General features: G+C 39.9%; 1 protein-coding gene, 4 long non-coding RNA genes and 1 pseudogene across 7 annotated transcripts; 2 read left to right on the plus strand and 4 right to left on the minus strand.

Moving 5' to 3' along the window:
• The first annotated feature begins 7,048 nt into the window (after positions 1–7,048).
• Positions 7,049–8,266, plus strand: LOC121740846. Its single transcript, XR_006037687.1, has 2 exons — positions 7,049–7,399; positions 7,952–8,266. It is a non-coding gene; the product is annotated as an uncharacterized LOC121740846 (long non-coding RNA).
• Positions 8,267–16,004: 7,738 nt separating this feature from the next.
• LOC121741797 lies at positions 16,005–42,176 on the minus strand. 3 transcript variants are annotated; one of them, XR_006037927.1, is made up of 3 exons: positions 42,058–42,176; positions 37,998–38,060; positions 16,005–16,448 (listed from the first exon to the last, which is right to left on the minus strand). It is a non-coding gene; the product is annotated as an uncharacterized LOC121741797 (long non-coding RNA). The 3 variants fall into 3 exon arrangements; XR_006037928.1 differs by lacking the exon at positions 16,005–16,448 and adding an exon at positions 24,695–28,113; XR_006037926.1 differs by lacking the exon at positions 16,005–16,448 and adding an exon at positions 36,621–36,660.
• On the minus strand, positions 21,699–24,694 carry LOC121741798. The gene is made up of 2 exons (XR_006037929.1): positions 24,378–24,694; positions 21,699–24,264 (listed from the first exon to the last, which is right to left on the minus strand). It is a non-coding gene; the product is annotated as an uncharacterized LOC121741798 (long non-coding RNA).
• A 135-nt stretch (positions 42,177–42,311) lies between the features above and the next one.
• On the plus strand, positions 42,312–42,890 carry LOC121741796. The gene is made up of 2 exons (XR_006037925.1): positions 42,312–42,450; positions 42,559–42,890. It is a non-coding gene; the product is annotated as an uncharacterized LOC121741796 (long non-coding RNA).
• Positions 42,891–46,964: 4,074 nt separating this feature from the next.
• On the minus strand, positions 46,965–48,303 carry LOC121811403. The gene is made up of 3 exons (XM_042212257.1): positions 48,048–48,303; positions 47,907–47,953; positions 46,965–47,213 (listed from the first exon to the last, which is right to left on the minus strand). The coding sequence occupies exons 1-3, from the start codon at positions 48,196–48,198 to the stop codon at positions 47,079–47,081; spliced, it is 333 nt and encodes a 110-aa protein (XP_042068191.1). The 5' UTR covers positions 48,199–48,303; the 3' UTR covers positions 46,965–47,078.
• A 10,096-nt stretch (positions 48,304–58,399) lies between these two features.
• Positions 58,400–61,652, minus strand: LOC121741860 (annotated as a pseudogene).
• Between the last annotated feature and the right edge of the window lie 10,437 nt (positions 61,653–72,089).

Below are 72,089 nucleotides of genomic sequence, written 5' to 3' on the forward strand. Positions count from 1 at the left end.
ATATTCAGCCTGATCAAGTGAATAAATAGTTGCTAGACAATTCTCAGAAAATTACGTACTTAGCTCAATGCAAGGTACTTGCAATGATCAAGTTAATTCCGAGAATTTGCCTACAACCTTAAATAAAGTTTTTATTTGTTTCTAGTTTTATCTAAGGTTCGAAAATAACAAAAATATTTTCAAAGTATTTGGACGTATCTGCCGGAGATTTGAATTTCAACGCAATATTTCTTAGAATCTTGAAAAACCTCCACCAGTACTCTAGAAAATCTTTTATTTTATTTTTGCATGCTTTATTTTCAGATAAGGATTTGACTGAATAGGTGAGAGAGAGAGAGAGAATTACTGCAATTTTGTTTTTAACCGGAAGAGGTAAAAAGAGGGGGAAGCTGGGAAATTTTGAAATTCAAAATCTGGCGTGGAAGTCGGACGGTCGCTGACATCGTAGGAACCGTTCCTTCTTCCCATTCCACCTCTATTTATCAAACTTCATCCTCTCTCTAACCTTTTCACATTTCAGCAAACCCTTAGCTTTCTCCAACCTCCAAAATTCCTAACTCTTGTGTCTCAGTTTCAGGCTCAGGCATCCCACCCCCCCATCCATGGAAAAATCATCTGCGTCCAGCCAGAACCGGAAACCATCCACAGCATGGCAAGCGCGGTTGATTCCGTCGACTCCTCACCCAGAGATTATGACACCGCCGACCTACCCAGTCAATGGTATCACCAGCTTCAGGTACGTCTCAGCCAATGGAGACGTCCATGAGCAGTACGTACCTTATAATTCTTGGAGACGTAATGGGGAAGTTCGTTCCAAGCTACAAAATGAGTAAGGTTTTCGCCAATTTGGCCGAGAGATATATGGAAGAAGAAAGTCGAGTTACTCTCATTCCCATCGGAACCCCAATCAGAGAACTGGTACTGACAGAACCAGCGGCTCAAACCCTCAAGTCGGAAACAAACAGAATCGCCGACAATCTTGAACAAGAGGTGGAGATCGAAGAGTGGGTGGAGTCCGACGAGGAAGGACATAGCCAAGAAAAGGGAGAAACCGATGGAGGAAAGGAAAGAGAGATTCGGAAGCCAGTTGGGGGAGAATCAGCAGGAAGGGCATTAGAAGTGGTGAATGTGGAAGAAATGTAGTCAGAAGTTGATAGAGAGACCCTGGATAGAGAGGAACTAAGAAACATGCGGGAAGATGCTGCAGTCTTGGCGGCCGCAAAAAGAGAAGTAGTAGAAAGAAAGAGAAATGGGAAACATGTGGAAACCCCAAGTAAGAGTAGGAAATCAAGACCGGCATCACTAGGAGTAGTGATCCGGGATGCTGTTACCAGCCCCACCAAATCATTTCACCATCAGGACGAGGAGCAGCATATCGGGGCATTCGAAAGGGAGGAGATCGACCTGGATCAAAAGCTGCTGGAGGCTATGATCCATTTTGAAGACCCAAAATTGAGGAGAAATTGCGCGGGGAGAGTATCAGAGTTAAGACCAGCGCAATTAGGAAGGAAAATTCACTATCCTTCTCTGCAAATGATGGGTGAAGAAACAATTTGTTGACTATATCAGAGGAATTAACTTTGGCTGGTTGTTGGAACATGCACCCTGTGAGGTGCTGGTGAATCTTGCGAAGGAATTCTACACATCCTTTCCATTTTGAATCAACTATTGATTTGGACAAGGAGTCCATTTATTTCAGGCTCTTCAACCAAGAGATGGCTATGAATCTCATGGAATGGTTGTTGAGGTTGGGACTGCTGAGCCCTGAAGCAGACAAGAGAGGGGATTGGTCCCAGAGGAGAATTGGCCAACCTAAATGTATTGAGGGGTTCAACGCTGAAGAGGCGTGGAAGTTAAAAGGGGTTAAGGGTGCAGATCCTTTCATGACAAGTGAGTCAACAACAGAGGAGATTGTGGACCCTGTTATGAGGATGGCACATTTCTTTCTGGCAAGCAACCTTCTAGGTTATATCAACACCACGGTCACCATGATCGAATTGTATTTTATGTGGTGCATGATCAAGAAGGTCAAGGTACATCTAGGGTACTGGTTAGACCATTCATGTCACAAGATAGCTTATCACCCTGTTCGCCATCTATATGCTTGCCACCTGCTGGGAGGGTATTTGATAAGGAATGTTATTCCAAGGCTGACAATCCCAAGATCTTCCATCAAGATGTGCGATGATCTGGTGGTTTGACACGAATTACCTCGTTAGTATTGGAATTATGAAAAGGAAAGAGGGCGTAGTGGTATTTTGTGAGCATGAACAGTCGGAGGAAGAAAGTGAGGAGAAGGAAAGCGAAGAGGATGATGAGCCCGAGGAAGCTGCAAAAGTGAAGACTCCTTCAGAGAGATCATCTCCTACCGAGGCAAAGCCAACAACTCCCGAGGTGCAACCACAATCAGCCGAGAAGAAGCCAGAAGGCACGGAGGAGAAATGGCAGAGGATAATCGAGTTCATGATGCAAAAGTTCAGCGAGGCCAATGAAAAGAAACAAGCGTTTCTCGAGCTCCAGAATAAAAATATGACTCGAGCACTCTCTCTGATAGAGAGGATGACAAATCTGGTTGAGCAGAACAATCAATTGGCTCTCCAACTCTTATCCCCTACCTCTACCTCAAAAGGAAGCCAACCCCAAAAAACCACTCCAGAGACAAACTCTACCAGGGCACTAAGAAGAAGGAAGATCACCACCACCACCACCAGCCAACCACCATCTTACCTACCGACCTCTTCCATGGCAAAGAGGATCAAGTTGGAGAAGCAGTGGGAGCCAGAAAAAGAACTAAACTTGCATAACCAAGTAATCTTTAGTTTCTGGCCAAGACTTACTTCTTTTCAGCTTGAGCATGATACTTTCTGCCTTTATATATATGCTGACTATGCTTCTACCCACATGTTTATTTGTTTAGTGTTTGTTTATTCATGTTCTTCCCCCACTTAGCCCATTTCCTGGTTTAAGTGTGAGAAGGCTGTCTGTTTTCCTTGGTATTATGTTTATGTATATTTTGTGTCCTTCCCACACTTAGCCCATTGCATGGTCCAAGTGTGAGAAGTTTTTGTTAAAGATATGTTTCAGTAATATAGTTTTATGTCTGTTCTTCTCACACTTAGCCTTCTTCTTGGTCTAAGTGTGAGAAGTTCTTTGTTGTTTATGTTTTAGTTGTGCATGTTTAGAGTTTGACATATTTTTATCTTCTCCCACTTAGCCCAATGCTTGGTCTAAGTGTGAGAAGATTTTTATCTGCTTTTGACACCAACCACCATGTTTTCCACTTCATCAAGTCAGTTGAGGACAAGCTGTAATGAAGTGGGATGGGGGAAACAGTTGGTGTAGTTATTGTCAAGGTTATGTGTTTAGTTAGGAATCTTCTGCTAGTGTTTTGCTTTATGTGTTTTCAGAAAAGAACTGGTTTAAGAAAATAAAGGCAAGATTCCCTTAGTAAGAGTGATTGAAGAGAAGATGCATGTTGATTTGTGAGTTTCCCTTCTTTAATAAACCAAAATCTGCTTGGAATATGTGAGGAAGATAGAAGTAGCTTTAATCTAATCCCTCTGTGAAGCCCTCTAAAATGTGAGTTAAAAGCCAGAGTAGAACACTTTCTACTAAAATAAAAAAAAATAGAGAGGCTGCCATTGATGCTTAGAGGGAAATGACACAAGCTAGTGAGGACTAAAGGCAATAAGAACAACCAGTTGAGCTTAATTCTTTCGAACCAGATGAACCTGCCTCACTGTAAGGGCACCCCCTAGTTACACCTTTTGAGCCTGAAATATGATCATCTCAACTTTGGAAACCATAAGCCTTCATGTCATGTGAACAAGGGGATAGACTAGGGCAACTCACCGTTGGGGATAAGAAATAGGTTGTGAAACAGGGGAGTATAGAACAGAGAATTAGAGAGAAAACGAGCAGGAAACATTGTAACCTGACCCATACAAAAAAGAGAGAAAGGCAGAAAAAGAAAGTTAGAAAATTAGCAGGAAGAATGTATAACCTGATCCACAAAAAAAAGAAAATAGAAAAAAAAGAGAGAGGGCAGAAAAAGATGTAACCTAACCCTAAGAAAAAGTTAGATTAATTAGACAAAATGGCCAAGGGTAGTTCCAAAGTTTCAGATTGTACATAGGGTGTTTGTTATAGTTTTATCCCTAAGTTCACATGTCCTTCACATTTCTATATAAATCATGAACTTAGAACCCATAGGACCCTCACCTTTATATACTACAACCCTTGCCCCATTACAACCTAAATAAAGACCTTAAGGAGTTAGCTTCTGTCAATAAAACTCTAGTATCAATGGTGTGACAAAATGAATGAGAGAATGGTCCTAACAATTCTAGTGAAGATTGAGTGACCCAGTGAATCCAACAGTTGGGAAGATAGAGCTATCTTGACAAACGGACAAGCATGATTAAGTAGAAGAGGGGAGGGAAAGCAATCTGAGACTGTAGACGATTGGATTGACCTTAAGCTTGTGGAGACGATTGCCAAACAACATAAATCAGTTCTGTCCTTTCTGTCTCTTCAATGTGTTTAGTTGCTTATGTGTTTTTCCTTTCTAGATCTTTTACATATGTGTGCTTGTTTACTGTTTCTAAATACGAACCATGCTTTGAAACTTACCTCTTTTCTTTTTTCTTTTCTTTCATACTTGAGGACAAGTATGGGTTAAGTGTGAGCAATATGATGAGGCTTGTTTCACGCATGTGTTTAGCTTAAAACTATATCAAATTCTGTAAACTAACGTCCAATTTTGAGCCAGGTGTGTGTGAAAATCCGCCATATTCAGAAAATGAGTTGATCAACTGGGTGGACGAATGGATCAGGAGAAGGAGCCAAAATGCTGCGCAAATGGATCAAGTTGGAGCAAATGACATGCAGCGGGAGCACCCAATGAGAAGACTGATACGTCGCATAAGAAAGATCCTCAAGGGCAAAGGGTAAAGCAGACTTTTCAGAGAACAAATGCCCTAAGAATCAAGACCTCACGCCTTCCTATAAATGGAGATAGAGAAGGAGGAAGGAGGCAACTTCCAGGGCGACACTTATTAGTTTTCAGCTCTCTTTTAGAGCTGCAATTGGGACCTCCAAATACTTCATCTTCCTGATTTCCGTCACACACACTTGGTCCTGTTCTAGTGTAGTTTAGTTTAGTGGTAGTTTGGTGTTGGTTTTCGCTTTTAATCGTTCTGTTCTTGCTATTCCACTTCGAGAGGAAGTGATGAAACAATTTCCTGTTTTGTTGTTTGTTTTTTAGTTTACTTTTAATGTTGTTGACGCTTTGAGGTTTTTGATTCAGTAGATTTGAAGCTATGTTTTCGTTTTTAGCTGATGTGTTCTGTTTCATTCATGCTACTTCTGATCTGTTTTTGGTTTCCGTTTTATGATGCACAAGTGTCTTGTTTCATGTTGATTTGGTTAGATCTGAGTTTTCAATTCACGTTTCTGTTTAGATCTGGTAGCTGATGTTTTATTTCTGCATGAGTATGGGTTGGTTTCTAGTTTACGTAGTTGTAGGTTAGATTTTAGGGGTAGATCCAAGTTTACAAGTTGTTATGGTGTTTCTTTTTCGTAGCTTTTCAGATCTACTTTTTACTTTATTTTTCATGTTGATTCGGTGAAGAAGACAAAGTTGTTAAAAAGTTTTCACTTTATTGTACACTTTGCAGGGGACTGATAGTCCCCCGTTTATGCTGTTTGTCCATTTATGAAAAGTTTAGCTGAGTTGATCAAGTAGTTTTAGTTTGGTCTAATGAGTAGATCAGTTTAGTTAGTTTAGTCTCTAGTCAAGTAGTTTAACTTAACTCACCCCCTAGAAAGTGTGGCCGCAACCATTCTCATTCCGTGTCCAACAACAAATGTCAAACGCATCATCTCTGTGGGATCGATCTTTACTTCCCTAAGCTAGTTAATAGTATTGTGGGTTAAGGTTTTGAGAACACCTTTTTTTAGATCTTCAGTTCATCTCACTCAAGTCAAATCTAAGTCGAGGTGATCAGCCTGAGTTTTCAGTGGATCTATTCACCGACATTTTGCAGGTAAAAGACAAGCATAGGCCAGCTAGATCAGTTTGATGATTTAACTTGAGCAAGCTACGATGATAAACGAAAATTATGAAAGTGAAGACTAGAAAGATGTCACACGAGTTCTTCAGGGAGTATATAGTACTATATTTTATGGCATCATAATTTTCTTAGCTTAATTTTGATCGATCATAAAAAAACGTAGTGGATGTTACAAGTTTTGGTATTAGAGCCTAGGTTTAGGCAATCCTAGACTCTTGATCGGATTAAGTTGTATTATAAATGTGTCATATAGCGTTTGACTCACGTTCTATATCATTGACCTTATGTAGATCTTATTGTATACCTATAAGATAATCAAATTTGGATTTAGCATCAAGTGTATATATGTAGCAATAATAATTAATAGTGAAACCAAGCAATTGATCAAATACAAATTTTACGAAATTATAAATTATTTAAAGCTATATGAAGTTTTATGAAATAATTATATGAGATGTTGTATCTAAAATTATATGGATGGATTAATACAATGTGAGAGTATTATGTGAAGATATGTGTTAATGAGTGAGATGATGAAGTCCCATGACTATATATGAATTATGTGACTATCAAATTCATTTGTATTATTTAATACGGAATTGGAATCTAGAACTTGAACAAATGTAATATAATTAGTTAGGGATTAAAATAATATATTCTTTTTTCCTGTGAAATAGTAATAGTGACAGTAGGTTAGTTGAATTTATGTTAATAGTTAAATGGCATGAAATAAGGTATTAAAAGATCGAAGTTTGTACTATGTGCTAATAATTGTTCAAAGTAAATCTTGGTTGACTTTATTATGTGTTTCTGTGTGAAGCGTGAACTGATTGCCTAAATCTGTTAATTTTTTTTATGATAAAATTGCTTTAAAGGAGATACAAGGATTACCTTAAGAGATGAGACGTAAAAGCGATATTTGTCTAGCTCGACTCTTACAAAAATTCCGAAGACGAAATTTCTTAAGGGGGAAATAGTCGTAACACCCTAAAAATTGTAAACTAGGAAAAAAAATGATGATCAAATAAGGAAGGAAAGAAAGAAGAGATCAATTGAAAAAAAGCTCATTCAACTCTTAAAACCTTGAAAAGTACTAGAAAGAAAGAAAGGAAAATAAAAATATGAGAAAAATAAATAGAGAAAAGGATGGGAGTAGTAATTAAGAAATTCTCTCCATCACGCGAGCTCGTCGCTGTTATTGCCTCTCCGGCACGACGTACCTAAGCCGCTGGCCTCCTCCATCTTCCTTCTCTTCCAATCTCCATGGAAGTGGGATTTAAAGCAGAAAGTTCAACACGCTCAATCCCAAAGCTTGTGAAATTAAGGTAACTACTGATTTTAACCCACTTATGCTATTCTCTATGATTGAATTAAGAATCAACGTGGTTGAATCTCAAATCTTGTGAAAGAAATGAATAGGACTGAGTACTTACCTTCTCTTGCCTTGGTGAGATTGTTCTAGTTACTTGGTTTGGGCAATAATTTAGTCTCTAACCTGTAAATTGAAGTTGAATTGCAAATAAAAGTTGAACTTTGGAGATGAATCAGGGCTGGTCTAAAACCTTGGGATGAAATAGAGAACTTAGTTTGATGTATTTAATTGTGCTTTGGAATTATGCTGATTGATAGGTGTAAATATGATTTTGTTTAGAACTTAAGAAAGAAAGAAAGAAGAATCTGAAGCTTATGTTATGGGCTATAAAGAACTATGGAGAAGATGATTATTGATCTAATGTTTTGGAAGAGTGTCCGTGAGTTAGGAAGAGAAAGAAGGGGAAATATGTCTTGCTTGATCTATAATATACACAAATATATTGTTGAGCATGAAGTGTTTGAGAGAATTACTCAATGACATGCAAATATGAAATAACTTGTAGTACTTTATATCATCCTGCCGGACTGTACTGGTTACTGTGGAAGTTAAAGAATGGAGAAACAAGAAGAAAGACTTGGCATGAAGAGTAAAGTGAAGAGTGAAGAAGCATGCTCATTCAAGGGATAAAATGGACGTGGAGTTTGGTTGCTGTGAAGCATGCGAGTGCTGACTCACCATCTAGTCAGCACCGGGTTGGTTAGGAAGTTTGTTAGAAGTTAGTTACTCCACCAAAATATCTTGTGTTAGTATAAATAGCTGGCTTGAGAGCTTTGTATTTTGATTGAAGTTTCATGAATAAAATATCTCTTTCTCTCAATCCTTGTTATCAAATGGATCGTATGAATCCAGTTTTATGAATTTCACATAGTATCTGAGCACATTTAAACAAATTGCTTCTGCTTATCTTCTTCTTCTCTGCGATGGCTCGCAATCCTCGTGGTGTTAATGGGGCTCCAATTCCTCTGATGGAAGATAGCTTGAGTCTGTATTATCTTCATCCAAGTGATAATCCAAGCTTTCAGCTGGTTCCTCACGTTCTAACTGGCTCCAATTACATCAATTGGAGCAGATCCATTACCACGACACTTTTGGCGAAGAATAAGCTTGCTTTCATCAATGGCACTCTTCTTCGGCCGGCCGATGATGATCTATTATTTCCGGCGTGGCTTCGATGCAATAGTATGGTTGTATCATGGCTCATGAACTCTATTTCAGCCCAGATCTGCTCAAGCATCATGTATATCGACAATGTGCATGAGATCTGGTCTGATCTACGTGATCGTTTCTCTCAACTGGATACAACCAGAGCTTATCAACTGCGGCAGAAAATTATGTCGCTCACGCAGGGAAATGATGATATTAACACCTATTTCACCAATTTGAGGATACTTTGGGGTGAATATAGGCATTCTCAACCTATTGCTTGGTGTGTTTGCGGCACATGTCGATGCAATGGTGCATCCAAATGGCATACATACCAAGAAGAAGAGTGTAGTATGCAACTTTTGATCGGCCTCAACTCAAGTTTTTCACAGATCCGATCGAGCATTTTGTCTATGATTCTTATACCTTCTTTATCGAAGGTTTTCTCCCTTGTTTTACAGGAGGAAAGGCAACGCACAATTGATGGCAATGCATCCTCTACATTAATTGTCACTCCTTCAATGAGTGAACAACTATACTCTGCTAATGCTACTCAATCTTACAATAGAAGCAGGTTATGCTCTCATTGTGGTAAAACTAACAATGGATAAATGCTTTGCATTACATGGATTTCCACCAAGCTTTGGCAAGGGAAAGGGGAAGTTCAATGCTAAGGATAGCAATTTCTCAAAATCTGTCAACTATGTGGAGAATAGCTGATGAATGTGATAAGGCTACTATCACCACTAGTGTTGTTGCGCCATCTCCTGAGTAGTGTCAACAGCTCATTCATCTCTTGCAGACTCAACTTGCTGCTACTGCCACTCCCTCTCTATCATCATCTTCAGCCTCACCAAATAATCCTCCATCCACAGTACTATCTCTTTTATTCCTTTTGTTGCTTCAATAACTACATAAAATCCTCATTACCTGCTAGATACAGGAGCCACTCACCATGTTTGCTGTGATTTATCCATGTTTGACACTTATTCATCCATTAAAAATGTTTCTGTGCATCTTCCTAATGGTGCAACTGCCTCAGTTACACATATTGGTTCCATTACCTTAAACTCATCTATAACTCTTCTATCTGTCCTTTGTGTTCCCAGCTCCACCTTTAATCTCATCTCTATTAGTTCCCTAACTTCCTCATTTCAATGCACTGTTGTCTTCACTCACAATTCCTTCGAAATTCAGGGAGCTTCTCAGGCAACTGTGATTGGGAGGGGTAGCAGTATAGGGAATCTATACACTCTAGAGATTTTTTATCCAAAAAAGAATCGAGGTTCTTCTATTCCTTCAATTTCTTCAGCTGCTTCTTCTTATTTCTCAGCCTCTTCTGTAATTCCTTGTGCAAATGTTGTCACTGGAATTGATGTATGGCATAAAAGGTTGGGACATTTATCCTTTGACAAATTAAAATCCATGTCTGATGTCCTTCATTTCACACATAAAACTATCTCTCTGTGTGAGATTTGTCCCCTTGCAAAACAGAAACACTTTTCATTTGTGAGATCAGATAGCATAGCTGCTAATTGCTTTGATCTTGTACATTGTGATACCTAGGGACCTTTCAATACTTCCACCAATCAAGGTTTCAAATAGTTCCTCACCTTAGTGGATGATTGCTATAGATTTGTTTGGATCTATTTGATGCAAAACAAATCTGATGTTGGAGTAATACTACCTCAATTCTTTAATACAGTTCTCATTCAATTTGGGATGAAAATAAAAGCCATTCGGTGTGATAATGCACCTGAATTCAATATCCTCTTTTGGTACTGTCATACAACACTCATGTGTTGAGACTCCTCAACAAAATGCCAGGCTAGAGAGAAACATCAGCACTTATTAAATGTTGCTAGGAGTCTGCTTTTTCAATCTTTCTTGCCTATACAATTTTAGGGGGATTGTATTCTTAGTGCCTCTTACCTCATAAACAGAATCCCTTCTTCTATTTTACCAAACAGTTCAACCCCTTTTGAAGTCCTTTTCCAGAAAGCACCATCTTACTCACACTTAAGGGTGATAGGGTGTCTGTGCTATGCCTCAACCCTTCAAAAAGGCAGAGACAAATTCTCTCCTAGAGCAACTAAGAGCATTATACTCGGATATCCTTTAGACTTCAAAGGATATAACCTGTTGGATTTGATGAATATGCAAGAATTCATCACAAGAGATATAGTCTTCCATGAGGATGTTTTTCATCTCTCACACTTAACTCCATCTCATTTTCCAAATTCTCCAGAAATACCAGAAATGAATCCAGATACTTCACTCCCATCTCCTGATATTCCATCAGACAATAATGATCCTTCTTCATCCTCATCTAGCCCAGAAAATAATAGTTCTAACTCCAATACTTCTAGAACTGGAAGAATCATAAAAACACCATCTCATCTCACTGACTTTATCTGTAATTCTGTCAGTTCCAATTCTTCATATCCAATCTCTGCTTACTTCACTCTATCCAAACTTTCTCCTGAGTATCTCAAATACATTATCCTCATGTCTGCCATTTATGAGCCCACTTCATATAACCAAGCCTCACAATACCCTGAGCGGCAGCAAGCTATGCAAGATGAGCTTTCTGCATTTGCGAGAACTGAGACCTGGTTTTTCACTGTCCTACCACTCGGGAAAATACCTATTGATTGTAAATGGGTCTACAAAGTCAAGTATAATCCTGATGCATCAGTTGAAAGATATAAAGCAAGACTTGTGGCCAAGGGCTTCACTCAACTAATGTTGGGTTACAAACCCATCCCACATCGGATGAGTGAGGGAAGTTGGAAGGTGTATATAATTCCTGTCCAACCCCAATTAGTTTGAGGCCTTTTGGGAGTGACCCAAAAAAAAATCCGTCAACTGCAACATTAGTTTGATATTGTCCGCTTTGGGTCAAGCCCGCACGGATTTGTTTTTGGGTCACTCCCAAAAGGCCACAAACTAATTGGGGTCGGACAGGAATTATATACACCTTCCAACTTCCCTTACTCATCCGATGTGGGACGGGTTTGTAACCCAACAAACCTCCCCTCAAACCGAGACCACATCGGGAACGCAGTCGACACGAACATGGGTCGTTCCAGCCCTGGCCCCTGGGTCATCCTGGGCCCGACTCTAACCCGAGTCCTTCAGGGCCCGACCCTAACCGGGGCTCATCCAGGCACAACCCATAGCCACCTGGGCTCTGATACCACTTGTTAGGATCGTCGACTGCAACATTAGTTTGATATTGTCCGCTTTGGGTCAAGCCCGCACGGATTTGTTTTTGGGAGTGACCCAAAGCGGACAATATCAAACTAATGTTGCAGTCGACGATCCTAACAACTAAAAGGTGTAGACTTCCTAGACACCTTTTCTCCTGTGGCTAAACTGACTACAGTGAAGCTTTTGTTGGCTCTTACTGCAATACATGGGTGGTCACTATCTCACCTTGATATAAACAATGCTTTATTTTATGGAGATATGAAGGAAGATATATACATGACCCTTCCACCAGGCTATAAAGTGGACTGGCAGACTGTTGAAGGGGTAACTCCTCAATCAACACTAGTTTGCAAGTTAAAAAAGTCTCTCTATGGCTGAAAGCAAGCTTCTAGGCAATGGTACTTAAAATTTTCAGAGGTCTTGAAAGACTTTGGTCTGCAACAGTCTGCATCAGACCATTCATTCTTTTTCAAGAATGATCACACTGGTTTCTTTGGCATTGTTGTATATGTTGATGACATCTTAGTAGCCACAACTGATCCTGAAATGACAGAGAACTTCAAGAGCTTCCTATCACAACACTTTAAATTCAAAGATTTGGGAGTTCCTAAATACTTTCTTGGAGTTGAAATAACAAGAAACTAGAAAGGAATTCTGATATCTCAGACAAAATATGTCATGGACTTGCTGAGAGACACTGAAATGCTAGGATGCAAGCCTTCAGCAGTACCTATGGATCCATTAAAGAAACTGAGAATGGATTTAGGAAAACACATGGAAGATGCATCAAAGTATAGAAGACTCATTGGCAGATTGCTATACTTGTGCATCACTAGGCCGGATGTAACATTTGATGTCCATAAATTGAGCCAATATGTATCCAAACCTACTGATGAACATTGGGAAGCTGCAGAAAAGATTTTGAGATATTTAAAGGGATCTCCAGGCCATGGATTATTCTACTCAACAGCAAACTCAACCTCAGTATCTTCTCTGATGCAGATTGGGCATCATGTCAAGACACAAGAAAATCAATGACAGGATATTGCTTGTATCTTGGGAGCTCTTTGATATCTTGGAAGGCCAAGAAGCAGAATACTATTTCTAGATCATCAGCAGAAGCTGGGTATAGAGCAATGGCACAAGCTACATGTGAGGTAGTATGGTCTATAGCTTTACTTGCTGATTTTGGGATCAAAGTGGAGAAGGTTGTACCCTTATACTGTGACAATCAATCAGCTATATACATATGCTCCAATCCAGTAATCCATGAGAGGACAAAGCACATTGAGATAGATTGCCACATTGTGAGGGAAAAGTTCTTGGAAGGGGTTATTAAGCCTTTACACATCAGAAACAACTTGCAAGTTGCTGATATCTTCACTAAGCCCTTGGGACCAATGGTATTCCATTCTATACTCAACGAGATGAATTTTGAGAGCCTCTACAATCCATCTTGAAGTGGCATGTGAAATTAAAGAATGGAGAAACAAGAAGAAAGACTTTATGCATGAAGAGTAAAGTAAAGAGTGAAGAAGCATGCTCATGCATGGGATAAAATGAATGTGGAGTTTGGTTGCTGTGAAACATGCGAGTGCTGACTCACCATTTAGCATGCGAGTGCTGACTCACCATATAGCCAGCATCTAGTCAGCACCGGGTAGGTTGGGAAGTTTGTTAGAAGTTAGTTACTCCACCAAAATATCTTGTGTTAGTATAAATAGCTAGCTTGAGAGCTTTTGTATTTTGATTGAAGTTTCATGAATAAAATCTCTCTTTCTCTCAATCCTTGTTATCAAATGGATCGTATGAATCCAGTTTTATGAATTTCACAGTTAGATTCGGTCACCCCAAAGTGATGAAATCCTATTATAAAATTTATTTAGTCATTATCATCTCTTAGGAAGGCCACTTCAGAATTTCAACTCATTTCATTAACGTTTGCTATTTTCAAAAATTCTTGGAAAACACTCGCCAGAATCTGTCATAAGCTGGCAAGCTGTAATAAAATGTTCATTACTACCTAATCCCTTGGAGTTTTGGGATTTACCTTTTTGTAAATTAAACTAGACATCAAGAGGTTTCTTGTGGTATAGGGCTCTACTCCTATGTTGCTATGAGCAAAAACAGTTTATTATTTAAAGATAGTGTAATGCAGTGAATTTTGAAAGCTCCAAAAGTTGAAAGAAGAAATAAAATTATTTTTACTAACTAAAGGTTAATTTTTTGGGTGGAAATCTTCTTTTGCGGAGGTCTAATTGCATATATGTACAATTATGTAATAATGTTTGTGAAAACATATGAGAATAAACACATGATAATGCATCCCTATATATATGTATTTATTTCCTTTTTGTATCTTTTGTTCTTTGTTCTTTCTAATCTCAGCCCCACGATTTTGTCATCCGACGGTTAGATTGGTGCCACGTGTCATTTAATAATCAGATTTTCAGTTGAATAATACACACCGACTAATAATGCACCATTATTGTGTAATAATGAAGATTTTCAGTTGAATAATGCATACCGACTAATAATGCACCATTATAGTGTAATAATCCAGATCATCTGGACCGTTGATGAATGAGATCTAACGGCCCATATTAAGAAGAATAAAAGATCTAAGGGATGAATAGGAGAATAACGCTCCCATATATATATATATATATATTTGGTAAGAGTTGGATATTTACATGCTAAACTAGCTATGTGTTTGCTCGAGATCGAATTATATACGCGTTATAGATGATATGATTGATGTGTGCCCAAGTGAAGGTGATATATGGCTCATTGAGATCTATGTGGAATTAAATGACTAATGATATAAAGAAGTAAATGACATGGATGGATATATGTGTTTACGCGTTATACTAATTCTGTTATTGCATTTAGAATATGGTGTGTTCTTTGGTTATGCAATGTGCGGTCATAAGCTATTATTTATCGCCTGGATATGTGTGGTTCAGGATATCGAAAGAAATGAAATTTACTTCAATTAATTGATTCGATAATGTCAGAATAAGTTGTGGATATACGGTGTTGAAATTATTGGAAAGAAGTGTTGAGAAGAGATAAATGGTGTGTTGGAAGGAAAAACAGAATATGACAAATGGTGTGAGGGGAGGAAATGATATGTGAAATGATATGCGATATGTGGTGTGATTGAAGGAATTAATATGGGATATGTGGTGTGATTGGAGGAAATAATATATGGTGTGGTGGGAGGAATTAATATGTGATATGTGGTGTGATGGGAGGAAGTATAGTGTCATATATGGTGTGATGGAGGGATTTGAACAACCTAATGCTGGTGCATTTGTCTTAGCACGTATATATGTGTCGACAATACATGTTTAATAATATATGAGTTTATGTAAAACATCTTTTATAATTTGATAGGTTAATATATCATACATGAAAACAAATTCTTTTATATGGTTCTGTTGAGTGATATTATAAATATTGAAAACCTGAGGCTTGCTAACATTATTTATGGCATATGTGAAGTTTCATATTACTAAACACTCTTGTTGACATGGTTTGGAAATATTTCATCATAGATGAAGATTTGACTGCTAGTACGAGTATGTTGATACAATTAATTATGTGATAATATGTGAGTTAGCACTAAAGTGAGGATACGCTACGTAAATGAGGTAATAAGATTCCATGAAATGGCCTACGAGAATCTATGATGATTCTAGATATAACGATAGTAAACCTGATGGAATTTCGAGGACGAAATTCTTTTTAGGGAGGAAGAATTGTAACATCCCAAAAAAATGACCATAAACAGAATTTGCTATTCGGATGAGAAAATCGATGAATTAGAGCTTTCAACGAATAACTTAATTATCGGAAATAATAATAATAATTTACCATATGATGTGAAATAAGGAGGATTGTTTTAATAAAATTCGAAAGTCGTCAGTTTAGTCATCGACTGATTTCTTCGAAACGTAAAGAGTACTAATTAAAGTACTGAGCAATTCTTTTGCATGATTGGTATTATATATTAGTTAAATGTTAAACTTTATAAATGGATTAAAATCTAAGAGGATAAAATAATTGGATATATGATTGATTAGAGGTTTATTTTAGTAAATTCACATGAAATGATATATATTATCTTGTTTAAACTATAGGGCATGAATTTTTTTTTAATCAAAGACGTTTTTTGTGGGCGGGGGGTTTAGGCAGACCCCCAACCCGTAAATAAGATCAAAATATAATGTTCCGACAACATGATCTTAGCCCAAAAGTGACTAAGATCCAAAATAAGAACATGAAAATATTAACCAGAGGTCCCACAAGCCGGGATCCTCCATGCTATCAAGATGAAAAGAAGTGCCAAATAAACAAAAGGAAGCGATGAATATAAAGAAAGGTACACCATCATGAGCTCAAGATCAATCCACATCTCTACGTCGGAAGCGGAAGTTAGGATATCCCAGCTGGTCCATCTTAACTAGTGCCTTCAGGTACCGAGGAGCAGAGATTGGATCAAAGTATGTAAGGGCTGAGGTCTGGACCCCCTACCTGCCAGAAAATCGGCAGCCGGTTTCCTTCCATATAGATGTGTGAGAAGCGAACGTGCCGTTGAGATGTCATGCTCCGGATCAAAGCCATATGATGTCTAAAATCTGCTGAGCCAAGATGTAGACATGTCTTGACTTCAATATGTCTTGAAATTTATGGAAAATTCTAGAAAAAGAAAAGTTACATGTGTTTATTTGAAATTATGCCACTTGTACAATTTTAAAATCATAGTGGATGCTATTTATATTTATATATATTTAAAACTTCACCCCCAACCTCGTGGAGGAGGGAGAGTATCACGGTCACCATGAAGGAGTTGGCAGCGGAAGCGTGCTTACAAATAAATCAGATAATGAAAGCGATCTATTTAGCAGATTATTTAGACAAATTCTATTTGCTCAGTTATCACATGTATAATGCTTATAACTCAAATAAATCATGCTTTAAGTATAATTGAAACCTAAAACATGCTTTTCTACGGATTAGATATTTTACCTTGATGATTCTTCAAAGAATCGAAGATAGCTAGCGCCTTCTCCACGTGAAGATCTTGAATACTAAACCACAGATATTCTGACTGATTCCCGGACTGTAAACTGATATCAGGGTGGGCTGATCTCACTAGAATACTAGGACTTAAATAAAGAAGATGGAAAACCTATCTCACGGAGGAGAGAAAATCGTCCCTCACTTTGTAGGAGAGGGGGACGAAAATTATAACTATAATTAAGTGTATTTTCTGTCTCCTTTATTCTCCTATTTATGTTAAGTCACATATTGGGCCCAGACAGGGATCTATGGAAGGTTTTGGATATGGGCTCCCCCAATTTGCTTTTTCCTAATTAAATTGAACCTCGATTTAATATAAGCTTTTAATTGGAATATTACGAGCAACCACTACAGAAGTAATATTGAACTCCCCATCCAAATCCGAAATTATAAGTAATTTGGGTTTCCATTATTTGTCATTTATTTCTCGCGCTTAAGATAGAAACATCCATTAATTAATTAGTGTCTGTTGTAGACTTAATTAATTAATCTTATTAATTCCAAGAGTGGACTCAGCAAGAAACGTTTATTTATTATTCATAGAGTAATCAAACTCCAACGAGCTAGGTTCCGAATAATAAAGTCTTATTTCGAGCTCCTCTTAAGGACGTTATCAAACAAGACTCACCTCGCGCACGATTCAACATAATACCAATCCTTAGGCATGCACACGGTTCAAAATTTTCATGAACCTGAACCGGCTCGCCAAGGGTTTCGGCGGTTTCGGTTCTGGTTCAAAAAACCGGTGGTTCAAATCCGCCGGTTTTTTGCCGAAACCGCCGGTTCAGGGTCGGTTTGGCGGTTCAGGTTTTTTTTCTTCTTCTCGTTTTAGTGTTTATTTCAACAAGACTACAAGTCACAAGTCACAACTTATAAGTTACAATTTAGACTTAATATTGGACTTGAGCATTTGGGTTGAAAGAGAGTGTATTGGATTATTCTCTTTTATAGCTACATGTTATTGGATGTGTTTCTCTTTCTTTCAATGTGGAATAAAACTCTGATACGATCCCAGCTGAACCGTAACCTCGGCGGGAGCCGATCGTGGAACAGGGAGTAGCCCCGGCTGAACCACAACCTCAGCAACCTCAGCGGGAGCTGGACGTGGAGCAGAGTATAAGGAGAGCCGGCGATAGGCGAGACGCGGGAGTCCGAGAGGAAACATCCATTGCGAAGTCAAGACCGACGAGGAATGTGAAGCCTCCGAGCAGATTCGGCAACTACGTTGCCAAATAGATCTTTCCATAATTTTTCCTTCTTTTATTTTTGATATTAGTCGAGTTTTAGTAGTTTATTTTTGGAATATTTTATTATTTATTTTTGAATTGAGTCGAGCGTAATTATAAGCTCCGTCGGGTTTTCTTGTTGGTTCTTTCCCGATGTTTAGGATTAGGTCGAACCAAACCTAGGGACCATAGATTATAAATAGGGCTATAATTTTCATACGAGAGAATAATAAGATTTTTGTTGCCCTACTCAACGTTGCTTTACTAACAAGAAACCCTCGAAACCGCGCTGCCCGACGAGAGATCTCGCGCACAGCCGCTTCGGGAGAGATTCTGCCGATCCTCAGTTAAGGGCGCCGGATGTTCGTGGACGACGGGAGGATTCGTCGATTGCAGTCAAGGGGAAGAGCCCCCTAACAAACTCCTTATTTATAACTACATGATACATCTCCATCATCTTTGTTTATACTAGTTTATATCTTGACTATCTTCTATTATTATAACTTAACAACAAATATAATTACATAAAGTATTATTCTTTAATTCTTTATCATTATCGATTTGTTTATGTATAAGTTTATGAGTATGTTAACTAATAAATACCATTATACACATTAAGAGAATAAATATTATACAAATTGTATTAATCTAGCGATAACTATAATATGAATAATTATTTATCTATATACAAATCATATTACTCAATAATTGTTGATTCTTATCTATCAAGAATATATTCACAAATAATAATTTTATTTATATAAATTATACTACATCTATTAGAATAACAACTATTATACAAAATCATACTATTAGTCTACTACTAATATATAAACTATATTATACAACTAAACAAATCATTCTTTAGTTATCTATTTTTATCATTATTATACCAATTATATTAATTGTTATTTTTTCACATTTTAATCAATATATTGAGAAAATTTAGCAACATACTTACATTTAAATCCAATTATTTGAACAGGTCCACATTCTATAAATATACAAATTATTAGCAACATGCAACATTCAAATTGAATTAAACTATTCTAGTTGATGCTATTATTATCTATAAATTTGTCTTAGAAAAAGAATCATAACAAAAATAAAGATAAAGTTAGTGAATAATAAAATGTAGTAAAAAATAAAGAAAAGTAGAAAAAAAAGAAAGATTTGTATCCCACATTGGAAAAAGATGAATGAATGATCTGAAGGGGTTGGCAGCAGAAGCGTGCATGAATTTACCGATCACATAAATTTGATCTATTTAGCAGATTATTTAGACAAATTCTATTCGCATAATTATCACATGTATCATGCTCATAACTTGAATTGAAACATGCTTTAGCATATAAGATCCCTAAAACATGCTTACTACGGAATTAGCCAATTTACCTTGTTGATTCAATCAAGAATCGATGATGGCTTGCGTCTTCTCCACGTGAAGATCTTCAGTACTCGACCTCGGACCTTCTGACTGGTGTCCCGGACTATACGCTGATATTTGTGTGGGAAAATCTCACCAACGTACTAGGACTTGAATAACGAAGACAGAACTCAGCTCACGGAGGAGGAAAAATTTCGAACTCTCTCTTTCTCTGAGGAGGACGAAAATTCTCAACAATAATTATTCACTTTTCTGTCTCCTTTATTCTCCTATTTATATTAAGTCACATATTGGGCCTAGTCAGGGATCTAAGGAAGAATTTGGAACAGGCCTCACCCAATTAGCTTTTTACTAATTAAATTGAACCCACAATTTAATGTAAGCTTATATTGGAATATTACAAGCACCACTACAGAATTAATATTGCACTGTCTTCCAAATCCGAAATTACAAGTATTCCGAGTTTCCTTTAATTGCATTTAATTTATTTCCCGCGCTTAAGATAGAAACATCCATTAATTAATTATTGTCTGCTATAAACTTAATTAATTAACATATTTTAATCTCCAAGAGTGGACTTAGCAAGAAACTCTTATTTATTATTCATAGAGTAATTAAACTCCAACTAGCTAGGTTCCGAATAATAAAACCTTGTTTCGAGCTCCTCTTGTGGATGTTATCAAACGAGACTCTCCTCGCGCACGATTCAACGTAATAGCAATCCTAACACCGCTAGATAATGATCGCCACTACCCAATATACCTGGATCGTTGGGTGACGAAAAACCCGCACCTTTGGTAAGTCAAAGTAGTAGATACTCAATATCGTATGCTCAATGCTAACGTACATTGATTAAGAAATTAATTACCAAGACCTCGTCTTTCAGTAGATAGCATAAAGACTCGTCTTGCTGTTAGATCCATTCAGTGCTATACCACACCAACGTCATCTTATTTCAATAAGGCTTAGAAATAATCGGACTGACATTGCAACCTTTCACGATAGGTAGTCTAGGCCTATCTAGGTTGTGAAATTCTTATTTTTCTTTGTTTAGAACTGACCGTGTTACCTTAAATTGGACGACGCCCACAACCGATCTACTAAAACAAAGGCTTAGACTTTGTTACGTTTGCTTATACATTTAAATATGCAATAAACAACCATTAAATGTAAAACATAACAACATTATGACAAAAAATAATCTGTTGCATTTATTGGAAAATAACAATTAGAGTTTTACAGTATCCAATCATTCGAAAGGTGATTTCTAGTATACAAAACCCTAACATGATCTAAACATGTAGTTACAAGAGAAAATACTTCAACATATTTTGTCCCACATTGAAAGTGAAACACAAAATATTCAAGGATGTCTCTATAAAAAAGAAACAACAAAGAATGGTTCTTAGAATCATAGGCCCAACAAATAAATATGGTCTATTATGAAATTATTGTATTTATTTATTTATGAAAATTGATTTTTATAAATAATAAATATATAATTTTTAAATATTATTTGAACCGGCGGTTCGAACCGGCGAACCAGCGGTTTTGAACCGCCGATTCCGGTTTCTGAAATTCTTGAACCTGAACCGGCCCACATGAACCGCCGAACCGTATGTTGGTTCGGAACCGCCGCGCCGGTTCCGATCCCGGTTTGTGAACCGGCGGTTCCGAACCGCCAGTTAATCGGCGGTCCGGTTCGGTTTGTGCATGCCTAGCAATCCTAGCCCCGCTAGATATAAATCACCACTACCCAATAAACCAGGATTATTGGATTGCGACAAACCCACACCATTTGGTAATTTAAAGTAGTGCATAATCAATACCGTATGTTCAATGCTAACGTACATTGATTAAGAAACAAATAATTATCAAGACCTCGTCTTTCAGTAGATAGCATAAAAACTTGTCTTGCTATTAGATCCAATTCAGTGCTCTACCACACCAATGTAATCTTATTTCAGTAAGGCTTAGAAACATGCGGACTGACATTGCAACCTTTCACGATAGGTAGTCTAAGCCTATCTGGGTTGTGAAATTCTTATTTTTCTTTGTTCAGAACTGACCGTGCTACGTTAAAGTGGACGACGCCCACAACCGGTCTACTAAAACAAAGACATAGACTTTGTTAAGTTACTTATACATTTAAACATGCAATAAACATCCATTAAATGTAAAACATAACAATATTATGACAAAAATAATATGTTTTATTCCTTGGAAAATAAGATTTTTTACAGTATTCAATCACTCGAAAGGTGATTTCTAGTATACAAACTCTAACACACCATGGGAGAGAAAGGAACCGTGAGGTTCAAACTCTAGCCTCATAGCCGATTTTCGTTTTATCGATCGCCCGATTACATAAACTTTAATAAATCGAGTAAGTTCTTTCTATTTGTACTATTTTTACAGCATGAAATTGATAAAATTTTGAGATGGGATTTGGAGATTTTGTCTAGAATTTGATGGAGTAAAGAGTGTTTGGAATTTTTGATTAATTGATGAATATGAGTTAAATAAGTATTTTAAGCATGTTTTGGTCAATTATTTAGAATCTGTTGAACTCTAGCATAAAGTTTACATGAGAATTGAAAATATTGCTTAGGTTTTATGGTCTTTATGATTAAATCCGCTGGTTAGATAAGATATATGGTTATTATGATTATTAAACATAAGTGGAAATAGAATTTGATATAGAAGTTTGAATCGAATTAAATCCCCTGATTTTTTAAGTGATCTGTTCCGAATTATTTGTCTATGTAGAATAGTGAAAATTCTTGTTTACCAATTTTTAGAACAACTTTGATGACTCTTGTAGTGCCCTGAATATTAGGGAGAATTTTGGAGTTCATGTATTACATCAATAAATTGTTGTAACAATACAACTATAAACTGTCATCAATATTTGTATTGTCTATTGTTTTCTTATATCTTATCAGATTTATGCAGAGTACTTAAGCTATAAGGAAACTTGAATAAACAAGTTTAGAAACAACTATAAGATGTGGGGGTGTTCTTTAAATTTTTCTAACGAATTAATAAGTACATTTACTATATATAAATATTATGTAGAAAACGCTGATGGAAACTATCCAGTTTTGGTAGTATGTGAGAAAATGATGATAACTACCGAACCATTACGATTTTTTTTGAATAAATCCTGTTGGATTATAAAGTAGATATCATTGGGTATCTAAAAACAAGAGTTCAAGGCTTCAAGCCTCTAAAAAGCCTTCTTAATAAATATATAATGTTTATGACAAATCAATCCAACACAGTTGTTATTTTAGGAAGTAAAAGAAGGAGGGGGTATATAGTACTATATTTTATGGCATCATAATTTTCTCAGCTTAATTTTGATCGATAGATTCTCCCAAACTAATGTATCTATCGGGCTCATGATAGACCCTCCTACTGCGACGCGTCACTACAACACTAGGAGTAGAAGTCAAAATTTCGGGAATTGTTTGTACACTTGGTACTTGTTCTTGGTTAATGGAACTTGTGACAAAAGTTAGCTCGTCAAGAGCCACTTCACTGCTGGGTTTATGATTCATATGATTCATTACAAAGTCTTCCTCTAAGAATGTTGCGTGAGTACTCACGATAACTTTCTTGTCTTAGAGACTATAGAATTCATAAGGTTTTAGAACCTTTGGGATAACCAATAAACAAACATACCTCTGTCCTTGATTCCAGCTTAGTTGGATCCTTTTCCAATACATGAGTCGGACACCCCCATATCTTGAGATATTCTAGATTGGTCTTGCGCCCATTCCACATCTCATATGGAGTAGTAGGAACAGATTTTGATGGTAAATTGTCTAAAATATGGCTTGCAGAAAGCAAGACATGTCCCCAAAACGAAATAGGTAGCCGTGCATAACTCATCATCGATCGGACCACGTTCAACAAGGTCCTATTCCTTCTTTCAGACAATTGGGATTCAATTCCTTCCACCGATAAGTGTCCAAAAACTCGACACTTAGGTACTCGCCTCCGTGATCAAATCGCAGGCTTTTGATACGTTTTCCATGATGTGTCTCCGCATAAGCCTTAAATTCTTTTAACTTGTCAAAAGATTCAGACTTGAAACACATCAAATAAACATATCCGAGTTTCGAGTAATCATCAATAAAAGTGATGATAGCCACCTCTTGCATCGATTGACATTAGTCCACACACATCAGTATTAACGAGTTCTAGTACTTCCTTCCTATTACCTTTCACCCTAAAAGGTCTCTTAGTCATCTTGCCTTCTAAGCAGGATTCACACGTGGAGAATGACTCTGTTTCTAGACCTTTAAGAAGGTTTTGGTCTACGAGGGTTTGAATCCTTCTTCGGTTGGCATGACCAAGTCTAAGGTACCATAAGTACGTTTCGTTCATTGAACTTGAAGGTTCTTTCCTTTTCTTTGAAATTTTCGATGCATTGTTGAGTTATGATTTGCAATCATAAAATTGTGTAGATATGATTGTGTACATATTGTTTTCTATAATACCATGACAGATATAAGAGCCATCTTTCTTAATAACGCAATTGTCATTAAAAGAAATCGAATATCCATAAAAAACTAATTTAGAAACCGAAATTAAATTCCTACTAAATGAAGGTATCAACAAAACATTCTTCAAAATAAAAAATCTATCACTACTAAAACGCAAATAAACGTCTCCCACTGCAACAGCCGCCACATTAGTAGCATCGCCCAGCTGGACCTCGATCTCACGGTTATATAGCCTCCTCGTCACCTGTATTAACTCGGGATCAAAACAAATATGATCAGTTGCTCCTGTGTCAATAACCCAAGTATGAGATGATGTCGAAGCCAAACTTGACTCGACAACTAGAGCTTGGTGCATACCTGTCGCCTTGGCCCTTTTAGGGCAATCTGGCTTCCAATGCCCCTTCTCACCACACTTGAAACACTTTCATGTTTGCTTCTTGTTTGGCTTCATCTTCTTCTTTCCCTTAGCATCCTTACTGGCGACCTGGTTCGTCACTTTCTCCCTTCCTGCGCTAGGGCTAGGGCCAGAGGAACGATGTGTTGAACTAACCATCGTTACATAGCTTGGATCATAGGATCCTCCGCCAACTGAAGTTCAGTCAATAATTTAGCCAAAGTGTAGTTCCTTTTGTTCATCTCAACGTTGAGCTTGAACTGCTGAAAGCTAGGGGGTAGACTTTGAAGGATGATAGTCACTTGGGACTCGGGATAATCGTCCCTCCCAAAACCTCAATTTGATTGAGGTGGCTCATCATCTCGAGGACGTGGTTCCGCACAGATGAGCCTTCCTTCATAGTCTTTGCCATGATACTCTGAAAATCTTGAGACTTAGCCATTCGATTCTGAGTACCAAAACGATTTGTGAGATTTTGTATAATCTCGGCTGCAGTCGCCATGGCAGCATGCTGATGTGTAAGCACTGTTGACATGGAGGCCAATATATAACACTTAGCCATCTCATTTGCCTTATGCCACCGTTTATGCGTATCTCGCACTACCTGCGCGGCATTAGCCACCGGCACTGGAGGCCGTGGAGTAGTGAACACAAACTTGTACTCATCAACCATGAGAACGATGTCCAAAATTTATTTTCATTCTATGTAATTTGGGCCCTCGAGTTTTTTTTATTTAAGAACTGCAGATAGAGGATTGAGTGACATTGTGACGGTTTAGGTTGTACTGCAAAATAGAAGATTTACTATTTTTCATAAACTTATGTAACGAAATTGAAGAGATTATCCATAGAACTTTTCAAAATCTTACAACTGTAAAAATTAAAATTTTGTACCTTCAAGTAGAGGTCAATACGCATTAAAATTTTAACATTTTTACTGGTCACAACACCGATGAATAGTCCAGAGACCGCAGCACGGCATGGCCGCCAAATGTTGCCTAAGCACGACCATCTGATTTAGCATTACAGAATCTCGTTTCTACAATACATTCCCATAACAATGCTAATGAGTTGATAACCAGACCAAGCTATCTCGAAAATTCTGTTTGGACTTCTGAAACTCGTAATTTCTTAGGATTATTGTCCCCACAGCATGGGTGACGGTAAATTGGAAACTACTTTCTAGTCCATACTATTCAGATTTGAGAAGTCCACATATACGAACTCGTTGATCAGGTTGATCGGAGTTGATTTATGGTTGAATTTGTTGAATCTGAACTGAGGAGATATGGATCTGAATGTAGTGGAGTTGGTTTTTGTTGATCTAAGTTGAATTGAAGTTTGGAGTTGTGAATCTGAGAGGTGATGTTCTGATTTTGCATGGTTATGGATGTTTACTGTTGCTTTCTTATTTTGCTAGACCTAGTAGTTTAGATCTAGTAGTTTGGTGTTTAGTCATAGGGTTTGAAGTCGGATCTGAGATTGCTCTGTTTTCGTATGTTTGATGCTCTATTTTTGTTTATGTTTACTTAGCTTACTGAAGAAGATGAAGTTGGAAGTTAGTTAGAGTCTGATCTGTCACTGGTCGTTGTTTACTTTTTGCAGCTGTTCTGTCATCGTAGCTAAATTGGGAAAATGGTCCCCACTGCATGTTTACGTATTGTTTAGCTGTTTTCGGAAACCCGTTTACCTAGCCCAGTAGTTTAGTTATTTGAATTCTCTAGTCAAATTTCATTTCCGTGAGTCATGCATGTGTGCGTACCTTTTCCTGTTTCATAAGTCTAGTAGTTAGATTAGTTACCTTTAAATTCTCCTAAGTCTAGTAGTTAAAGCAAACTTAACCCATGAGTTGCGTGGCAGTAGTCAACCCCTTCCAGATCCTCTGAACACTTGCTAACCCCTTTCGTCTCTATGGGATCGATCCTTACTAACCTATACTAGCCAATAGTAAATGGGTTAAGGTTTTGAAGCGATTGAGAGTGTCCCAACGACATATTCTGATAGTTTTAAGATTTGGTATACCTAGCGGTTGAGTGAATCCTCTGGACCTGTTTGATTTACACAGCACGCATACGCACACACTCCCTCAGTCACTCCAGGTACCTTGTATATTCTAAAAGTTTCCATCATGACAGGCTGTGCTGATACTGCATCATCCGAGATTCCGGCCGAGAGTATGACAAAGCTATGGCATATGAGGCTTGGTCAGATGGGGGAACGAGGGATGCAAATTATGTCCAACCGTGATCTTCTCTCTGGGCATAAAGTGAAGAATCTGGATTTCTGCGAACACAGTGTTTTTGGGAAGCTTCATCGCAACAAGTTCCCAAAGAAGGCTGTTCATCAAACCAAGGGGATGCTCGACTACATTTCACTTTCGGGATGTTGAGGTGTGGTCAACCGAAAGACATTGACCACCATCTTATCACCGCATTAATTGAACGATGGAGGCCAGAGACTCACACGTTTCACTTTCCAGTCGGTGAAGCTACAGTGACTTTGGAAGACGTGGAGGTCTTATGGGGCCTCAAAGTTGACGGGGAAGCTGTGACGGGTTATATCCCCAGTAAGGATGTCGGGTATTGGACTCAAGCGTGTCTGTATTTTCTTGGCTTTATACCAGATACTGTTGAGCTGAAAGAACTGGTTTGGAAGCAGACGAGTTTATCAAAACAACTGAGGGTTGAGTTGAATGATGACCACGACCAGTACATATACGTTCAACGCGCCCGTGTTTATTGTCTGCTATTACTTGGTGGTCTGTTAATTCCGAACGCCTCAGGTAATAAAATTCCATTCTTCTACCTTCAATTTTTCATGGATGTAGGACGTTGTGGTAGCTATAGCTGGGGTGGTGCGACTCTTGCCTGCTTGTACCACAATCTTTGTGAAGCTGCACTTGCAAAGAGGTCCGATGTCGGAGGAGCTCTTACTCTGTTACAGTTGTGGGCTTGGGAGAGAATCCCAATTATTAGACCGACGATGCTTAATCCCGTGCCCATAGACTACGTACCATGTGCAATCGCGTAAGTTGTTCACTAAATATTTGTTTTTAAGCATTATTTTTATTAATTTCCGTGTTATTCGCTCATAATTTAATTTTTGTAGATGGAATGGTTCGGCCTCTTATGTGAAAGCACCCGGACATTGCATTGAAACTTTCAGAGATCAATTCTCTAGAATGCACGCCAACCAAATAATTTACGTAACCTAAATTGTTGTTTGTTTGCTGTTTTGATTGAACTTGTTTTGACTAAATTTGTTTCATATTTAGTTTATTTGGAGGCCGTATGTCATGCGAACTCTGCCGGAAGTTTGTATTGCCGGTCGTCCTATATGAACGTTGATCACAACACTTATTTGCTGGAATATGGTTGAGCCACACTTGCCACAGCGAGTGTTGCGACAATTTGGGATTGTCCAACCATATATCCCGCTTGTCGACCGGTTCCACGGAACTGATTTTGTGAAACAGGATCGGCGAGGCAAAGCTGGCCGGAATTGGGTTGAGTGGCACGCCGCTCATATACAAAATTGGGATAAAAGGCACAACATGGTGTGGACCGATTCGGAGTACTCGATGGAGCCCATAGCAACTGATGAGTACATGGATTGGTTTCGCCGGATAACCGTTGTGTACGTAACAAAACCTGGCGTGCATACTCAGGAGGGCTTCCATGAAACGGCGTCCTCCCATAACTACGCGGTAAATTGAAACAACTCATCATTATTTAAATTCATATGATGCAAATTTAATTAACATTGAGAATTGTAGGTGTAGACGCTTCACAAAATACGGCAATTTCTTAGGGAGCAAGACATGACAGGACGACCAGATTTGTTCACCATTACGAGGATGGTTGAAGATGGTCTCCTGTCACGACAACACTTCCTAAGGATAGGAAGCACGGGAAATCGTGACTAGTGGGGGGAAATAAGAAGCGGGGATGAAGGGGGAAACAATCAAACAATTCAAGGCAATACCACTTAACAGTCAAAGACGAAATTCCATTTTAAGTTAACCAACGTTTCAATCCCGAAGTCTACAACATGAAAGATAACAGAGTTCGACAATAAAGAAAATAACGGAGTCTCTTGGGACATTGAATAGCGGAAGCAATTTGAGAGTTTAGCTACTACTACGTATGAAGACATAATAGTAACCGGACCAGTTCTTGAATCACCACTCAACATCCTCCGCCTCCCGACCTCGCTCAACCTGCACATAGGGAAAACATATGCAGGGGCTGAGTACTTGATGCACCCAATGAACTCACGCCCGAAAACATTCATCGTTAAGATATGTCAGGCCATCATCGTGTGGATCCGGTTTCACTTTAAAAGAACCGAGAAGCACAAGAAAAACCATTTCCATGAAATAGTGTCCGCGCGGACTAACATCATCCTCCATCATATACCATATCTGAACCATCACGTGAAACGAGACTGTGGCCACAATCTCGATCACTGGACCGGCCGACCTAGGGGACGGCTCACGATCCCCATCAGTGCACTAGTCTAAGTAGGGCGTAGACCCTAGTTAGACCCGAATTCGTTAACCATCAAAGTCTAGTAGAGTTTTATTCTAGTAGACAATCAGATAGGCAGTTTCAAAACATAAAACGGCATGACATACTTATAGAAACATCCTTATAACACCGTAAACATATTGATTTAAAATAAACGTTAAAGAATAAAGCTCACCTCAAATGCTTAAGTTTTACGTAAAAATTCCTCGTTCCGACTTTCAGCGTGCGTGCGAACCACCTTTTTGGAAAACACATAAAGTTCACATCAAACCTCTGTAACGAAGATAATTAGAATGCATGCACTCTAATTAAATCTTTTAATTCTCTTTCTCGATTTTCGTGCACTTTTGGTTATTCGGCAGCCGCCCAAGGCGTCGCGTGCGACGCCGGTCGGCCGCTTACACTCGTTCTTTCCTCCGTTGGCTCCTCGTATTTTCCATAACGTCGAAAATAATTTTTTTTTAAAAAAATTATTTACGCGCATACTTTAATTTCCGTAATTATTTACCGTTGAAAAAGTATTATTTCATACCTAGGTAAATTATCGTCGAAAGAACCTACGGAATTTAATTAAATATTTTCCCCCGATTAAACTCTCAATCACCGACCCGGGATTAAATTTCTTAGCCACCTTATTCCTCCAAAATTACATAGTGAGCCCCCATCAATTAAAAGAAGAGCCCAACAACTAAAAAAAAATTAATCCAAGGCCCAACAACAAAAGTACATGGCCCAATTCCCTCTATCTTCTTCCTCTCTTTCTTCCCTCTCTCTCTCCTCCCTTCTTTCTCTCTCCCCGACTCCTTCTCTCTCGCCGACTGCCACCACGACGAAGGCACGCCGCCGTCGCCCCCGGCGAGAGACGTCGCTGCTACTGCCCCGTCATCGAGGAGTCGACGCTTCCAGTCCGTCGTCGTCGTCCCTTACAGCCGTGCAGCTGCTGTTGGCGTCGTCGGTCGCTGTCGTCGCCGGATGGCACAGCAGCTGTCGCCGACTACTGCTCCGTCGCCGTCGGTCGTCGCGCCTGGATTGGAGGCAGACCCAGCCGCCGGACAGCCACCCACCTGCCATCGCCGAGAGGTCCAGCCGCCGGACAGCCACCACGCCACTCCGAACACGCCCGAAACCACCCCGAAACTTCCCGAAACACGTGCTATTACTATGAAGTTAAGTTCTTTCTAAGCTTCAGCTATGTACGGCGATCGTTTGGAAGATTCTAAGTTGGTTCCTATTTAGTTTGGTTATGGAAGAAAAGCTACGAAACAAGGATGTAATATGCATGAAAAACTAGAACAACACATGCTTTAAACAAGGAATGGATTATACCTCCAAGATGGTTGAAAATGGTGGAAAATACACAAGGTAGTGGCTCAAAGCTTCCTTATCCCTCTCGGCACTCTCTCTCGCCGCTTCTCCTTCTCTCTTCTCTCTTTTTTTTTTTTGCTAAGTGAAAGGTTACAAGAGTAAGTGGGGGGGTGGCTTTGGGGTGTAGATATTGATGGGGAAAGTGGAGAGGTGGATCAAAGAGGAGTAAAACCGATCGGTCATGGGGGAGGGGATGGAAAACCGTCGACGGGGGGGGGGGGGGTGCTCTTTTTGGGCTTAGCTAGTTTAAAACCAAACTTGGGCTTCCATAAATTAAATTTCAATTGGGCTAAAACCAATAAATAAATTACAAGCCCAAGTTAAAAACTACCACTTGATGTGTTTAAAGAGTGATTAGAACTCAAGTTATTTTATTTTTAATTGGACTTCAAATTTATTTTGGAAAGTCCAAAGTAATTTCATACATTTTTATATTTTTCGCATTTTCCTTCGTTAAATAAAATTCACGGGCCTTTATTAAATTTTGTTATCTCGGTCTTCATAACCAAAAATTAAAGTACGAGAAATCGTACATAACTTATATTTGGTGTTGTTCCAAATATAAAATTCATTCAACCGTTCCTCAAATTACGCGCGTCATTATCCATAAAACATACATACCTTTCCATTTAATTCATTCGCCTTGCTAAAGAATAGCAATTTCATCATTGACCTTTCAACGAGACCTTAAACGTGCCTCCCATCTTTCACAATTAAAAAAAAACATAAACACATTCCTTTTCACACCACACACATAACCCACAATTTTTCCCATATCACATTTACCGAGAAGCATAGCATTTCGAAATAATTTTATCAATTATTCCGTTACATAAAATTAATTTCAAACTTAAGGTACGGGTGTTACATTCTACCCACCTTAACAGAAATTTCGTCCCAAAATTTACTCATTTCTAACAAAAAGTTCCGGGTATTTATCTTTCATTTTATCCTCGAGTTCCCAAGTAGCCTCCTCGTGGCCATGGTGTTTCCAACGTACTTTCACGGACGCGATCGATTTGTTCCTCAACTCTTGCACTTTCCTGTCCAGAATAGCTTCGGGCTTCTCCTCGTAACTCAAGTCAGGATTCAAAATCATTTCCTCTTGATGAACCACGTGCTTGGGATCGAACACGTACTTTCGTAATTGTGACACATGGAAAACATTGTGCACAGTCCCAAAACTTGGTGGTAGTGCCAACCTATACGCTACGGGTCCCACCTTCTCAAGGATTTCATAAGGCCCTACGTATCGTGGCTTCAACTTCCCCTTTACTCCGAACCTCGTTATTCCCTTTGACGGAGATACTTTCAAGAAGACCTTATCTCCCATATTGAACTGTAAATCTGTACGCCGGACATCAGCATACGACTTCTGTCGGTCTTGAGCTTCCTTTATCCTTTGTCGAATTTGTCGCACGATCTCTATCATTTCCTCGACCGAATCTGGCCCGAGTATTCTTCTTTCACCAACCTCATCCCAGTAAAGTGGTGATCTACATTTCCTCCCATACAATGCTTCATACGGGGCCATATTTATTGTCGCCTGGAAACTATTGTTATAGGCGAACTCGATCAATGGTAGTACTACTTCCCAATTTTCTCCTCTGTCGAGCACCACGGCTCTCAGCATGTCCTCAAGAGTTTGAATCGTTCTCTCGGACTGTCCATCGGTTTGTGGATGGAAGGCAGTACTAAAATTCAGTCGTGTACCAAGCTCCCGCTGCAGACTTATCCAAAACCTTGAAGTAAACCTTGTATCCTCGGTCTGACATGATTGTTACTGGCACCCCATGTAGCCGAATGATTTCCTTCACGTAAATCCGGGCCAGTTTGTCGGATCCATGCTTTATAGGGATGGGTATAAAATGCGCACTCTTGGTGAGGCGGTCTATAATCACCCAAATGGTTGTATTCCCTTGTCGGGTCTTTGGTAGTCCCGTCACAAAATCCATGGCGATATGTTCCCATTTCCACTCCGGAATCCCCAACGGTTGCAACTTCCCATAGGGTCGTTGATGTAAAGCTTTTACTTGTTGACACGCCAAACATCTCTCTACAAACGAAGCTATGTCCCTCTTCATTCCATCCCACCAGAATGATCCCTTCAAATCCTGGTACATCTTCGTACTTCCAGGATGAGCGGTGTATGGAGTCTCGTGTGCCTCGGTCAGAATTTCATTTTGAAGTCCTTCGTCGCTTGGCACACATAGTCTCCCCTCATAGGTGAGAGCATTATCAGCCTCCTCTCGAAACTTCTCTTGTTCACCCTTCCTCACCTTCAGTCAAATTTTCTCCAAAATATCATCATTTCGCTGCCCTTCTATTATCCTTGTCCGCAGATCGGATGCAATTACCAAGGTGGCAATCTTTCCCTTCACGGTCTCCGGAGCTCTTACTACCTCCAATTGCATCTTGCTAAAATCGTGAATCAACTCCGCTTCCTGAGTGAGAAAAGTAGCCAACTGCTGTTGAGCTTTCCGGCTCAAAGCATCCGCCACTACGTTTGCTTTACCCGGATGATAGTTGATACCACAGTCATAATCCTTGACTAGCTCGAGCCATCTGCGTTGCCTCATGTTCAAATCTTTCTGCTCAAAGAAGTATTTCAGACTCTTGTGGTCGGTAAAAATCTCACACCGAACTCCATAGAGATGGTGCCTCCAAATCTTCAATGCGTGCACAACAGCCGCTAGTTCTAAGTCATGAGTAGGGTAATTCAACTCGTGTGGTCTCAGCTGCCGCGATGCGTAGGCAATCACCTTACCATTCTGCATCAGAACACACCCCAGTCCAATCTTCGATGCATCAGTGTAAACCACATAGTCTATTCCCGGTTCTAGCACGGCTAGAACAGGTGCGGTGGTCAATTTCTCTTTCAACAACTGGAAGCTAGCTCACACTCCGGTGTCCAATTGACCTTGGTCCCCTTCTTCAATTGTTGAGTCATTGGCCTTGCAATTTTAGAAAATCCTTCAATAAATCTTCGGTAGTATCCTGCCAGTCCAAGGAAACTCCGAATCTCGTTTGGGGTCTTTGGTGCGTTCCACTGTTGTACGGCCTCCACCTTTGCTGGGTCAACTCGAATCCCTTCGGCCGTCACAATATGCCCCAGAAAGTTTACTTCCTTTAGCCAGAATTCACACTTACTGAACTTGGCGTACAACTTCTCCGTTCTGAGTGTTTCCAGCGTGATCCTTAGATGCTCATCATGTTCCTTTTCATCCTTCGAGTAAACTAGCACATCATCTATGAATACCAGGACGAACTTGTCCAAGTATGGATGGAATACTCGATTCATTAAGTCCATAAATACCGCCGGTGCATTTGTCAGTCCAAACGGCATAACTACAAACTCATAATGCCCATACCTCTTTCGGAAAGTCGTCTTGGGTATGTCCTCCCTTCGTACCCTCAATTGATGATATCCCGACCTTAAATCCATCTTCAAAAATACTCCTGCTCCCCTGAGTTGATCGAACATGTCGTCTATTCTCGGCAGAGGATACTTGTTCTTGAGAGTCAACTTGTTCAATTCCCGATAGTCTATGCACATTCTCAGTGTCCCGTCTTTCTTCTTCACAAACAGCACCGGTGCTCCCCACGGCGACACACTCGGTCGGATAAAACCCATGTCCAGTAATTCTTGTAGCTGGATTTTGAGTTCTTCCAACTCCTTCGGCGCCATCCTATAGGGTGCTTTCGACACTGGTGCGGCTCCTGGTTCCAGATCGATAGTAAACTCTAACTGTCGGTCAGGAGGAGGGCCTGGCAACGCATCGGGAAATACGTCGGGAAACTCACTCACTACCGCCACATCTTCAACTTTCCTTTCTTTCTTGTCATGTCCTTGCAGATAAACGAGATAGGCAGGACGCCCCTTTCTAATCATCGTGGTTGCTTGAAGTGCCGATATCACACAAGTTCGTTGATTCATCGAAATTCCGTGGAAGGTAGAGGGCTCCTTCCCCGGGGTTTGTAACGAAATTTGCCTCTCTTGGCATCGGATAGTGGCATAGTTTTCAGCTAGCCAGTCCATCCCCAGAATAATGTCCACGTTATCCATCGGCATAACGTGCAAGTTGTGCGTCACTAAACTAAGTTCTCCCACAATGAGTTCTATGTTCGAGCAAGATCGTGAAATTTCTATAAGGCCTCCTACCGGTGAGTTCACATTCATCTTATGTTCAAGTTTATCAACAGGCAGTCTTAAAGCATTCACTCAGGAGTGCGATATAAAAGAGTGCGACGCACCCGTATCAAACAGAACAGCAACAGGCATGTCAAGTAATGTTCCCATACCTGCCAGATTATCTTGTTTTGGCTCTCCCTGTGGGGCTTTTGCTTGACTGCGTCCCAAGGCATAGGCCCTGGCTTGAGTCGGGTATGGCTGGCGACGCTGCTGCTGCTGCGGAGGTGGTGTAGGATTCCTTCGAGGTCCGTTCGGCGTTCCCCCACCTCCAGTATTGTTGTTGCTCGGGCACTCTTTGGAGAAGTGTCCGACTCCACCACACTTGTAGCACACGTTGGTCCCGACTCTACACTCTCCCATGTGGTTCTTCTGACATTTGGCACAAGGAGGTGCTCTCTGACGGAAATCTCCACTTTGGAATGGAGCAGCTTGTTTTCCTTTTCCCTGGGAAGAGTTTGGGGTATTCTGGAACCTCTTGTTGTCGAAGGGTGCGCGGTTCCCGTCCCATTTCCTCTTATCCCGGAAATTCTACTGTGAGGTCGGCGGTGTTGGAGTAGTGGGCGTAACTGTCCTTTCCCGTGGCATCGCTTCCTCCACGTCCAATGCATGAGATAATGACTCGGCATACGAGAGTCTACCACGGCATGCCAACGCCATCCTGATTTCGTGCCTCAGACCGGCACAAAACTTCTCCGCCATCTTCTCGTCGGTGTTTACTTGCTCGGGTGCATAGCGAGACATGTCACATAGGGCACGGTCATATTCTGTCACAGTCATCCGCCCCTGCTTTAAATTGTAGAACTCGGCCTCCTTTGCCTTACGGTAACTCCTTGGAATGTATTTGTCATACAGTTCCTCCTTAAAGTCTTCCCACGTCAGGGTGTCTAACTGTTCCTGCGTCATTGTCCGCTGCTTAGTCTCCCACTAGAATTCTGCGGATCCGGTGAGCTGATAAGTCACGCACGATAGGCGCTCTTGGTCAGTGCACCTCAAGAACTTAAAGATGCGTTCTATGGCCCGAATCCAGGTCTCGGCCTTAGTTGGATCTCCCACTCCATCGAACACGGGAGGACGTTCCTTTCGGAACTATTTCTCGATGTTCCGTTCCGGCTGTGGCGGTGGTGGAGGTGGTGGTGGTGGTTGTCCTTCAGGACCCACACTGCTTTGGGTCTCGTTGCTTGCCCCATTCTCGTGGTGAACTGCGGCACGTCGGGGAGGCTTCTGTTCAACACATGCATTAGTATAAAATCCAACTTTACCATCACCACTCCACACAACCTTTCCAAAGTGATAACACAACTTTCCATACACAACATGGTAAAACGAACACAACGATAAAACAACGGAAACTTAATTATCTCAAAACCAACAAGTACGTGTTCCCACAAGGTCTTTGAAAAACAAACGTCAAAAGAAACTACTACCTAGTTCGTCAAAACAAAACATTCGAAACTAACAAACATCAAAAGAAGACTACTCCTCCTCGGGAGCTCTCTCGTAATTCGCCCCTTCCTCGCTATCAACTTCAACCTCTCTCGCAAGGGGCTCTTCTTCAGGGTCTTCCTCATCCTCCATGGGATCCTCCTCGTCTTCAAGGGGATCTTCTTCCTCTTCCTCATCACTCTCCCGCACATCAGTAGCGACGTCGATATGCTCATCAACCACAAGGACTTCCGTCGCGGGAGGTGCGGAGGTGCGCATCCCAAGTCTCCTTCTCTTGGGGCAGTTTGGTTGCGGCGTCTCACTCTCGTACCGACCCCCGCTGTAGGGGCTGCGGCTCGATGAAGACGCCTCCTTCCTAGGAGGAGCATAGGGTGGCGGTCCACCACGAGCATCGACCAGTGCTTCCAAGAGAACCTTCACAAAACCATGCATGTCTCCCTGCATGCTGTAGTCGGGAAGCTTATGCCAGATGTATGACCGTGAAGCCTCGTCGGCCCACGTATTCAAAGGTGCCGGTAGTCCATCAATCAATCTCTTGATTCCCTCGTAGTGCCTCACTCCACAGCCATGAGCATCCCGCCATAAGGTCAAGTAATCGGCGACATAAGATATCAAAGGGGCCCTCGCGTCCCTCTCGAACCCGCGATACATTTCCACCGCCCGCAATCCATTCTTGACGTACCTTCCCCTTAGCGGTGCGTGGATCGTGATCGTCATCTACATAAAAGTAAGTTCCCTTAGCAACCAATCGTAGAAAAAGAATAAACGAGGTAGAAAGAGATAAAAACGCGTAGAGAACGTCATACGTGCTACCGTGCATATACCTGTCGATTTCCATAAGGAAAAGTCATAACAATTCTTTTTTTTTCTTTTTCTTCTTTTTTTTTTGTTGTCATCTAAGGATAGATGCTTCGTACTTTTAAAGACGTGGTACTTTTACAATTTCGTCAATCCTTCGATCTAACGCTAATCGCGCTTCACAAGGTTTTCCTCGTCTCGTCATCTCATCATTCCTTGGAATTCGCACCTTTCTGCGCCCCACTCATTCTTTTACTTCTAATATGCTTCGTTTCAAACTTTTGCCTTCTTTCATGTTGAGCGCGGTGAGACGGAGTGTTGAGCTTTAAACGGATATTCTTTAAGTCTAGTGAAACGAGTCTAGACTAGATTGAATAAACGACTCTCGGTCCAGAGCGGAAGGAAAAACGGCTCTGATACCACTCTGTCACGACCGCACTTCCTAAGGATAGGAAGCACGGGAAATCGTGACTAGTGGGGGGAAATAAGAAGCGGGGATGAAGGGGGAAACAATCAAACAATTCAAGGCAATACCACTTAACAGTCAAAGACGAAATTCCATTTTAAGTTAACCAACGTTTCAATCCCGAAGTCTACAACATGAAAGATAACAGAGTTCGACAATAAAGAAAATAACGGAGTCTCTTGGGACATTGAATAGCGGAAGCAATTTGAGAGTTTAGCTACTACTACGTATGAAGACATAATAGTAACCGGACCAGTTCTTGAATCACCACTCAACATCCTCCGCTTCCCGACCTCGCTCAACCTGCACATAGGGAAAACATATGCAGGGGCTGAGTACTTGATGCACCCAATGAACTCATGCCCGAAAACATTCATCGTTAAGATATGTCAAGCCATCATCGTGTGGATCCCGGGTTTCACTTTAAAAGAACCGAGAAGCACAAGAAAAACCATTTCCATGAAATAGTGTCCGCGCGGACTAACATCATCCTCCATCATATACCATATCTGAACCATCACGTGAAACGAGACTGTGGCCACAATCTCGATCACTGGACCGGCCGACCTAGGGGACGGCTCACGATCCCCATCAGTGCACTAGTCTAAGTAGGGCGTAGACCCTAGTTAGACCCGAATTCGTTAACCATCAAAGTCTAGTAGAGTTTTATTCTAGTAGACAATCAGATAGGCAGTTTCAAAACATAAAACGGCATGACATACTTATAGAAACATCCTTATAACACCGTAAACATATTGATTTAAAATAAACGTTAAAGAATAAAGCTCACCTCAAATGCTTAAGTTTTCCGTAAAAATTCCTCGTTCCGACTTTCAGCGTGCGTGCGAACCACCTTTTTGGAAAACACATAAAGTTCACATCAAACCTCTGTAACGAAGATAATTAGAATGCATGCACTCTAATTAAAATCTTTTAATTCTCTTTCTCAATTTTCGCGCACTTTTGGTTATTCGGCGACGGCCGCTTACACTCGTTCTTTCCTCCGTTGGCTCCTCGTATTTTCCATAATGTCGAAAATAATTTAAAAAAAAAAATTATTTACGCGCATACTTTAATTTCCGTAATTATTTACCATTGAAAAAGTATGATTTCATACCTAGGTAAATTATTCACTCGTCAAAAGAACTTACGGAATTTAATTAAATATTTTCCCCCGATTAAACTCTCAATCATCGACCCGGGATTAAATTTCTTAGCCACCTTATTCCTCCAAAATTACATAGTGAGCCCCCATCAATTAAAAGAAGAGCCCAACAACTAAAAAAAAAATTTAATCCAAGGCCCAACAACAAAAGTACATGGCCCAATTCCCTCTATCTTCTTCCTCTCTTTCTTCCCTCTCTCTCTCCTCCCTTCTTTCTCTCTCCCCGACTCCTTCTCTCTCGCCGACTGCCACCACGACGAAGGCACGCCGCCGTCGCCCCCGGCGAGAGACGTCGCTGCTACTGCCCCGTCGTCGAGGAGTCGACGCTTCCAGCCCGTCGCCGTCGTCCCTTACAGCCGTGCAGCTGCTGTTGGCGTCGTCGGTCGCTGCCGTCGCCGGATGGCACAGTAGCTGTCGCCGACTGCTGCTCCGTCGCTGGAGCGGAGGCAGACCCAGCCGCCGGACAGCCACCACGCCACTCCGAGCACGCCCGAAACCACCCCGAAACTTCCCGAAACACGTGCTATTACTATAAAGTTAAGTTCTTTCTAAGCTTCAGCTATGTACGACGATTGTTTGGAAGATTCTAAGTTGGTTCCTATTTAGTTTGGTTATGGAATAAAAGCTACGAAACAAGGATGTAATATGCATGAAAAACTAGAACAACACATGCTTTAAACAAGGAATGGATTATACCTCCAAGATGGTTGAAAATGGTGGAAAATACACAAGGTAGTGGCTCAAAGCTTCCTCCTCCCTCTCGGCACTCTCTCTCGCCGCTTCTCCTTCTCTCTTCTCTCTTTTTTTTTTGCTAAGTGAAAGGTTACAAGAGTAAGTGGGGGGGTGGCTTTGGGGTGTAGATATTGATGGGGAAAGTGGAGAGGTAGATCAAAGAGGAGTAAAACCGATCGGTCATGGGGGAGGGGATGGAAAACCGTCGACGGGGGGGGGGGGGCTCTTTTTGGGCTTAGCTAGTTTAAAACCAAACTTGGGCTTCCATAAATTAAATTTCAATTGGGCTAAAACCAATAAATAAATTACAAGCCCAAGTTAAAAACTACCACTTGATGTATTTAAAGAGTGATTAGAACTCAAGTTATTTTAATTTTAATTGGACTTCAAATTTATTTTGGAAAGTCCAAAGTAATTTCATACATTTTTATATTTTTCGCATTTTCCTTCGTTAAATAAAATTCACGGGCCTTTATTAAATTTTGTTATCTCGTTCTTCATAACCAAAAATTAAAGTACGAGAAATCGTACATAACTTATATTTGGTGTTGTTCCAAATATAAAATTCATTCAACCGTTCCTCAAATTACGCGCGTCATTATCCATAAAACATACATACCTTTCCACTTAATTCATTCGCCTTGCTAAAGAATAGCAATTTCATCATTGACCTTTCAACGAGACCTTAAACGTGCCTCCCATCGTTCACAATTAAAAAAAACATAAACAGATTCCTTTTCACACCACACACATAACCCACAATTTTTCCCATATCACATTTACCGAGAAGCATAGCATTTCGAAATAATTTTATCAATTATTTCGTTACATAAAATTAATTTCAAACTTAAGGTACGGGTGTTACATCTCCAGATATCTGGGGAAGTTGAGACGATGGATTACCGTCCTTCCCAGCGCTCTGAGCTGGACATTGACATGCCCGTGCGGCAAAAAGGGAAGCGGCGTGGAAAGAAGAACGCTGGTGGAGAGTCATCATCGGCAAGGATGGATACTCAGTTGGGTGATGAGTCCGATGGCGATTTTATGGCTCCACCTCCACCAAGATCTGCCGTTCGGGGTCGTCACTCTGTCAGCCACACTGGTGGTACAGGTGAAGATATCGGTCTCAGTGATGTCCACCAATCTCCACCACGGTCTTCTGTGAGAGACGACGTTTTTGGTATTGATTTAGAGAATGCCGTAGTTCAAGATACTCGTCCGTCTAGAATCCCTACCTCCAGAATCGGGAAGGGAATCCGTGGTCTATTTATGCGGAAAAAGCGAGACCCTTGAACGTTACTTTGCTATTTTTTGTTTATTTATTAAGTTGAACGTTGTAATATTTATAATTTTGCTTGTTTATTGAGTTGATCATTGTAACTTTTCAACAAATAGTTTTGCTTATTTATTGGACTGAACATACTGAAGTGGAGTATTGGACTGAACATATAGTATTAGAGGAGGATTGTAAAGAAACATTATGCGCAAAAACGCCAACACGGTTGGCGTTTTATACTTGGGGCGATTTCTGCTCGAGATTTTAGACACGAAAACAGAAATTCTGAATTGACTCGCCCTTCAGGTTGGCGTGTTATAAAAAACGCCAATGTTGTTGGCGCCTTTATGAAAAGACGCCAACTACATTGGCGTGTTATACTTGGACGATTCCGTTGGAGATTTTAGCCACGATCAGACATTCTGCATTGACTCGCCCTTCAGATTGGCGTGTTATAAAAAAACGCCGATGTTGTTGGCGTCTTTATGAAAAGACGCCAACTACATTGGCGAGTTATACTTGGTTGACTTGCCCTTCCGGTTGGCGTTTTATGTGTAAACACGCCAACTGTGGTGGCGTTTTTTTCACGTAACACGCTAACTCGAGTGGCGTGTGTTATTTAAACTGTATTTGGAGAAAATACAGGTGAAATACGAAGAACAGTATAAAACGCCATTGGCATTGGCGTCTTTACTTATATACACGCCATTGGCATTAGCGTTTTTCCCATATGTGGAATAGATAATAAAATGGGTACATTTCCGTTATTTCTGAGGCCAACTGGCCTAGAAATGCGTTTTTCTCTTCAAAATCAGGGCAATCCACCTCTTCTCCTTTCTCCCTCTCGACGGCACCGGTTTCGGACCAATCAAGGCGTCTCCGGTGAGCGACGACATCTGGCCCTCCGTCCGATTCTTGCCATCGCCGGAGAGCGCCTATCGATCCCTCTCAATTCACTCCCAAATTGAAACTACAATCGCCTCACTTCTCTACTTCGCCTCTTCCGCGACTCCGACAAACCCAGCTCCGTCGAATTCACGGCAGTGAGTTCCCTCACACGATTTCTGGTCGTCCCCTTCCCTACCTCCTTCTCTCTCTCGATTCTTCCTCTGAGACTTGCTGTCGTAAACACTCCTCCGGCACTGCCGAATCGCCGGCACTCTCACTGTGACGGCTCCCTCTCTCTCTCCGTCGAGCTCCCCGGAAGGCAGCGACACCATCGCCCCTCTCTCTATCTTCACTCGGCACCGCTGGCACCAGCCGCCGCTACCGCCCGCTGCTGCTCCAGCAGCGCCGCTTCTCAGGTCGGCTCTCCGGAGCTCCGTTGTCACTTGACCCTCGCCGGACAGCCCCTTATGCTAAGCTAAGCCCTCTATCTAGTTTGCTACTTACATAATTATGCTCGATGTTTGAGCAGTAGCTATGTGAGCTCAAGGTTTCTTGAATTGATTTGTTTTGTTGTGGTGGTGCATCTCTTGATATTGAATTAGCTAAGGCAGCTTATGATCCATTTGTCTCTGATTTTGTGAGGTGAGGTTCCTAAAGCTCTAAGTCTTGAGCTTTAAACATGATGTTCTACACTTGCTACTGTTATGAGGTTTCTATAGCCAGGATTCTAAGTTCTAGAGCCTAGCATGATGTCTTGAAGCAAAAGCAGAGGGTGTGCTAGTGTTTTACCTTGACTTGGGTGAATCCTTGATGATTGTGGCTGATCCTAAGCTTGTTGTTACTCCTTGCTCCTCATGCTAGCCTCCTCATACTTTGTGGTGAAGTTTGGGATCGAGATGGTGTGTGGAAGGAAGTGGGAAAGGGGCTGTTTTTATAGCAAAAATTCTTGGACTTTTGTGGCAGACATTGGGAGCTTCTACTCCTACTTTGAGCTATTGTTCCTTTCCCCTTTTGAATTTGGCTACGTGGCTTTCTTGCCTATTTTGTGTAAGCTGATTTCAGCCTTGGGTTTTGTGGAAGAAAATCTGATTCACTTCTATTTTGAGCTTAAAAGATGAGCTCACATCACCTTGTACTATTTGTATCTATCTCTATTATGGTGAAAGTTTGGGGAGGAGACAGGTTGGCTGATCTTAGAGCATTCATTTGTGGTTTTGCACCATCTATTTTTGGTTTAGTCTCCCCCTACCTCTTTACCTATGGGCTCTCTTTTGGGTGCTAACTTTGCAGGTACATTGCCGTCAAGATCAAGTCTTGGGCTGCAAGGTTTTTTGGAGTTTGATGGCTGCAAGAGTCGAGGAAAAGGAAAGAGGAGATAAAGGAAGATTTTGACCAAATCACATCTTGAACTTTGGATTTTTGTAAAGTAGTGGTTGTAGTATCTCTTTGTGTGGAAGATGTAGGAAGTGTTGATATGTATAGAAGTAGGCGTGTAGTACATGGTTATAGCACTCTAAATAATTACTTGGTCTTTCTACTTTCCAACAATTGTAGCTCACAAACTTGAAATTTCTTGAACTTTAATTCCATGAGGCAGAAGAAAGACCTCACTTAAGATTAAATCCAACTTAACACGTGCAAAATAATTCCAATCGTCTCTTCGTCCAATTTTTTTTTATGCTCCAAAATCTGTGCACGAAAACTCTGGGTGTTACATGGTGTCACCCTTCTCTCTTCTCTAATTATTTCTCTGATATAAACCCGCTTCAAGCCATGATGACTAATCAGCAAATCTCGGGGTAAACAGCCTTGACTGCTTATGTTTACTTTTACTTAATTCTTGTACGTAGGAAATGAGATTTCATTCTTTTAACAGCAAATTTTAAAGCCGTTTTATTTCACTCATATAACTATCTGGTTTAATTCATCAATCCAATGATGAATAAAAAATCGATATTCAAACCGTTTGACTTTCTTGTTAGAAAGAAAATATATATTAATTCTCAACTAATATGTATCAATTAATGTTTTCATTGTGTTCTCATCCTCCATCTTCAATTCACAGATATTCCTCACCCTCCTTGATTTTCCGGTGTTGAAGTCGTAGGATGAAATGTGCTAGAATATTTTGATTATTTATAGTTATCAAATATTGATTGGCTATTCTTTGCTGGGAGATTGCTTGACCATCTAGCTCCGAATGGTTTCGTGATTATCGAAATTCAAATCCAAATAGTTCATAAAAAGTCATTCAAAAATTTCATCTCACCACTATCCTCTTCAATGATACAAGACATATGCTATACAATTGAAAAGGTGATCTGCACGCAAATCTGCGCATAAATCTACACAAGCTTTGAAGTCGTGTGCGGAGCTTTCCACCAAATGATGTTTGGAGCCACGAGCTTTCCATTGTATCTTCTTTGGAGCTGTCCGTGGAGATTTCCGCCGACTCTGATTTAGAGCTCAATGATCTTCAATCTACTGACGACTATGATTTTAGTTTATTGATTCGGTTGATGGCGTTCCAGCCACTGATGATGTTTCTCTGCTGCTGATGCAAAGTTATCTAGTGTAGAAGGTCAGGACAGGTATCTCGGTGTGTCCATTCCAAATTCGATAGTAAATACTTCATCTGTCCGTGAATAGGAGTCCCGTTTTTTCATTTCAGTCCGTCCGCAAATAGGAGTCTCGGTTCACTTTTACCATAAATGGTATATGGTCACACCTTCCATTAACTCATTTCACTCACATTTAATTTAAAATTAATATATACAAGTAGGACTCTTATTCCACTAACTTTTTTCTACCCACTTTTCTTAACATTTTTTAAAACCTGTGCCGCCAAGAAATGAGACTCCTAATGGCGGACGGAAGGAGTAATTATTATCGAAGGGATTTTGAACCAAAGGTCAACATCAACAAATACTAATGCTACTTTTCTTATTTCCATCTAAAGGACAATGTGTAGTTCACGAGAGAATTAATACGGATATTTAATTCACATCATCTAATTTTTTCCATGACCTAGATTCTATTATTCTTTTATATATTTTCATAAATTATTAGAATCCGATGATTTGTTTTATTAATTTATAGGAGATCTTTTTGTACTACATATATTATAAATATGTGTGAAGTCTATTACTCTATTATGAAAAATGAATTAAATTAAATATTTATCATTTTTTTACTATTTCTCCATTTCGGAGAAACATATCTCTCCCCCATCATAAATCTCTCCTCAAAGTACTCCCTCTATCCATGCTAAAATGACATACTTTTCTTTTTAGTTTGTCCCAAATAAAATGACATATTTTTATTTTTAATAACTTTCCCGTTCCAAATAATATACTCAATAACTTTTTCACTCCAATTTAAATATTCAACTCTCTTTCTTTCTTCATATAATACTTACACTAACATTTTTCTTTATCCAGTCAATTAAACGCATTAACCAACAATTCATTAAATCTTGTGTCGACTAAAAAATGTGTTATTTTAGCCGCGACGGAGGAAATAATACATATCAGTTAACTCTGCGGATATTCAATCAGATTCTTTATGTTGAAGTGGCAGACACAGCAAGAGGTGAAGTGGCAGACACATTAAGAGGTGAGGAAGGGCTTAAGCCCCTCCCAAGATTCCATTTTCTTGATTTTTCTACTTTTAAATTTTTTTAAAAAGTAAGATATTGCTTTAGACGAGTAAACGATTAGATGTTAAAAGGTAAGGAGGGGCTGAACGAAATTAAAGAATCGAAAATTACAAAGGTGAAAATGTAGCAACCAATTTAGGGATGTCAATGTAACCCGTAACCCGCGTGCTGGCCCGAATAACCCGATACAGGGTTAGGGTTGTAATTTCCCAGCCGGAATTTAAAATCGGGCCATTCAGGCTGACCCGTTTGGGTTCTTGGGCGGGCTGACTTGGTCGGGTTACGGGTCAGCGGTTGGGCGGGCGGGCTGACCCGTCGGGTTGAAGGCTTCTAGACAGCGCACAATCTTTGTAACGAGCATAACTTTCTCTACAAAGCTCCAATTGAGACGTGCAAGATACCCACGTGAAGCTATTTTGAAGACGAAGAGAATGATATGCATTAGGGGCTTATAGGACTTCAAAATCGCGAGAAACATTGACTCGAACAAAGCTGCTGCACATCCACATATTTTGGGTACCTAATCCATTCTCTATCAATTCTCAACATGTAAACATACTAAAGTATAGAAATATAATCTAAATCATCCAAGACAACTCTCTAAAACCATCATTATGTGGTTCATTGATTCATAAATACTCGTATATAAAAGCTTTCTTTTAGTATATTTCCAATATAATAGTGCAAATTGTTTTGGCGCCACTCCGTCATTGAATTATGCGTACTTTGATGATTCTTAAAACAAAGAGAAATTAGTATTTTACTTATTTACAGCTGGAATAAAATAAATTTGACCAATCATAATTCAAGAAAACTTTAGAGTTGTTCCAATTAGCTAGCATCTTGATAATTCACTCTTCAACAATTCAAAATATTTTTGTTACATCTACGCTCCACATCTCACGTTATGAAAATTTTATTCAGTTTTCTATGAATTGATTTATGTTCAAATTTTAAAACAAAGTGTTGATTTATGTTTTAAATACATAAACATAAACATGCTATTGATAGATATTTTGTAAATATGTAATGAATAATAATTTTAATTTGAAAAATATAATCTTTTTTTCAAAAATATTAAAGAAAATTTAAAATATGTATTTCATTATTGCATGACTAATTAAAAATATGTATGTAATTAAAGATAATTAAAAGTACGTATTATTTTTTTTTAAATATTAAAAAAAATTAAAAATATGCATTGGCCCGAATAACCCGATGGGTAAGCCTAAAACCTAAAAAGTTAGGGTTAGGGCTAAACTTTTATAACCCGAAAAAATCATAACCCAAATAGCACGTACTCGAATGGCCAGACAACCTGAACGAGTTGGCCCGAACCAGAACGGGTTGGCCCGATTGACATCCCTAGCAACCATGGCTGCCATGTGGTTGGTGAAGAAGAAAACGTTTTTAAAACAAATACTCCCTCTATTCAATAATAATGAGGGCATTTTTTTCCGGCACGAAGATTAAGAAAAATATGTGTAAAGTATTAAGTATAAAGATAATAACGTAGAAGAGAGGAAAAAGTAGAAAGAATAAAGTAGGAGAGAGGGAAAAATAAGTGAGAAGAAATGTGTTAACTTTTACTATAGAGAGAAACGATTCCACAACTATGGAACGTACTAAAATGGTAAAATGACTCAACTACTATGAAACGGATACGGATGTATTAATAATATTATATTATTTCTAATGTGCCTTGTAAAATGTGTAATATGTGAAAAGTTGACAAATTTTTTTTAAAAAAATAAACTCCTCCTATGTAAAGGAGGAAATTACAAATAACATCAAGAGCTCGACACCTCAAATAATAATGTCTAAGCTCCTTGCCGCTAGGATAAAGGCTCTAGACTGAAAAGTTGACAACTTTAAAGTGAAATAAAGTGCTGCTTTAAAAATGTGGGGAAAGGATATATTTCTGTTGGACTTATGCGGTATGACAAAATATTAGAAAAAAATGGTGTTTGGATTGAAATAAGATACTTATCAGGGAATCTGATATGAGAATCGTAAATTAATAAGTCTTAATTAGCCGTTTGAAATTAATAATTGCTCTTTAAATCACAAACATTCAATACAAACGTAACATATCATTCATTAAATTACACAAAACACACATAAAAATGCAATTTGAATCACCGGACCCATATCAATTGTTGGTTTCAAGCCACTCAAGAATGCCCTTCTCGGTTTCTGAGAGATCTTCCTTCTTCCTCTGCTTCAGATCACCCTCTAATAACCCAAAATAATCTTTGTAGTTTCGTTTGTAATAGCTCTCCAATCTCTGTGGTTATGTTTAAACCAAAAGGTAGTTAAATAAAGTTGCGTCGCCTCATCCGTAAAAGTAAAACGACGCCGCTTTAGTCATGCACATTGGATGAACTTTTCTATTAGTTCATAATTAGATGGTGAGTAAGTTACACAGTCTCATAATAGCATATTCTTATTCAGGTAGAAAAATATTATTGCTTCCTTGTAACATTTGAGTCGGCGTGGGTTCAAGAAATGTGAAAAAAGTATTATTGCTTCCTTGTAACATTTGACTCGGCGTGGGTTCAAGAAATGTGAAAAATGTGAGTTCCACATTTATATACTCTCTCTGTCCCATAAAAATATGTGTCACTTTCCATTTTCGTACGTCCCACAAAAATATGTGTATTCCATTTCTGGAAAGTTATATCAATTTAATAATGTAGGTCTACTAATACTACTTTAACTACCATTCCCCTTCCCTCTCTTACTTTATCATACAATTCTCCTCATCTCTCTTACTTTACCAATTTTATCTTAGTTCCCGTGTCATACTCATTGCTCATATTTTTATGGGACGGAGGGAGTATTAGTTCTCGTGCTAAACAAAGTGGACAAAGATGGACCGAAATTGCAAAAATTGACAAATTTCACGGACGGAGCGAGTATTGCTGAGGAATTTGATACTCGAAATTGGTGAAAATCATTCAAAGTTTTCAAACTTTACCTCTTTGTCATTCTTAACTTTGTTGTCTTGGGATTTCTTCAGATATTCTGTGGGGAAATTATTCCAAAACAAACATATAAAAATACTAAACACAAATTTTGATCAAACTAAATTATTGAAGATAGATGAAAACGGACATACTATCAAGAAGGTCGGTTTTGGAGTCAGCAACCAGAAGAGTAGATGAAAGCAGAAGAACTTCTCTTCTCCCTCTCTTACATGGAAACTTAGCTTCTTGTCTTGATTTTAAGTTGCAAGAAATCACTTGACTCAATCTTGCAGCCATTGTCATTTACAAATTTTGGTGGAAATTATATAATTTATTCGTATATGGAGTAACTCACAGCCACTAGTTTATGATTTTTGTAGATGGTTATGAAATGGGTAAATTCCAATATGGACCCATATGCAATTTTCTTGTTTCCATTGCATGTGATTGGTGGTGTTTCATTTCAAGATATTTTTGTAGGTTGGGCTGGGGTTGAGAAAAAGCTATACATATATGCTTTGTAGAAAATCATACGGTTGCTTTACATGAGTAGTATTTCCTTCCATTTAAATTTTAGGATTAATTTGTTGTGTCCAAACAACATATTCTACACCGAAATGATGAGTTTTGTCTCATTAAATTCTTAAATAGAAAAGGATTATTTGGTTTATAGGCATGTCAAATGGGTCCGCCCAATAGGTTTCGAGCCAATTCTATTCGGATTGCGGTCAATTGGGTGCAAGCTAATCGGATTGTATTTTTATCGGGTTGTAAAAGTTCAACCCTAAGGGCATTAGCAGTGGGGCGCCCTAAGGGACGCTCTAAAGTCTGCCCTATGCACCGCCATGTCAGCATTTTATCCTCCTACCCTTCCACCTGCAGTGGGGCGCCCTATAAGCCGCCCTATAGGTTTCACTATTGTTTTGTTAATTAATTTAAATGTTTTCAAATATGTCAGTGCAAAATAATAAAAAATTACCACGATTAATTAAAAACGGCAAATTCTACATTGATTAAAAACGGCGGGCGAGTTGGAGACGACTCCATGTCAGACAGACCGTACGAATCCGTATTGAAATCAGGATCGTACTGTGTGTTGGAGTCGAACGGCCTGTACCCGGCCAACGTGCACCACCCCCAAACATCGGACTATTCGGACTTGGGTATTCATCAGAATCCATTTTATAATGTAATTTGAGTGTGGAAAAGTGAATGGAAATGTTACAAATGAAGGTGGGGTAGGGGGTATTTATATAAACAAATTTTTCGAAATTAAAAAATAAAAACAAAAACGCGTTGCATCATCCGTGTCGCCCACAGTGGGCGGACGATGGCACGGACGATGCTCTATCGTCCGCGGACGATGCATCGGACATCGTCCGCGCACCCACAGTGGGTGGACCATCGCGCGCCCGAGGCATCGGGCGGCCTATCGTCCGCCCCATTGCGGATGCCCTAACCCTAAAGGTTCGGGTTTCGGGTAGCCCACAGGGCCAATAGGGTTACTTCCAATAAAATTAACACACGATCAATCCAACACATAATGATAAAAATTAGTTATATTTATATAAGGTAAAACATTTAATTATAATAAATTTGAGATATATGCTTAAGCTAAAACATGATCAAATACCAATTTTACGATTTTTATAAATAATATATAAAACATAAATATATTTCGACAAATATTAAAGCATATTTAGAAATTTAAATACTTTTTTAGTGAAATTCAAGTTTCTAATTTATTTATCTATTAAACTTAACATATATAATATGTATATTTAATATAAAATTGAAGCTTATTTTTTAGTTATTTATATTATAAAAATAATCAATGAAGTGTCAATTAGGAGTCAACAAAGAATAATAGAAATTTTATCATGTTTCCGGGCCAACCCATCGAGTTTTCGGGTTAGCCCTATTCGGGTTGTGGGCTAATCGAGTTATAGTTTTATCAGACCAGAAATTTTCAACCCTAACCCTAAATTTAACGAGTTATTCGGTCCAACCCACCGATTGTGGGCTGCACTAACATCCCCAAATTTTGGGATTGATTTATCTAAGAATATGGTCAATACATGAGTCATCGTTCCAACGCTAATAATAATAATAATAATAATAATAATAATAATAATAATAATAATAATAATAATAATAATAATAATAATAATAATAATAATAATAATAAAATAATAATAATAATAATAATAATAATAATAATAAGAAAATAATAATAATAATAATAATATAATAAGAATAATAATAATAATAATATAATAATAATAATAATAATAATAATAATAATAATAATAATAATAAGAATAATAATAATAATAAAATAATAATAATAATAATAATAATAATAATAATATAATAATAATAATAATAGATAATAATAATATAATAATAACTAATAATAATAATAATAATAATCCTCCTCCTAATCCTAATCCTCCTCCTCCTCCTCCTCCTCCTCCTAATCCTCCTCCTCCTCCTCCTCCTCCTCCTCCTCTCCTCCTCCTCCTCCTCCTCCTCCTCCTCCTCCTCCTCCTCCTCCTCCTCCTCCTCCTCTAATCCTCCTCCTCCTCCTCCTCCTCCCTCCTCCTCCCTCCTAATAATAATCCTAATAATAATAATAATAATAATAATAATAATCCTAATAATAATAATAATAATCCTCCTAATAATAATAATAATAATAATAATAATAATAATAATAATAATAATAATAATAATAATAATAATAATAATAATAATAATAATAATAATAATAATAATAATAATAATAATAATAATAATAATAATAATAATAATAATAATAATAATAATAATAATATCACTACATATACTACAAAAAACTTACTCCTTCCGGTCCTTGTTAATAGAGGCGCTCCGTTTCGGCACGAAGATTAAGAATAGTGTGTTGTTAAGTGGATAGTGAATAAAGTTAGAGAGCTGCAGAGAGAATAAAGTAAGAGATGAGATTACTTTTTTGTCGAAAACATAAATGACTCAATTATCTTAGAACTTCATGAAATAGAAAAATGGGTCAGTTGACATGGAATGGAGGAAATATTTTTTAAGGACACAAAAATCGAGACGCAATTACTTGCGTTGGAAAATTTTTAAAAATAACAATGACAATAAGGACGCATTTTGAAGCATTATTGGTATATTTAAAAATATAAATTAGCATCTTTAATGATTAAAAAATGCCCTTAACAGGTTTTTGTATCGTAGATATATAAAATATTGGTCTGAAAACATTATCCAATGTCATTATCTGAAAATAAAATACATAGATGGTGCACTAATATGTTTGTCAAAATTAAGTGTCTTCTACTTGGTAAAATCTGGTCAAGTAGTAAAAACAACCCTAAGGTCTATATTAGTGTTTGATTTAATATTGATTTTGTAGTAAAAATCATTAAGGCCCCGTTTGTTTGTTAGATTCTAAGGGAAAGTAATCTAATTGCGGAATTTCTAGATTTCGTTGTTTGTTTTAATAATAAGAAAATAAGGAAAGCAATCTGATTTCTGAATTTCTAGATTTCGTTGTTTGTTTTAATAATAAGAAAATAAGGAACGTAATCTAATTCCTAAAATTGGGAAAAGTTAGTGTAAATTATGGGATTCTGATTTCTCATACTAAAGTTGTTATTCTTTTTCCCTGATTTGAGGATTTTAAAAGATACAGACAAAATACGATAAAAATATGTTCTCGCTATCTTCTACTCATTTAATTCTTCCGATTTTTCTTCTCCAAGCATCTGGCGATTTTTTTCCTCCATATTTTTGCTTAATTCTCTTCTTTATATCTTATCTCTACCGATTTCTCTTCTCATATCTCACTACCGAGTTCTCTTCTTCCTTTCGATCTTTCAATTTTGTGATTAACACCATTAACAGGTAAGATGCTTGATTCAAATCAACAAATATATAATATGTTTATTAATGTAGTTTATGTTATTCTTTCTTCAAACAAAGTTTTTCATGAATTTTATTTCTATTTTTCACGAAAGTTTTTCGTGAATTCTATTTCTATTTTTCAATTCGTGCACAAGTTTATAAAATTATACAGTTTTGTATCTGGAGACTTTTTTCATTTTCTAATTTTGATGTATGTGATTTGTCCATATAAATATAAAATTCAAAATCTTCACATATTTTCAAACGAAAGTAAAGGTATCAGGAATCATATTCTAAGAAATCATTTCTCCAGTAATCCTTTTTTATGTCAACATTATTTTCCTGGCAAACAAACGGGCCTAAGGTATATATTAATTGTGCACATTAGTATTTGATTGAGAATTGATTTTGTAGTAAAAAAATTTCTGGAATGCACAAATTTTTCCATAAAAATAAACTGTACACTATTTTCCAACTCCTTTATAGTCTTAATTTTATTTGCTTCAACATATTCCCTCCATTTCTTGTTGCGTCTTCTGCATCATCTCCGCCCTCTGTCATCGCAAACTCAACCGCGCTGGAGGTCGTGTTCATGCCTCCCACAACCATATCCTAAAATTAATCAATCCATCAAAATATATGTCACTTCAAATAAGTAATGCTTTGGCATGCATCATTGTGAGAGGAATCTTAGTATCACCTCTTCTTTTAATCCGCAGCAACACTTGAAGAAAGTTGTTTGCCTTACAAAGATCACCTCCTTTAGTCCTACTGCTCCCTCCTTCACCATTTCCTGTTAACAAAATCTCAAGCTTCAAACTCACCTTCTTATATTTCTCACTGAGTCTAGAAGCTTCAATAGAATTATTCAATTTATATAGAAGAAATGAGATCATATGGTATTAGTTCAAAATAGTTCATATCCACGAGCATAGCTTAAAAACATATTGAAACCATTAATGTTGATCCGAAAAAGGAGTATGTGTAATGTTGTTGAGAATGAAGAAACATATTTCCCACTGAGTCTAGAAGCTCGGGAATACTTACCACTACACTACAACGACTTGATATCTATATGATACATGATAAATAAAATACAAATAAAGCTGACGTGTGCATGCCAGCATGCACACGAGTGTGTCGTCCAAAGTTGAAATGAGAGTAGTTAGAGTTAGTTAGAGCTGAAATGAGAGTTAGTTAGAGGCGGTTAGAGTTGTTAACCGTTGTTTAGTTACACACTCAGCTATATAAGCTGATCTCTCCTTCATTTGTACTCATTCAATTCACATATTAATGCAAAGCTCTTCTTCTCTCAACCTATCTCCTCTCTCGCCGAGTTCTATCTGTGTGGGTGCAATTCTGGTGGCCGTTCTCACCTCCGGCAGCCCCAATTCTGCACCAAGTGGTATCAGTCGTAACGATCCTTCGCCTGTCATGGTGGAAACTCGCTCCGGCGACATGTGTCGCTTGGAGGAGATGCTATCGGCCGCCTTGGCTGACTTCTCCGCAAATGTCTCTGAATCTGATCGCAAGCGTGAGGAACTCGACTAAATTCGCGATAACGATGATAGCGCACGAGATACAACTGTGAAGGAGCTGCGCAAAGCAATCCTCGCTCTGCAACTTCAACATACTGAGATTCTCAATCGATTTGTGTCGAATCCTACTGCTACTAATGGAAATCAATTTGCTAGAGGTATTCCTCACAATCATTTTGGAGGAAATGGACCTCAACGCCAACCGTACTTCGCTACTCGCCAATCAAAGGTCGGCTTCCCTATCTTCTCCGGCGAGGATCTGGCCGGCTGGATCCTTAGATGCGATCATTTCTTCACAAATCGATTTAACTCCGGAGGCATCTAAAGTTCTCCTACTGTGATCAATTTTGAAGGTCGAGCACTGTAGTGGTTCCAGAATTGGTCGAGGTATCAGGATCACGCTATGGCTACTTCTTGGCCTCTATTTCTACAAGCACTTGAAGGAAGATTTGGCGATCGACTCCTCGGCGATCCTATGACAGAGTTGCTCGCTTTAAAACAAACAGGTTCCTTCTCTGAATATCATGATCGCTTTGAATTACTCTTAGGTCGTGTGTCTATCTCTGAATCTTATGCTGTGAGCCACTTCATCAATGGCTTGAAACCTTATATGCAAAAAGCTGTGAGAATGTTTATGCCTCAAACACTTGTGCATGCTTATGCTTTAGCTCGTTTGCAAGACATGTCTACACCGGTTAAAGAAGGAATTAATCAGCCTAGTAGACGATTTAATACTTTTGATGCTAGACCTTCACAAGCACACAATTCTGCTCCCTTGCTCCCTACTCCTATCACTCCTGCCTTTAAATCTAAAATACTTCTAACTGAAGAAGAAATGGCAGATAAGAGAGCTTGAGGTGTGTGTTATGGTTGTGATGAGAAATTTGAAAGAGGTCATCGGTGTGCTAGGAAACAACTTTATTTGCTTAAGATAGATGATGGTGAGCATGCTATTGATAGTGAATCTGATCCATTCATTGAGGAATTAGGTGAAGCTGAAAATCCTTTAATCTCTATCCATGCTATTAATGGTTCATCTACCCGAGGCTTTCGAACTATGCGAGTTACAGGCAGAATTGGAAGAAAAGCTCTCCATATTCTTATTGATTCTGGTAGTACTCATAACTTTCTTGATTTACAAACGGCTAAGAAGTTGGGGTTGTCACTCACTGGGGTGAACCCTGTGTTTGTGGATGTTGCTGATGGTAATAGATTGGAATGCCAGTCCATGTGTAAAGGGCTGAAGTGGTCATTGAGAGGCACTGCTTTTGTCACTGATGTGCTCCTCTTACCCTTGGGTAGTTGTGACATGGTGTTGGGCATGGCTAGAAACTCTGGGGGATATACAATGGAACTTCAAGAACTTAACTATGGATTTTACCTTGGATGGCAAAAGACATGTCCTGGGGGGGGCATAATGAACACCTAGTACAGGCTGCATCAGAAAGGGAAATTAACAAAATTCTAAGTCATAGTGCAGGAGTTCAACTGTGCTGCATTCACATGAATGGTGAAGGATATTCTGAGCTTTTTGCTGCGCAAAGTACTGAAGAACAACAACTTCCACACTCTATTCAAGCTTTTGTGGATGAGCATCAATCTGTATTTGCAGAGCCAGCCACATTGCCTCCACTGAGGTCTCACAACCACAAAATATCTCTCATACCGGATGCTTCTCCAGTTAGCTCCAGACCCTATAGACACTCTGTAAGCTTTACAGAAGAACATTATTGAAAAACAAGTAGCTGATCTATTGCAGCAAGGTTTCATTCAACCTAGTTCAAGTCCCTTCTCTTCACCAGTTGTGCTTGTCAAGAAAAAGGATGGCACTTGGAGAATGTGTGTGGATTATAGGAGACTCAATAAACTCACTATTAAGGATAAGTATCTCATTCCCCTTATTGATGAATTGTTGGAGGAACTCAGAGGTGCTACAATCTTCTCTAAAATTGATTTGAGAGCTGGTTATCATCAGATTCGAATGGAGACTCAAGACATTCCAAAAACCGCATTCAAGACTCATGATGGCCATTATGAATTTGCTGTCATGCCCTTTGGTCTCACAAATGCTTCGGCTACATTTCAGATCTTGATGAATGACATCTTTAGACCATTCTTAAGGAAGTGTCTTCTTTGATGATATCTTAGTATATAGCAAAGATTTAGATTCTCACTTGGTTCATCTCCAATTGGTTTTCCAGAAACTGCAGGAGAATTCTTTGTATGCTAAAGCTAGCAAATGTGAGTTTGCTAAGCCTCAGATAGAGTACTTGGGGCATATAATCTCTAAGGAGGTAGTCTCTACTAATCCAAGGAAGGTTCAAGCGATGCAAGAATGGCCTATACCTAAAGATGCTTTTCATTGGGATGATGCAGCTGATAAAGCCTTCTTGGCACTGAAACAAGCCATGGTGTCTCCACAAGTGCTTGCTCTCCCTGATTTCTCCAAACCTTTTGTGATAGAAACCGATGCTTGCAGCTATGGTATTGGTGCGGTACTTATGCAAGATAACCATCCAATTGCTTTTATAAGCAAGGCACTTTTACCCAAAAACAGAGGGTTATCGGTTTATGATAAAGAACTTCTAGCCATTATGTTTGCGGTCACCTATTGGAGCCACTATTTGAGCAACTTACCCTTTGAAGTACGGACCGATCACAAAACACTGAGCCACTTGATGAAGCAGAAGCTTACTACCCCGGACCAACTCAATTGGCTTTCCAAACTATTGACTTCGAAATTACTTATAAGAAAGGTGTGGAAAATCTGGTTGCTGATGCCTTATCCCGAGTGCATTCTTCTGAAGTGCTATGTATGGCCATCACTACATTGGCTACTGATATCTACCCTTTGATTCAAGCGTTGTGGGAATCTGATCCAGTGCTGCAGTTAATCATTAAGGAGCTCAAACAAAATCCCACCTCTACATCTAAATTTTCTTGGTTAGGGAATCAGTTGAGAAGAAAAGGGCGCCTAGTGGTGGGCAATGATGAGGCTCTACGTTTGAAAATCATCCAGCTATTCCATAATTCCAGTTCTGGAGGCCATTCAGGGGTTCTTGCCACATATAAACGTTTATCTTCTCTTTTTTATTGGGCCAATATGGAGAAACAAATCAGAAATTATATAAGAGAATGTGATACGTGCCAACGTTTCAAGTATGATAATAGTGCTTCCTCGGGATTGCTACAACCACTGCCTATCCCTGAAGCTGCCTGGTCCCAAGTCAGTCTCGACTTCATTGAAGGTCTTCCTCTATCTCAGGGGAAATCAACTATACTTGTGGTGGTGGATAGACTGACAAAATACGCCCATTTTATGCCTCTTACTCATCCGTATTCGGCTCTCTCTGTGGCTCAAGCTTTCCTTGATCACGTGTTTAAATTACATGGTCTTCCTACTATTTTCATCAGTGACAGAGATAAGGTTTTTCTTAGCCAATTTTGGTCGGACTTCTTCAAATTACAAGGTGTAGAGCTCCATATGTCGACAGCTTATCACCCTCAGTCCGATGGGCAAACTGAGGTTGTAAATCGATGTTTGGAGACTTATCTCCGTTGCATGTGTGGAGATCAACCTGGAGCAAATGGATAAGTCTTGCGGAATTTTGGTACAATACTTCATTCCACACTGCTATTGAGACCACTCCTTTCGAGGCTTTATACGGTTACCCACCCCTATCCATATTGCTTATTTTAGGGGTGATTCTTCAGTGCATGACGTTAATGAGAGTCTCTTGGCTCGGGAGGCTATGTTGGATGTGCTTAAGTTCCATCTTGGTCGTGCACAGTGCCGCATGAAGCGGCAACACGACAAGCATCGTTAGGATCGACAGTTTTCTATTGAATATTGGGTTACTTGAAGCTACAACCTTATGGTCAAAATACACTGCGTGATCGCCAATTCCATAAGCTCAGTCCGAGGTACTTTGGACCCTTCAAAGTGCTCGATAAATATGGGGAGGTCGCGTATAAACTGGCTCTACCGGCAAAGGCAAAAATCCACCTTGTTTTTCATGTGTCTCAATTGAAGAAGAAGCTTGGCCCTCTCTCCCAACTCCACGGTACCTTACTTGTTCTTGGCAACTCCACCTTCTTGGAACCAGTTCAGATTTTGGATAGGAAGTTGGTGAAGCGAGGCAATCAACCCGCGACTAAAGTCTTGGTTCATTGGGCGAACTCGTTCCCCGAAGATGCAACGTGGGAGTTCTTACACGACATTTAGGAGAGATTTCCTCAATTCCAATCTTGAGGGGTAGAGGTGGTTAGAGTTGTTAACCGTTGTTTAGTTACACACTCAGCTATATAAGCTAATCTCTCCTTCATTTGTACTCATTCAATTCATATATTAATGCAAAGCTCTTCTTCTCTCAACCTATCTCCTCTCTCACCGAGTTCTATCTGTGTGGGTGCAATTCCGGTGGCCGTTCTCACCTCCGGCAGCCCCAATTCTGCACCACTATACTATTGCAATTTCGTATTATAAGGAGTATGTGTAATGTTGTTGGGAATGAAGAAAAGAGAAAGGGCGGAGCAAGAGAGAGACAATTCTAAATAAGGCAACTTTGGATTCTTTGTTAATTTTTCTGGTTTAGTTTGTTGATGGAAAAAACTCAAGATTTCTTGTAAGTTTCTTGGAAAATAGCACTTCACCATTTTTTTTAAAAAACTATAAATTTGATTAGGAGAATTAGTGTCTTATGCAATCATATATATTTTGGCGAAATCTTGTTTATGATTTGCTCTTTCCAAGTGAACTTGTAGTTGTATGTCAATTTGCTCAATACAAAATAGAGTTTTTTTTCCCTTTTGAGAATAGTCTTTTAATGAGTTGAAAAACATGGCACTGATTATAATTTATATGCATAAGTAGAGGATTATCAAATGTTTTCCCTAAGTATTGATTATGGATTGGTATTAGGCATTTAGTTTACTAGTGAACTTTGTTTTTGAGCTTGTTGAGAGAATAAACATCATTAGCTGTGTGCATCTTACTTCTTTAGGGCTGTTTAAGTTTGTGAAACTCTTCTTCTTAAATTCCTTGTTGATATGATTTATTGTGCTCAATCAAATTTTCTTTGGTATGCAACAAGATATCAAAGTATTGGAACATTGGGAGACCTATGGGCTTATGTCAAATTGATGAAATATTTCCTAATTAGTGATGATAACATTTCTCTCAAATCCCATTTGTCTGTACCATGTGATGAACTATAGTGTCAACATAAGAGTTGCTTCTTTTCTCACTTCCAAACAACTCTTTCATCTTCATTGCATTCTCTCTAATTGATCTTCCCTCTTCCCCTACTAATGCCAGCCTCACCGTCTCCGCCACCGACTCACTTGTGAACAATCCATCAGCCTTGTTTCTTGGTATCTCTATGCCCACTTTCTTCTCCTGCAGGAGCCTAGCATTCAGCCCTTGATCATTCGTGACAGGGAACAGGATCACCACCTTTCCGAACCTGAGGGCCTCTGTGGCCGAGTTCCATCCACAGTGCGTCAAGAATCCCCCAACTGCGGCATGCCCAAGAATCTTCACCTGTGGGCCCATTTTGAGTAGACAACTCCCCTGTCTATAACTCTGTCACAGAATCCTTCTGGAAGCTTCTCATAGCTTCTGTTCAACACCCAAAAGAAAGGGAATCCACATTGCTCCAATCCAAGGGCTAAGTCTTGAGTTTCCCTCTGTGTTAGTACAGCTTCAGTCCCAAGTGCAACATACACCAATGAGCCCTCCTTTTGCAGGTCAAGGAACTCTCTGATCCTCGTCCACTCCTCGTCTCCATCATCGCCTTCGTCTCCGGATGGTAGGACTCCCACTGGAAACACCGGCTTCTTGTAGAGGCGGTGGACGATTTGGAACCACTCAGGCTCGAACTCCACGCATGATCTGAAGATGACTATGTCGCTACCATCCCACAACGGAGACTTAGAAAATGTGCATATTAATATTTTTGTGTCCGGAGTCTTACTTGTTGCACCTTTTTAGTACTCAACATTTATAAAATTACATTTCTGGTATATAATTTCATAAATCATAACTCGAGTCACGATATTTACCTCCTACCCTTCATGCGTATAATGTACATGTCAATTTACCTTAGATTTGAAATTTCGGTGTCAACCAAGATGACTCATTACTAAAAATGAAAATATCTCTTTCTGTTTTATTCTATCTCTCTTACTTTACTCTCTCCACAATACACAAAATAAAGTTGCATAAATTCTCGTGTCACCCAAGGAGGGGGTCATCTTCCTGAGGACGGATGAAGTATTCTTGTTCTTTTAAGTTTCACATATTTATATACTTCACAAGTTTCCTTGTAGTTGAAGCGAAACTTTTCGCAACAGGGTTTAAAAAATGAATGTTTAGTGTGTTAAATAAATAAATAAATAAATAAGAGAAAGAGAAAAGTAGAGAGAATAAAGTTAGAGAGAGTAAAGTAAGAGTCAGAAAAAATTACTCCGTCCGTCCCTCTGTAGCTGAGTCGTATTCCTTTTTAGGTTGTTTCACTGTAGCTGAGTCATTTCTTTTTTGGCAAAAAGTATTTTACTCTCTTTTCATCTCTCTACCTTTTTTTTCCTTTCTGCTTTATTTTCTTTTTACTTAACTTATTTAAAATAATTTTTTTTAAATCTCGTGCCGAAAAGAAATGTCTCTACTATAAAGGGACGGAGGGAGTACTATGTATGAAAATGACTCAACTATAAAAGAACTTTTCAAAATGAAAAAATGACTCAACCATGAGGGAACGAAGGAGTGTGGATGTTTTGGAGAGTGAGTTACAGAAGAAGGTGGAGCTTGCGTTTGGTGGTGGCAGCGATGTGGCAGTAGGAGAAAGGGGGCACCGGCGCGACGAAGGGATCAATGTTGGTGAGCATTAGACGAATTAATTAAGGAGATGACAAAAAAGAAACAGTAAAACATAATAGTACTAAAATCTAAGGTAAAGATAGAAGGGAAGCTATTTCTTTCGGTAATATAATCAGCTTTTGAGCCCTCATCACTTTTTGCAATATAAATAAAAATGAAATTGAAATGCTTCTTCTCTCTTTATGAAGTTGAAATTAAAAAGCTTTTGAGCTCTCGTCACTCAAGAAACATCTTCATCAGGTATTTGTTATGAAAGGCTGCCTAAATAAACTTGATGAGAGGGGATAGGGGAAGGGTGTATATGTCAAGGTAAATTGACAGATACACCCTTTTAGACATGAAGGGTAGGAAGGTAAAAATCATAATTGAATTTGAGATTTATAAAATTTTTTAACTCAAAATGTAATTTTATAAATATTGGTACTAAAAAAGTGCAAATTGGGTACTAGTTTTGTAGTTCACTCTTTATTATATAGACTTCACAATCCACTAATACTCATTCCTCTATATTTCTCCTCATTCATTAAAAACAAGTGTCATGTACAAGTTTATCTATTTTTTTTAGGAAGAAGGAAAGTATATTATAGCATGACTATTTTGTCTTTGAACAAAAGATATGAAGAATTATGAGGTCAACTTAAAGATAAAGTACGCTTCACCTTTTTCAATGTTCCTAGTCATTTCATGGAGGTGGAAAGCCATGTTGGAGGAGGAAGAGATCCACTCGGGCACGACGGTATAGTCCTCGGCGGTGGACCGGCCGTGTTCCTCGCTCAAAACAGCGGATGGGGGCCCGAGAAACGCCATGAAGGCGGCCGTGAAGAGGCTAAAGTAGGCCCTCTTGATGGCGAGCTCCTCCGCGAGCTGAGGCAGCCAGTGAGAAGCATAGTCGTAGACGATCCGTCGGGTTTAGGCCCTGCATTCTCGAGGAAAGAACGCAGCTTCGGCTCGAGCAGATCGAGGGCTACCTTGAGAAGCTGCTGCTTGACATGAGGCACGTCCATGGAGGACTCAGCCTCGGGCGGAAGGTGGTCGACCGGAGGGAGAGGGAAGGGGATGAGGTTGATGAGATGGTGAGGCACTTCGACTGTTTTTTACTGTTTTTTGAAGGTTTCTTGGGCTAGAAATGAATGAGATTTTGTGGCCTCTTCGAGCGAAGTATTTTGATAGCTCGAAGAATGGTCTTAGATGGCCTATGGCTAGCCATGAAAACATCACTATGTGGAGAATCTTTCCTTGTTCTTCCATTGCAGAAAATTGAAGAATGCCAGAGTTTGGGATTTTCAATCTTATTCAACATGTTTTTTGTATTTAACCTTTGGGCTGTAGTGGAATATGTTATCATCCCTATAATGATGTTAATGTGTTTTTTTTGTTTGTCTTGGACTTGAGGGCCCTTGTGAGCAAGTTGCAATTGTTTTTAGCTGCAAAATTAGAAATTCAGTATTGATGACTATTGACTAATGTTATGTGTTGGAACGTGTAGTAGCATCAATTAGTGTGCTATGTATTCACCTCCCACCCCAAAGTTTTTTCAAGCTTTTTGATTATTTTATTTATACAAGTCATATGTGACGGCTGACTCTTCCATTGTAAAAATCACACTATTTTATGTCAAGGTTCTATTTGTCCTTATTCCTCTTCCTTCAAAGAAAATTGCATGTTTAATGTTAAGGTTCTATTTCTCCTTATTCTTTCTACGTTTTATGTTTTTCGCATTCTTATAGTTCCAATTTTTATTCAAATTCCTTCTTTTTGTGATTCCCCTCAATAAATAATATTTAAAAATAATAAGCATATAATTGTTGCCTTCCAAATTAGATTCTCCTCATTTTAGCATTGAGAACAAAAGAGAAAATCGTTAGATCATCCACAATGGATGTCATAGTGAGCACCCTAGTGGTTTCCATATTAGCATTTCTTAGTCCATCTCTTCTTTCTGCTATGGTTTCTCCCTAGTGTCTGCCCTTTCAACTATCCATTTTTCATTTCAATTTTAATTATATTTTTTTATTTTTAACATTATAATTAACAAAATTAGATATTAAATCAAAGAACTAGCAAAACATACATTATTTAATTAAAAAAAATTACAACGAAAATACTTAAAAAAGGTACAATTTCAACTAACCCCACGTGCCCAAACTTCTTCAACCATGTCGTAAATGAGTTGAAGAGGGGCTTGCCGGTTGCGCATGTTCTCCCCTGCTTGTAATCTCTCATTCACTCCATAGGGTAAACCTCGGATGACTGGCGGGGTTGCATGACCTGCGCTCGATTCAGCTTCATCGTCGGACCAATCACCAGCTCATGTACCTTCATCGCGGATAATCATATTGTGCAAGATGATGCACACGTACATGACATTGGCAATATGATGCATGTACCAGGAATGAGCTGGGCCTTTCACTATGGCCATCTCGGGTATATGCCATCGGCTAAGTAGTACCCCATATGATGCTGCCGTCCGTTGGCAGTGGATTCGATAACCGGACGGTTGCCATTGCATTGCTCGATGAAGAGACTCGACATGTTCAGCACGTTGATATCGTTGCTTGACCCCGCCACGCCAAAGTGAGCATGCTAGATCCAAAGACAGTGGTCAACGATGGCTTCAATGACCATCGTCGGGTGGGTACCCTTATACCCAAGGGTGAATTGGTCTCTCCACGCTGCCGGACAATTCTTCCACTCCCAGTGCATAAAATCAATGCTCCCTAACATTCCATGAAAGTCGTGCACCCTATCGTGCATCCTCATTAGGAACTGACAATCTTCGGCATTCGACTTGCACAAATATGTGGCGCCGAAGGCGTTAACCACGCCCTCCCGACCAGTTGTATCCCCGACGTGAAGATACTCGTCGAACATGTCCGTCGTGGTGCCGTAGGCCAACTGACGAAGCGCAACTGCGCAGTTCGTAAGCGGGGATAGACCGATTCTCTAGGCCGCATCTTGCCGCTGCTGTAAGTACTCATCGCGCGCCTCCATCGCCTTAACAATGCGGAGAAACAGTTCTCGCCGCATCTTCAACCGTCGGCAAAAAACCGTCGGTCCCCACTGGTGAAGACTTGGAAAGAGGTGAAAACGCGATTAGAATGCGGATCAAGTTTTATGGACTGATAACCGAACCGGTCGGATCAGTTAGCAAATTGTCGTTGCCACTTAATCACTGCAGTCTTGCTCTCGCTCTTTCTTCCTTGCCAAAGTAATTTATAAACTCCCAATTTTGCACAACTTTAACAGTAAAGCGGCAAGTTCGGGGTCGATCCCACAGAGAAGTTGGTGTGTCGAGTGTGTGAGTAGTGAACAGGGGGGTTGGCTGCTGCTACGCTTTAACTTGGGAGTTTTTAACTATTGTTTTTACTCTAGGCAGAATTTAAATAGCTAGCTTGATCAATGGAACTTTGACTACTGGGTCAAGTGAATTGCAGTTAACAGCAGAAAAGTAAATGCGAGAATGTAAACGAAAATAACTTTGTTAAACTAAAAACTAAGTACAGCGTGAAATTTAAACTAAGCTAACACTTCGGAAGCTAAGAAAGCGGTAAGAACTGAGAAGAATCTCAGCGGGAAACTTAAGATAACGCTAACAGAAATGAGTATTCTGCAGCGCTCCCTTCGGTCGCCCTTTTAACTAAGTTATCTAAGCTAAACTAGAGAACTGAACTAAACTAAGCTAGAGAGCTGAACTAAACTAAGCTAGAGAGCTGAACTACGCTAGATAACTAAGCTAAGCTAAACTAGACGGAAAGTAAAGTGTCCTCCTCCTCTTTTTTGTGATGACACACCCTCTATTTATAAGCTCGATACGGCCTTCAGCTGGATAACGATCTTGACAGGGAATATTCGCTCATGCTGAGAATGAGTGACTCACTGATTGCTACGTGCCCTTCCTTCTAGAACGACGATGCTTTTAAATAACAGATTCCTGACTCAACTCCGTCCTTGCGTCTCATAAGCTAGCACGTGTCCCCTTCTAGAACGTCGTCCTTGATAACAGAATTGTGCGCCATATACAGCTCATTTCCTCACGTGTTCTTCTTCTAGAAGCCAGCGGTCTCCGCCTAACTGCTTGATCACTCCTCCTTGATCAACTCCCCCGATTCTTGGCCTTTTATCGCCTTTTGTACTTGCTTGATCAATTCGGCCTTGCTGCCTTGGTCAAGTGGCATTTCTGCACATTTAACACTTGTTTTGCGCGATAAACCGATCAAGTAGCATACATTTTACCCCTAAACCGATGCATGAAATAAGCCTTATCAAACTGCTCACACTTAAAACATACTTGTCCTCAAGTATAAACAAAAAGAAAAGAAAAAGATAAGACAAATTTCAGGCATGGTTCACTTATTTCACAAGTAAAAGAAAAAACGAAAAGAGAAACAAGACCTTAAGATACAAACACGTATTCACATGCATGCATTAGACCAGATAATTTTCCGACAATCATACCCGAGGTCGAGGTTAATCCATTTGCCAGTAGCTTGTGTTTCTTCTCTTTTGCTTTTGCTTGATCAAGGTGTCAGCTTGTCAAGATTGCTCAATTTAAAAACCACTGTTGGATTCACTCAGTCACTCATTTCTCACCAGAGATGTTAGGACTGTTCACTCGGTGTTGCCATAAATTTAATACTTTGAATCGAACTGAACAAGATAGTTCCTTAAGGTCTTTGTTTTGGGTTGTAACGGGGCTAAGGGTAGTAACGTATTAGGGTAGGGTCCTAGGGGTTCTAAGTTCAAATATAAAATTTTAAAGAAAAATCACATGAGTCGAAAAGCCAAAGATTTGACTAAACTCGCTGGATCAGAATTGGGATATTTATTTCTTCCTCTCCTTGATGCTCATTCTCGATCAAATTTCGACCTTTAGCCTTATAACTTTCGGCTTTATTTGTTTAGTTTTGATTTTCTGGGTCAGGTTACAACTATTTCCTACCTTTTTTTTTCTCAAACATTTTCATCATTTTTTATATGATCAACCCGATTGTCTAACTTGATCAACCCGGCTACCCTTTATTTCGATCATTCTATTGTTATCCCCTTTTGTTTCCCTTGACAAGCTTCATCTCTTCGACCCTCTTCTCTCATGTGATATGAAACTTGTATTTGGTCTTAAGGCTTCAAAGAATGGGTAAGGGTGTTTGGGCTCAAAGTGGTTAACTAAGGGGTGCCTTGATTAGTGAGGCGGGTTTGTGGAACGAAGGAAAAGAAATGGCTCAAGTGGTTAAGTCCTAATGCCTTTAGTCCTTACTACTTGTGCAATCTTCATCTCAATACTAAAAGTCAGCATCTCGTAAAAATATCTTTTGTAAAAATAGTAGAAAGTGTTCTACTTTTGGCTTATAACTCACATATAGAGAGGCTTCACAGTTGGTTTAGAAATTGAGCATTTCCATCATACTTGCGTCGTTCAAATTGATCAAGTTTTTGCAATCAAGTTTTTACATGCGAGCATACTGAATCATTTTTCTAACTCTTCCAAAAGGTAATCAAGTCTTCCATTTATCCAATTTCATGCATATTGCCTATTTTATTACTAACTGGAATTTGTTATTTTTGAAAAATTTTAGCATGTATGATTCTAGTGTAACTATATCGTCCCCCTTCCCCACTGCATATGAACTCGTCCCCCTTTCTCTCTTTTCCCTCGCCAGGCTGCCCTCGGTAGCTTCTTCCTCCTCTCAAGCCTCCTGAATCTGAGGCTTTTCTGGTTCCTCTTCATCCACCAGCCTCCGTACTGTGCGTGGCCTCTGCACCACCGTTCCCTCCTAACCTCGTGTTTTTGGGTTTTCAGCTACCTCCAGGAGCCGATTCGTTGTCATACACCGCGTCTGACGACGTAGCGGTTCCTCTTCTTCCGTCTCCCCATAGTTGAACAATCGGCGGAATTCCTCTTCCTCTTCAGTGTTGATGCCGTCACCCTCAGTCGAATGTGGCGTATGGAGTGAAGTGGAGCCGCCACCGCCTGCTGGCGACGGAATTGCGAACGGCTGCTTATAATCCTCCCCCAACCCTTCTTCATCGGCAGCGTCTGCGCTACACTGCATTGGTTGGGTTGGGGATGAAGGTTTGGGTGATGTAGAAGAGCTAGGTGGGATCTTTAGTTTAGGGGACAAAGCAGGATTTTTAGACCGGGAAATCCCAAGTCTAGCTTTGAGTTCGCCGTATGCTGCAGCATCGTCCAATTCGCGAGGTATACTCAGGAGGACTTTATTGAGGTGCTGGAGGGTCTCTTCATCTATTTCGGGACTTGGAGTAGCGGTGCTGGTTTGTGGTGGTGCGGTATTTGACGTACACAATTTAAGATTTTCTTGACGAACTTGGGATGAAGTTTCCTGGTCGCCACAGTCAGCTCCGGCGTTAGGGGATGATGAAGGAGTGGAAATTTGCTTGATTAACATCTTTGTTGGTAATAGTGACGAGTGTTGGTGGAGAAAGCAAAGTTTCAAAACTTGAAGTGGTATGGGAAGAGTAAAAGGAATGCACTGTAGTCGCTTTTGGTTGAACGTGAAATTAGGCTCTGGGTTCTGCCTATTGTACTGATGCTACGACTGTTGGGATTTTTGACTGTCGAGATCCCTGCGTCTGTTCATGTACGAGCGCGCCTTTTCAGAGTGCCAGCTGGCTTAGCTTTTCTGATACGCTTTCTCCTTCTCCCTAGAACGTCATTTCATTGAGACAGTTGGCGCAGCCTGACACCTCTCCAATGACTGCATATGTCCTATCACCACTTGTCCCTGATTAATTGAATCACCGTGGCCATTGGTTAGCCCTCATTGCACTGATCAAGTGGTCAATTATATCCAGATGAAAACTCAATAATTCCACTTGATCAGTTTCTCACCTCTATTTTCGTCCTTTAACTTTCTAAGAAATAAAAAAACAATACAAGAAAAACTATTTACACTAACTATGAGGACTTGACCGGGTTCCCCTAGGTTGTCACTTGATTAATTTAATGGATTTAAAAATTATTGTTTGATCAAGCAGACTACCCAGGAGTACCCGATCACTCCTTCTACCTGGTCACCGGTTGAGATTGGAAAAGGTTAGTGGAATTTCTTCCACCAGTCCCGCTTTGGTCTTGTCCCTGTAGGGCTCAACCCAATGACCCTTCACATTGAAAAAGAATGAATTGGGGGTGTCTCCTTGGTGTGTGTTTGCCTTGAGGGTTTCAGGATCTGCCCATTCTGAATTCCACTTTCTGGTCATCAGTTTGATTTGACGCTGGAATGGCAGCTCTTTCTGTTCATCGATGGATTCTTCCTTTCTCGAAGAGAAATTGGTCGCTCCATTTTTTCCCGTGGCTGGGTGCACGTACAGATTTGGATTCATTTCCATCAGGTCTGTTGTTTTCCACTTGACGCCTTCTTTATCCAGCCTCAGTTTTTTTCTTGATTGTCCTTCCTGTTTATGCAGACTTGGTTCAACTGGTTTGTGATACGCCTGGTCGGGCAGGTCATTGAGGGTACTTGGTGACTCAGGTAGTTGCTTTGTTGGCGTGGGATTTTCCTCCCACACCCCTCTCAGTGAGGCAGCTTGGTCAGGTGGTTTTTCATTCCGATCCGGTTGAGTGATCTCTCTTGACTTGGCTGGTTGTGATGGCTGGCATAATTCCATAATTGTCTTTTCAGTGGCTTCATCATCCATTTCCCCAGTCATTGTTGCTTGGAACCAGTCAACTGCTTCTCTCTTAAGCTTCTCAACATTAGTGGGATCAAAGGGCGGTTTAATGAAGAGTTCCTTTTTCCGGATACTTTTGCTCCAGAGGTCTGACATCATCTACCGATTGAATGTTTTTGCTGTCCTGTGGCTTCCTTGCAGCTTCATTAATGTCGACTGTAAATCGCTCTCTATTAAACTCCAGATTTATTGTCCCATGGCGGACATCAATGACTGTGCTGGCGGTGGATAGGAAAGGTCTTCCCAAGAGGATTCCAATGGATTCCTCCGCTTCTGGCTCCGTCATCTTTATAACAAAGAAGTCGGCGAGATAGATAAATTCGTTCACCTTGACGATTTCATTCTCCAGAATTCCCTCGGGGTAAATGGAAGTCCCATTTGCCAGTTGTATCACCATGTCGGTTTCGACTAGCTCTACTTCCCCCAGCTTTTTATACATAGAATATGGCATAACATTGATGGACCCCCTAGGTCGCACATTGCTTGCTCCGTTAGAACGCCCCTGGTGGAAATTGGGAGTGTAAATACTCCGGGGTCAGTTTTTTTTGGTGGGAGATCACTAGGTTGGATTACAATGGTCTCTTCGACCATCATCCCCTTCTCTGCACTTGACTCTTCTTTTTTTTCCGACTTGATTAAAGGTGATGGGCTCAAAGCTTCTGTTATGATCGAGTCTAGGTGTTGGAAAACTCACAGATGAGCTTTGACAAACTGTTTCCGATTTCAGAGAGACTGTATTGACAATCTCTCGTCCTGTAGGTTGCTGTACTGTGGCTGGAAGCTTCCCTCCATTCCCTCTCAGTTCGCCCAAAGACATGGCTACCTGAGATAACTGTTTTGTAAGCATCTCGAGTGCAGCCCTCTGTTCTTTCTGAGTCTCTTGTATTTCTCTCATTGCATCTTGGGGCTGATGCGGGATCATCGCATCTCCTGGGCCTTCATTTTGCTGCCTGTTATACCTCTGATTAAATCGGCCTCCTCCATGGCCTTGCTGGTAGTAGCCAGTCGATCCATACTGTTCTGGCTGATTCTGGAAATGACTTTGCTGGTTCCCTTGGAAATACTGTGAGTTCCCTCTTTGGTATTGCGGAACATAATTCACCAGTTGATTGTTTGGCTGCCTTCCTTGATTGCTAAACTGAGGGATTTGATGCTGGTACCCCCAGTCTCCTTCCTGTTGTCGGTTTGACCAGTTAGGCTGTCCTCCACTTGACCAGTTCCCTTGAGGTCCACTTGACCAACCTGCCTGACCTCCCTGCATTCTATTCCCTCCAGTGTTTGGTCTATCCAGGATTCGAGCTGGCCAGTTGGACTGCCCGTCAGAGGGTTGTACCTGTTGTGTCGCGGTTAGTTGTGGTTGGCTTTGATTCTGATCAGTCCACCTGAAGTTGGGGTGGTCCCTCCATGGAGCATCCCTTTGCTTACCCTGGATCCAGTTGCCATTTGCGTTCCAGTGGCCCATGGCATTTACTTGCTCTACCTAAAGGGGAAACTCGCAGTAATAGTAGTGATGCTCTTCTGGCGGTTGCGGCTGCGGCACATACTGTGTCTCCTTCGGTGCAGGTGGTGGAGGCAACCTCGTTTTTTCTACTACTTCCAGCAGTTTCTTCTCCATCTGCTCGAATCGAGCCTCCAGCTTTTCATCGTTGCGCGCCTCTGCTGCGTGCACTGCTCCTCTCCTGAACTGCCCTCGAGATGTTTCGTACGACCGCTTAGCCTCAATCCGCCTCTCCAAAATATTCTTGGCTTGCTTAAATGCGGTTTTCGAGAAGTCCCCTTGTGCTGTGAAGTTGAGGTCGTTCTTGCTGTCCACCGTGAGTCTGCCATAGAACATCGAGTAGATCTCATTCTCTCCCAGCTTGTGGTTAGGGCATGCTTGAAGCAGCCCTTGGAATCTGTCCCAGTATTGACCGAGGGGCTCATCGTACTCCTGTATGGCTTCCGTAATCTCCCGTTTGAGGGCACTCGTCTTTGATGCTGGAAAGAAACGATCGAGGAATATCATGCGGAATTCGGCCCAAGTCCTGATGGATCCTTCTGGCAACCTAGACAGCCAGACACCCGCGTCCCTCTTCAAAACAAAGGGAATAACCTTAAGCCTGTAATCTTCGGATGTAGATCCAGCTGGCACGGGCTGAATATCACAGTATCGGTAGAATTCCTCCAGAAAAGCATACGGACACTCCATCGAAAGGCCGCAGAAGTGGGACAAAACGGCTAGTACTCCTGATTTGATTGCGATGGTCCGCATCCCAGGAGTAGCGGCGATGGCATGTGTAGGCTACCTGTCGTCATGAGTGTGTAAAGAACCGATTCCAGAGTCATTGTCGGCGAGGGCCATCTTTGCTCCTGCTTGTTCAGGTGGTGGAGGTTGTGTATTTTGCTCGGCGGCTGCTGCTACTTCTAATGCGGCTCTGTAAAGAGTGGGGACAACTCCGGCTTCCTGGACTCTCCAATGAGCGTTAGTCTCTCTGTATATAAAGGGATGATTCCAATGTCCACCGCGTTGGTACCTTCTCATCAACAGTGAAAAACAAAAATAACAAAAAAAAAAGAAAACAAGGAAATAAGACTATATACACCTACGCACTACGCACAAACATAAAGTAACACCATGCTTCCTCGACAACGGCGCCATTTTGGTGAGGACTTGGAAAGAGGCGAAAACGCGATTAGAATGCGGATCAAGTTATATGGAATGATAACTGAACCGGTCGGATCAGTTAGCAAATTGTCGTTGCCACTTAATCACTGCAGTCTTGCTCTCGCTCTTTCTTCCTTGCCAAAGTAATTTATAAACTCCCAATTTTGCACAACTTTAACAGTAAAGCGGCAAGTTCGGGGTCGATCCCACAGAGAAGTTGGTGTGTCGAGTGTGTGAGTAGTGAACAGGGGGGTTGGCTGCTGCCACGCTTTAACTTGGGAGTTTTTAACTATTGTCTTTACTCTAGGCAGAATTTAAATAGCTAGCTTGATCAATAGAACTTTGACTACTGGGTCTGGGTCAAGTGAATTGCAGTTAACAGCAGAAAAGTAAATGCGAGAATGTAAACGAAAATAACTTTGATTAAACTAAAAACTGAGTACAGAGTGAAATTTAAACTAAGCTAACACTTCGGAAGCTAAGAAAGCGGTAAGAACTGAGAAGAATCTCAGCGGGAAACTTAAGATAACGCTAACAGAAATGAGTATTCTGCAGCGCTCCCTTTGGTCGCCCTTTTAACTAAGGTATCTAAGCTAAGCTAGAGAACTGAACTAAACTAAGCTAGAGAGCTGAACTAAACTAAGCTAGAGAGCTGAACTACGCTAGATAACTAAGCTAAGCTAAACTAGACGAAAAGTAAAGTGTTCTCCTCCTCTTTTTTGTGATGACACACCCTCTATTTATAAGCTCGATATGGCCTTCAGCTGGATAACGATCTTGACATGGAATATTCACTCATGCTGAGAATGAGCGACTCATTGATTGCTACGTGCCCTTCCTTCTAGAACGACGATGCTTTTAAGTAACAGATTCCTGACTCAGCTCCATCCTTGCGTCTCATAAGCTAGCATGTGTCCTCTTCTAGAACGTCGTCCTTGATAACAGAATGGTGCGCCATATCCAGCTCATTTCCTCACGTGTTCTTCTTCTAGAAGCCAGCGGTCCCCGCCTAACTGCTTGATCACTCCCCCTTGATCAACTCCCCCGATTCTTGGCCTTTTATCGCCTTTTGTACTTGCTTGATCAGTTCGGTCTTGTTGCCTTGGTCAAGTGGCATTTCTGCACATTTAACACTTGTTTTGCGCGATAAACCGATCAAGTAGCATACATTTTACCCTTAAACCGATGCATGAAATGAGCTTTATCACCCACCGTGGCTCATCAGCGAAGTAGTCTTCGAACAGACGTTGATGAGCTACTCCATGCTCTCGGTGGACGGATTTCCGATGATGGATGGGCCTCGGGACCTACTCTTCGGCTTGCTCTTGCTCCTGTATTGCGCGAATACCTCCGAGAATCTGTTCCCGAAAGCAAACATTGCGCGTTCCATAGCCCAATTTATATCTTCTTGATGAGGCTCGTTTCATGCAAGTGTTCTGTGATAAAACTACACCCACTTCTGTAATCTAACATCTAATTGTGAGCCAGGTGTGTTTGAAAGTTTGCCATATTCAGAAAACGAGTGGATCAGTTGGGCGGG

The sequence above is a fragment of the Salvia splendens genome, chromosome 7 (genome assembly GCF_004379255.2).
Source record: "Salvia splendens isolate huo1 chromosome 7, SspV2, whole genome shotgun sequence".
Lineage (NCBI taxonomy): Eukaryota > Viridiplantae > Streptophyta > Magnoliopsida > Lamiales > Lamiaceae > Salvia > Salvia splendens.

Excerpts from the sequence above, each read along its gene's own strand:
- LOC121811403 (XM_042212257.1), bottom strand. The coding sequence starts at position 48,198 with ATGACAATGGCTGCAAGATTGAGTCAAGTGATTTCTTGCAACTTAAAA. Across the intron at positions 47,954-48,047 it reads CAAAACCGACCTTCTTGATA|AATATCTGAAGAAATCCCAA; the intron begins GTATGTCCGTTT and ends ATTTCCCCACAG. Across the intron at positions 47,214-47,906 it reads AAGTTAAGAATGACAAAGAG|AGATTGGAGAGCTATTACAA; the intron begins GTAAAGTTTGAA and ends ACATAACCACAG.